Genomic DNA, 65,566 nt, shown 5'->3' with positions numbered 1-65,566 from the left:
TTGTTTATCTTTTTCCTCCGATTCTGCGTCTTCCTTGTCTTCTAAAAAGGGAATAAACAAGAGACAGCCTCTGTAATTCTCGTGGCTCACAACTGGCCTCGGAGAAGTTGGTTCTCGGACCTTTGGTCCCTATTGACAGAAGATCCGTGGTCCTTTCCTATGCGCCCGGATCCTCTACAGCAGGTTTTGTTTTCATACACCCCAACTTAGCGCAACTGCGTTTAACGGGGTGGCTCTTTAAACCGATATCCTAAGATGCAGTGGCATCCCAGACGCGGTTATCCCCACCATGATACGTGCCAGGAAGCCAGTTTCGGCTGCGCATGATCATCGCTTCTGGCGTGCTTATCGCATGGTGTTCCGGTCGGGTTCTTTTGTCTAGGACTTTTCGTTTATCCACGATTTCTGTTTTTCCTTTAGACAGGTCTGGATTCTGACCTTCGTCTAGGAACCTTAAAGGTGCAAGTCTCTGACCTTTCCATTTTCCTTTAAAAGGAAATTGGCCTTTCCTGAGATGTTGACATTCTGTAAGGGGTCTTGGGCGCGCAGCACCCTTTCGTACCTCCAATAGCTCCCTGCGATCTAATCTTAGTGCTTCTGTTTCTTCAGTCGCCCATGTCTGAACATTTGGAGGATGTTGATCTTCAGTACCTGTCTTGGAAGACGGTCCTCCTCCTGGATCTTGCTTCGACTCGTAGAGTTTCAGAATGGGGGGCTATGTCTGATAAGCACCTTATCTTGTGTTTCATGTTGATAGGGCGGAACTCCGAACGGAAGCCGCTTTCCTTTCCAATATTGTGTTGGCTTTTCATATCTATCAGCCTATTGTGGTACCGTAGTTGGTGGAGGACTCTGGTGGTTCTTCTGCCTTGGATGTGGTTACGGCTTTCCGCACCTATGTTGCCAGGACAGCGTCCCTTCTTAAGTTTGAGTCGTCGGAGGGGTTATCCATCGTCTAAGCAGACTTTGGCACATTGAAGTCAGCTGACTATTCATCTGGCTTATGTTAGTGCCGACCGTCTGCCTCCTTCGTCCATTTCGGCTCATTCCACACGTTCTGTGGGTGCGTCATGGACGGCCGGTAGAGGAGCCTCCTCGTCACAATTGTGCCGTGCGGCCTCTTGGTCTTCAGTTCACACGTTTGTCAAGTTTTACAAAGTGGATATGTTTCCTTCTTCGGCATCCCGGTTTGGCCGCCTAGTTCTGCAAGCGCCTCAGAGCGCTCCCGCCTGTGGGGATAAAACTTTGGGACGTCCCCAGCGTAAGCACCTCCAGTGTCCCCTAGTGAATGAAAGAGAAAACGGGATTTTGGTACCTACCGGTAAATCCTTTTCTCTGATTCCACAGGGGACACTGGACGCCCACCTCTGTGCTCTTTGCCTGCCTGTTTGGCTTGTTCCGTATGTTGTATGATACAGTTATTGTGTGTTCTTCTCTCCTTTTCTTACTCCGCTTGTTCTCCATCTCCTCTCGGTCTTCATTTTCTAAACTAAGGGCTGATGGGGCATAGAGGGGGAGGAGCTTCACACTTCTAAATTATTTAAAGTGTCGGCTCCAGTTATCCACGCCTCTATACCCCAGCGTAAGCACCTCCAGTGTCCCCTGTGGAATCAGAGAAAAGGATTTACCGGTAGGTACCAAAATCCCATTTTTACAGGAGACTGGTACCCCTAATTTTTGGCTTTTATACATTAGGTAAAAGTAAGGACCAGGTTTTGTGTTTGTGTGGGGAGCCAATTAATCTACCAGTATATTTTTGGAGTGTGGGAGGAAACCGGAGTACCCGGAGGAAACTCACGCAAGCACAGGGAGAATATACAAACTCCACACAGTTAGGGCTGTAGTGCAGAGGTTCCCAACCACGGTCCTCAAGGCACACTAACAGTCCAGGTTTTAGGGATAGCCATACTTGAGCACAAGTGACTTAATTAGTACCTCAGTTACATTGATTTAACCATCTGTGCACAATCATGGATATCACTAAAACCAGGACTGTTAGTGTGCCTTGAGGACCGAGGTTGGGAATCGGACCCATGACCTCAGTGCTGTGAGGCAGTAACGCTAACCATTACACCATCTGTACTTATAGCCTACTGTCCCAGTAGTTTGCTTTGCAATCTATTAGAAGTGCCTGCATCCCTTGTTTTCTATACATTGTTTGTGACTGCTTTCTCTGAAGAATGTATCAATTGTTATTTCTAATCTGTGCTATAAAATATCCATCCAAGAATAATTTTTGCAGCTGGCACACCAATGAATAAAAGTTTATTGTAGCAAAATTATTCAACAGTGTAGCAGCATGGTAACAAAATGCCCTGGTACTTTGCTGTTAAAGGGACGACCTGTTCTTGTTTTTTTTGTGTTTTTTTTAAACGCAGATAATGATGATCTCTGTTGCTTTACTGGAGCAATAGAAAATGACAGTTGATCCGTTGTGCTACCTGGCTCCACACCCATTAGCTGTATAACTGTAATTCGGTCCTTTGCTGTTAACGATAGCTCTTCTGTAGTTCATCTTATTACCTTGCATGTTTGAGAAAGGGATGATCAAAATGTGGGATGTGTGTCTCCAGCAGAAGGGCATTTTGTGCAGCATCAGGATGTGCTTGAATTTTATACTTTGGGACAAAGATTATGTGGATCCTGACAGCAGCGCGTAGGAAGGATGTGGGGTTCAGTCATGAGGCTCAGCGAAAAGCACAGATATATAGCAAGACCTCAAATCCCACGTTGGAAAGTTTCGGTGGCAGACAAAAATTGGGTAGAAAGATCCTTTTCCACGCCAATACTAGGTGCAGTCCCGTGGTTCCCATACTAGGTGCCATTATTTTGGTGGTCCGGGACCAAATCAAATTATTGTAATAGGCAAATCAAATGCTGGAGGTTGCCAGTCATAAAATATGTGGACAAACCTTGTCCTCCACTACATAACTGAACCTAAGATTGACAGATAAGCTTAATTTACGTAATTTAATCATTTATTCTGAATTTCTCAATTATACCTCTTTCCACTGCCCAAAAAACCTGGGTTATTGGTGGGTCTACCCCAGTCAGGCTGCTGTAGAAAAGGCTCCCCCCAAAAAATAACTTGGGTCAATTTACCCGGCAATCTTACCCAGGTCTCGACCAGGGCTGTACACCCGGGTTATATGGCAGTGGAAATGGACCCTACCCGGGCTAGGTGACCCGGGTAACATTTCTAGATGATGATTGGAGCTTTTGAAGCCCTTTTGTGACCATCTTTGTGTGACTCAAAAAAGTAAATTTTTAATTACATCTATAGGGTTTTACAGGGCTAACGCGGGAACAACCCGGGTCGAAGTGCAGTGGAAACAGTGTCTGAAGGCAATGGGATTGAAATACCTGCAGCTCAACAGCCGCCGGTTCAAATCCAGACAGTGCGACAGATCGAGATCCCAATGGGCGTTGGTAAGTACCCTAACCCTCCCCTCTCCCCCCTAACCTTAACCTCCCCTCCTAGTGCCTAATCCTAACCTCCCCTCAGGGGTGCCTAAACCTAACACCCCCCCCGCTCCATAAACCTAACCCCAGCGCCTAACCTTACCCAGAGGAATGCCTAACCCTGTCCCCCCAGGGGTTCCTAAACCTAACCCCCCCCCCCCCCAGCTCCCCTCCGGGATGGCGGGGGTCGGGATTGAGATAGGCATCGGCATCTCGACGTCTATCTTAAGTCCCTTGTCAGGCTGGTCATGTCGGGATTTATTAACTACATCCCGTCTGAAGCCTGGTCCGACCCAGGTTGGACCAGTGTTCAAAATCCTGGGTTCGACCTGGATTTTGATGGAAAAGGGCTATAAGAAACTTTTAACCTATGGGTGCAGTGAAAAAAATGCTGACTCTCAAGGGCGCAGTGATACAAGAACATTTGGGAACCACCGACGCAATACATTAATTCAAGGCTCTGGCGATACAATACTAGGTACTACTTTGGTTAAATACAAATTTAAATGGTACAAACCAAAATGTTACATACTTGTTAGGAAGATGTTATTAAAACTTCGTTAATAGCATGGCGAAAAAATAAAAATCATACAAAAAGCAATAAAAGGTAGCCATCTTATTAACAAAGTACCAATACTCCTCTTAATCAGTAATATGGGGGTAGGTGTATTATAGTGGCATGCAGCTATAACACCTCCTGCTTCACCTCTTTACCGAGGAAGCAGTACCGACGAGATGTGTTAAAATCTCGTCTGCTGGAGTGAAGACTCCACCCTCTGGCGATCCCTGCCACAGCCCATCAGCCTAGTGCTGAATGCACTGTGTGTCACCTCCCAGCTGGCTCCAGAGCATGCGCGAGATCTCCCATGCAGCCAGGGACAGTACTGTTCCTGCTGGGGGGTGTGGGCAACTGCAGCTGTCGGAATGGTCAGTGCCACTGACCGTTCATACATTGCCAGCATATCGGCGAGCTATCATTTACCACCCAACCCCACTTTAATACATGGGGTTTAATTTAATACAATGTAATACATAACGGGCACTGATACCACTAATTCCCCTAATGCCCGTTCATACATCTCCCCCATTATGTCAAAAAACCTGACTGCAGTTTCGCTACCACCCTGAGAATCTTTCTCGAGAAATGCATACTAACAGACAGACCTAAATTCCTGTGTGGGTAAGTAGGGATAACAATAAAAATAATGTTTAAAAAGTGTTCAAAAGCAATCCACATAAAAATAACTGAACATATATAAATGAAACAGTCAATATAAACATTGTTAATCTTTCCTGAGTATATTAGCAAACTTGGGAGTGCATTTACTAAGCTTTGTTAGGAGTTAAAGTGAAAGGAGGTAAAGTACCAGCCAATCAGCTCCTAACTGCCATGTCACAGGCTGTATGACAGAAGCTGATTCCTTATCTCCGTTCACTGTATCTCTTGACAAAGCTTAGTAAATAGAGCCCCAAGTCACATGAATCACTGTTTACTGACACATTTAACATGTAAGCAAACCTAGAAACACTATGATCATGCAGTATAGATCGAATAGCAACAATATTTACCACAAAGGACACTAGGTCTATAGCTATAAATAAAGTTTACAGGCTTATCATAGAAAATATATAAATACCACTCAAATTACAGCTCAGTGTGTTGCTAGGCAACTGGAAAAACCTAGTAAAGATCAATGATTTGTCAAAATAAGTCACATGATAACACTCGTCCAATAGCATCTTAAAAGCCAGGGATAAAAGATTTATCAGCAGAATCACAAAACAATCACTTAACTACGTGAATATCGGCTTTGTGGGCAGCTCTAAATGAGGCCCAAATAGAGCAACGTATTCAAATGGTAGTAATATAGAACTACAGTCCTTTAGCTCCTATTGGGGCCTATTTATTAATGATCTCTTTTGCAATGCGATAATAGCGGCTGGATGTATCATCCGGGACATGCAGGGACACGGGCGAAGGAGCCCATCCCTGTGATGTCTCCGGAGAGCTGCCGGCCAGTGCAGGGGGTACTGCACATGCACGCCCGCCATAGCAAGGGAGGGTTCCCGTGGATCCATCTGCCGGCTAATTATGCACAGTGTAGCCCATAGGCTACAGCGGCTAATGCCATCTTCAGATGACGTTAGCTGCGGGGGCCAATATCTGGAATGCATCACATTTCGGATATTGGAAAATTTGGCAGCATCGCATCCCCCATAGAAACCTATGGGAGAGGCGTCTGCCAGTGGTAATAGAGGGATCGCAGCAGATTGTGTCAGGGCATCTGTGTGCTGTACTATTCACTATCTAGGCTCCATTGCTCAATAAGAATGATGCCCTGATGTGTATATTGCATTTAGGTGCATAAAATTAGGGTTTACTCTTATGGCTTTAGAAATTGTGTGATAATACAGCAAGTCTTTCCTGAAAAAACCCAATAGGATTTAATAACCACCTTTTAAGAAAGTGTGAGCTATATGTTCTGTGCCCAAATTGAGTTTATGGAATATTGAGCTATGTATTATATGTGAGATGTCTGAATCAAGCTGATTATCATGATATATACTGTAAATACAATGGAACACTAGTGTGTTTAGTGTTTATCCAGCCATTTAATGTGCAGTAGTACCTAAAGGGGTTAATTCTGTTAGCTAATGCGTCTCCAGTAGTAAAGGTTATCTATTAGTTTTCTCCATCTCAAATTACAGGAGTATAAACTGAAGAAATTCTCTCCATTGTTACCATTTAGTTTATGTATGTTATGCTCTTACATACAAGATTTAATTATACTTCGCAGATGATGTGTTAAATATAATAGAACACGTTTACCTGTTGGAATTATTTGGAATGCTTTTTCCAGAAATAAAAGGTTTTATTAACATTTGGGTGGACTTACTAAACTAGACTTTTAAAGAGTCTGTATGCCCCAGTATTTTAGATGAAATATTAATAAAAGGTATGTTTTAATTTACATCATAGTTTCATATATACTTGTTATATTCTAATATATATATTTTTTTCTTTAACAGTGTTCTACAAAAAAGGACATTTTTTTTAGCCCTTGCTAAGAATATTTTTTGAGTATATTCTAATATTCAACAGTATTAGTCATAAGCAGCAGTCCTATTTCCCACATGGGGCCTTATTCAGAGGTGGGTGCTAATGCCGGCTCTTTGCAGTGTCGCAGTGGCTATAATATGCTCATTTTACTTTCAGCTCTCCCCTTGTGTACTAGTGCACGCCGGACAGTGCAAGCTCTGAGATGCCCACTTTCAGTGCCCATGAATGCTGCTACTCTGACACTGGTTCCAAACACTCCACTATCAGCACAACATTGTATTCACCATCGATATTGGCACCAGCCTATGGCATGCACAGTGTGTCCTTTTGAAATAACACTGAATATGGCCGCTGTGTGTCTGGGACACTCCTGTAACTAGCCCCTGAGATGGCCTTTTTTGTGTTCACTTCAGGCCCTTTCGCAGACACCATCCAGGAACACCCATGGTATTGCCTAGCTGTTTCTGATACCTGCGACTCCATACGCAACAGCAAATGGAGCTGTACACTCGGTACCTGAGCTGTAGAGATTCAGGACTTTTTGCACATGCACGGTAGCAAATAATCGCTTAACTGCGCAAACATCTGCACTGTGTTCACCTGTGAATCAGACCCATGGAGAGCAGCTATGCTAATGACGAGGCAATCTTTCATCTGACACACCGGGCCGTGTCAGTGGTGGTAATTAGCAGCAAGCTAATGTAATAAAGGCTCAGGAAGGTGTAATAAATGGCAGTCATTTAGCTCACATATACAGCAGTATTCTTTCAGTTCATGCACAGGACAACCTCATTACATAGTCCTGTTTAACAATAGTTAGCAGCAGGCTCGTACAGGTAAGGAATAAACAAATGCTGCTTACATATAGTTACTCCACAGCGACCACCTAAATAGGAACTGGATCCTTTTGTAAATGCAGCGTGTATTCTCTTCCCTGAGTTGACCAATTGCAAATTGGCTACAGAGGCCTGGCCAGCTGATGCATTTTCTTTGTGTTCAATCCATATTCCTCTTTCAGTATGTAACTCATTTACTAGGGAGTATTGACCATACTTTATATTCATAAGCCATCTAGAATCTGTTAAACATCTGTCGTGAATAATAGAAACTGTTTAATTGATATGAACAAAAATTAAAGCCTGTTGTCTTTCTACAAAATGTATTTAAAGCTTTAGGCTCCGTAAGCAAACTAGATATTGTGAAATAAAGTGAAAGGAAAATGCAGATGATATGTTATTCTTTTTGTCACAAGCGGAAGCTTTATTGGAATAAATCTGCGGTGTTTCATATACTCCTTACCTTATCCCAGCCATCCAATTATAACTCCTCTTACGTTGGTGTACCCAATATTTGGGTATTCTAATCTCACATGACATGGCTGAGTATGTGCCTCTTAAACTGCTGACTGCTGATAGTTTGGATCCCTGTTGTCTCTGCAGGGGAAATGCCGCTTTTTCTAAGTTACTTCTGTTGGAAGGCAGTTCTTTGTGGTTGGGTCATGGTATGTCTACTGTGGGTCATTTATATAGGGAGGAAATTTTCTCCTTTTTTCAACTTGCCTTGGATTTTGCGCTTCTAAAAGTCCATGTTTTTTAGGTTTCTGCAGCTTTGCCATATGTTCAGTGCACAGTAAGGGTGCAGGGGTTGTTCCTGTTTTAGCAGTTACTTTTGCATTCTTTGCCAATTATTCGTCCCTCTGGTCAGCTGTTGACTCCGAAGATTTACAGTTCCTATGGGCCAACTGGGTAGATTTAGGTCCCCTGTCCAATGAGGAATGGCGCTTTGACCTGTATACTCCTCATATGGCTACAGCGTATGTCAGATTCCAGCACATACAGTTGTATATTCGTCAGAGTGCATTGGACACCGGTGCGTTCGGAGAAATTTAGGAAGTTTGTCTTCACTTCCTGTACTAAGTGTGGACTGTCTCATGCTGATGGCATTTGCTGTGGTCTTGCGCTATGGTTTCCACTTTCCCGTCCCATGTACTGGCTTGTGTGACTGATTCTGGGATAAGAATGTCTGTCTTCTCTGGGGACATTCATCTTCGGGTTGGGTCTTGCAGATATGTTGAATCCCTATTTTCAGAATTATGTTATTATACCTGTTTAACTAGCTAAAGTTTGTATTGCTAGTACTTGGATGGCTCTGCAGGCCCCAACTCTTTCCTCCTGGATTGGCCTGGAAAACTTCACCTTGTCCCATGAAAGGTTCATGTGCACCAAACATTGCCCTCTGAAATTTGATAGAATATGATCCCTTTGGCATTCTGCCAGATATGCGCTGGGTCTAGAATCTTCACATTAATAATTCTTATATTGTTGTACTGTGGATGTGACGGCCGGCATCCTGAACGAGGTAAGCCGGGAACAGTTAGGTTGTAGCCGGGTGGGGGAGGATTAGGGTTAGGCAACCCCCGGGGAGGGTAAGGCCAGAAGAAGGGGTGGTTAGGCAACCCCCAGGGAGGTTTAGGGGGAGGTTAGGGCTAGGCATCACCAAGGAAGGGTTAGGGTTAAGAGGGGGAGAGGGGAGGGTTAGGGTACTTATATGCCCCTGTCGGAATGTCCTCCTGTGAGGATTCCGGCGTCGGTATGAGAACCAGCGGCTATTCAGCCATCAGTATTTTATACTGATTCCATTTAATGTACTCCCACTTTAACTGCAGCAATTATTTGCTCCAAAAAATATAGCTTTCTATCATTTTTCCACACTTATATAACTATGCATATAACAGCCATTTGACACCTTTTAATAACCCAAAAAACTTTTATTAGGGCTATTAATACACTTCTATATTGATTTCCTATGTCAGGCTTTTTATGGGGTACATACTGATTTCCCCAAAATGTGCTGTACCTTTCGCTGGCTTTGCTATGCGCACGTATTGCACATATGCATTTTTGCGGCTTTTGCAATTGTATAGGGCGAAAAATGGGAACGCGCATTGCGAAAATACGCAAAAAGATCACACAAAAACTGGCGAATAGTGCGAAAACTTATCTAGTGATAAGTTTTTGACTTTCGCACCTAATTGAATTGGACCTAAAGGTGCGTACGCACTTGCCGATAGAGGAACGACAGTACGATTACAAAATTGCAATCGTAATGTCGTTCCTCATCTTGTAGGTGCCTACACTGAACAGTGCAGGCACCCTCCCTCTTCGCTGAACATGGTCAATCTGTCGTTGTTGGCAGATTGACCAGCATGTTCAGGTGATGAGTGATGTTGAAGACGACCAGCGGGAGCGCGCATTACTTTCGACATTTTAATGAACGATTTGTGAGCAAGTGACCGATAATGATGTCGTTATCGTTCAATCGCTCATTTCAATCGCCTAGTGGATACACACCTTTACTGGTAAATAAGCATTATGATCACCTACTATTATTCTAGAAATGTATAAAATCAAAATTATCATTAAAACGGTTTGGAATTAGTAAATTAAACAGAACCATGAATAGAGAGGCACTTTACATAAAAATATTAAACATTTTGGATGAGTTTTTTGGCCCTGATTTTTCTCTCCATATATTGGGGTCCTCAAAGAGGACCCAAACGGTATGCCACATATTAAGTAAAGCTATTCACAACCTTAGCCCTTTTGCAGGAACCGGTTAGCTAGAAATCAGTCCAGTGCAATTGCAGATCCAAAGCCGCAGGGTTGCCAGTTTCAACCGCTGGATTTAAGGTGCCAGTTATATTCAATACAAAATGTTTTGTATTGAATATAACTGCCTTTTTACATCTAGTGTCTGAAACCGCCCAAAACATGGTGGCATTGAAAGCGCTACATAGTATATTTAGCCCATGGTGTTAAAACAAATAACATGCCTAGGGGGTTTCTGGCATTCTCCAATGTGTCCATAGGACCCTGTTGTAACAGTACCTCTATCCCCTCCAGTAGTTTGCAAGACACTCTGAAATGCTAATTAGTGATAGCCCAGCTGGCTGCAGTCGCATTGCATGCAACCACTCTAGTTAAGTGGTTATCAATTTCTGCAATAGTTACTGGGAAAACATCAGAGTATTTTCAGACAATATAACAGTGGCCTTCATAAATAACCAGGGAGGTACCGGAAGCAGATCTATGATGGTGAAGGTAGCAAAACTCTTGGGCAGAAAGAAACCTAAAACTGCTTTCAGCATTCCATATCGCAGGCAAGGAGAATGCAGTGGCCAGTTCCCTGAGATGGGCATGTTTTTCAAGGGGAATGGTCTCTACTTCAGGAGTTCTTTCAGCTCCTGATAAAAAATATATGACCTTCCCTAATTGAATATTATGGCAACAAACTAGAATGTCCAAGTACCAACATTTTTCTCTCAACACAAAATTCCAGGGACAGAGACAGTGGACACATTGTCAATATCATGGAGGTTCCAACTGGCCTATGTCTTCCCTCCATTTCCTCTCAGAAGTGGTAGTGATTCTCCCATTTTAGCCAAGGCGCCCATTGTTCACAGTAGCTTGGGACATGCTTCAGGAGGAATCATGGCCTATACTACTTTACCCAAATGTGCAGCAACTACACATAAATGCATGGAAATGGAATAGGAAATGCTCAGAGATAAGAGAGAATCCGAGTCCTTTATCAATACAAGCATGAAAAATGAACATTTCTATAATGTAGTAGAGTTTGTAAGCATGGTGTGAATCTAAAATAAATTGGAGCTAGAACAACTATTCCACAAATACTTGACTTTGTACATTGAATGTGGATAAGGCAAGACCTTCACTGAGGCCATCCTGAACAAATAGCAGCACTAAATATTTTCGAGAAAGCTAAATAAGCATGAGAGAATTGATCCTTTTTTTTTTTTTTTTTTAATTGGTGAAGAGAATTTGCCCCAATATTAGGTCCTTTGTGGATGCCATGGGACTTCAACCTATTCATTTAATATGGTGCAATCAACCCTTTTTGAATATCTTATGGGATAAAGTGGTTCTAAGGGTATGTAGTTATAAGACCAGCGGACGCATTGCCGCCAGTCTCAATACCGACAGTGTAATCCCGGCAAGGGATCTAACATAAGTGTCAAAATCCCGACGCCTATGTTAATCCCGAGGCCGGAACTCCGACAGGACGCCGGACCGATCGACCAATGCTGGGGGTAACTGTCTACGTAGCAGAGGATGGGGGTTAGGTTTAGGGACCCCCTGGGGGGACTTAGGGTTAGGCTAGGGGAAGGGGGGGTTAAGCACCCCTAAAGGTGGGTTAGGGGGGGAGAGGGTTAGGAATAGTAAATTTACCTCCGCTGTCGGGATCTGCTCCATTGGGCTGCTGGCATCAGGATTTGAACTGCCGGGCTCACATCCGGCGGTCAAACATACTGATTCCATTCTAAGAACCAGTCCAACTTTCTTGCCAAAAGTGGTGTGGAGAGACGAGAATGTCGTTTCTTTTTAAGAACTGCACTCACTAGTTTTCCCTGAACAAACCTATTATCCCTAGGGTCCCCACTAATTGCACCACATAGTTTCCTATTTACAGTACTAAAACCTTACAAATTCCTGACAAGACTAGTGTGTGTGTTGATTCTCAAATTAGAAAAACAATTACTATGTGTCAATATACATATTTAAGATACCAACAAATATATGAAGAAAAAATAGGAAATCCTTCATCAAATAATCTTATGTTGGTGGTGCTCCCAAGAGTCAGAGTGATAATGGTATATCAAAGAAGGAGAAACAGTAGTTTTCAGGACTCTATGACCTGCAAACTGTCTTTGTTCTAGGGAATAGGATTGCCACCTAGCTGCAGCTTGTGGGTAGGTGAGCAAGCCTCCCGACTGCTGCTGGTGAAGGTAGAGTGAGCTTGATGTGCACACACAATTCACGTGCACAGCCATGTGCATCATAAGAGCAGACAGGCACGTCCATGGAGATCACATGCACGCGTGATGAACTGCATGCTAGAGCCAGTCCCCTGCAGATCTTACAGAAGTTTACAGATGGTAATCCTGAGAAGAACGTGAGAGAGGAGGTGTAACTGTAGTAGCATACCAAGAAGTACTGGAGACTAATGGATGCAGTGAAGAGTATTTAATCGTAGTATTGGTAAACCCAGTCAACAAGGGATTGAGGAACAACTGATAAGTGGAAGGAATGGTCCAATCATGAGAACACCTTAGAACCAGTAAAATGTAAGGTGAACTTCAGGCAAACTGAAGAATATAGGACTGGAGTCATTTCTGTTATATAGGTGGTTACACCTGCTGTTTCTTATGACCCTTTGGAGCACCTGCAACCAGAGAAGAGAGATTAGCAATAATTGAAATGAAGAAAGAAACCAACACACCTAGCAAGGTATAGGGTGAGTAAGGTGGGTGCTGTTGGTAGCTGGCAGTCCTATTCCTTAGAACAAAGACAGTTTGCAGGTTATCAATTCTTGCAAACTGCTGTTTGTTTGTCAGAAGGCTTGCCGTCTAGCAACAGATGGTTGGTAGACTACCACATACCTTGTGATTGTTCTAAGAAACTCCATCCTTTGGGGAACTGAATGTCTCCAATAGTGCTTAAAAAAAGGTACAAGTGAAGAACCAATGAGCGGCCAGCATAATGTTCATATAATAAATCATCCATTAATTATTAGACTAATTAGAATATCAACCCGATAACCACCTTAAATTCCAACAAGCAACTCTGGATTGCTTCAAAATACAATACTACAAATGATAAATCTATTACCAAAAAGAGAGCGCATATATGAAAATATTAACAATTTAATAGTTTACTCACAGAAAATATTAAAAATAAGAATTAATAAACTGCCTCATATATAGATTGACAAAACTCAGGGCACACCAACGCAGTCCCGTGAACCTATAAATAATATTCCTCATCACATTTGATAAGGACTATTATTTACAGGTTCAAAGGACTGCCATGGGCCCCAGGTTCACCCCGAGTTTTGGCAATCTATATATTGGGCTGTTTGAGGAAGAATACATTTGGGGTGGCCCCTTCATGGTGAACCTGTTGCTTTATAGCAGAAACATCGATGATGTTTTTCATCTGAGAAAGGGATTTTGATTAGTTTTTTTCCCTTTGTTTCTCAACTTGATACTAATTTATATGGGTTACGGTTCACTAGCACTGTTCACAATATGGAAATAACCTTCCTGGATATTGCACTACAGATTAAGGGTCAAGAGATTATTACCACTATCCCTAAAAAGGAGGTGGATTGTAATGGGTTCTTGAATTACTTGAGTTTCCACCATTGCCCTTGGTTAGATAATATCCCCAAAAGTCAACTAAGAGTAACATGAAATTGTACTGAAGACTCTCAATTCCTAGTACAAGCCAATCAGTTAATTGCAGCATTCAGGGAACAAGGATATCCGGATACCTTATTACAAGCAGCTTTTGATTAAACTTCAGGGAAGGATAGGGACTCCTTGTTCATTCCAAGTAAGAAATCTACAGTCTCAAATGATGAGGTTGAAAAGATAGGCCCTAGATTTATTTCCAAATATAATTCTCATTCAAGAGAAGTGAAACAAATGGTTAAGAAGAATTTTGAAACTAGATAAAACTATGTCTGTGTGTCTTGAGGAGGAACCGTAGAAAGTCTTTAAAAAGGCTTGTAGAATGAGGAGTCATCTACCACCAAGCAACTTTAGATTGTATTTAAAATAAAGTACTTAATACTCTCATGACACATGTTGGCTTAATAACAGAGCATATTAGTAATACCTTCAACTCTAAATCATTGGGCAAATATTTTGGTATTTATACATATATCAACTATTAAAACCACACTTTTGTAGTTTATCTCATCACCTGGATGTGTGGGGCTTAATATGTAGGAAAGACTACATGTACAATATTTGTCTAATTTAGATCTCATTTCCTTGAGCTTTGAGTTGTATGCTACTAATCCATTACACTATTAGGACCCCTATTATAAATGGGTGATGTTTATATTGTTCATATTTACTAATGATAAATGACATCTAGACTTTTCATCTTTATTGGTATTTGTATTTATGTGAATTTAATTGGGTTCAATAAGTTTGGTGTTGTATAATACGAATAAAAAATATTAAAAACAACTTTTTTTCAGTCGAAAAATTATTTATGTAGTTGGACCTGATCTCATGACCTTCTACTAATGCTTATGCTGCATTAACTAGGCAAATGCAGTCCTATTAGATCAATATGAAACTACTGTTCTTGTATTTATTTTATGTCTTTCTATTTTTTTTAAATAACATTCCGTCAGTGAAGCCATTTTTAACTTTTTCCTTTTTATTATTTTTTACTTTTTGATATTTTTGGTCTGTGCTATTAGAGTTAAATATAGATATTGTAAGATTCTTCTTACAAAGAACACATTTGACAGCAGTTGACTGTGTCAGATGGCTTTTTACTGATGCAAACTGTTATGTCAGCACATTTACATCCAGCATTTGTCTTCCGGACACTAAGGGGCACATCCAATTGGGTGTGAGGTTTAGCGAGGTAAAAACCTTTTGCCATTCACGCCCAATTTTGGTTTACTGTGCGTATGCGCGCTCCCGATACTCGCGATATCCAATAATAAAAAAAAAAAAATTATTGCAAGGTTTTCAGAGCTGAAAACCCTGTGGTGCGTAAATATATATACTTGCGTGCCCGGGGGTCTCTGCAGCTCCCGGTGGCCTCCCTTCCATCTTGTCACTGGGGAGGGGACTGCTGGGAATCACAGGGGAAGCTGAGAGGCTCCGGGGGTGCTGGGAAGGGCTACTGGGAGATGTAGGTCTCCCAGTGCCCCTTACGGGGGGAGGTGGGGTTATACACTCACACGGGGGGGAGTCACACTGGTGGTCACTCACACACTTACAAACACATACTAATATACTCACCCTGCTGCAGAAGAGCCAGCTCCCGATGCTTGATGCAGAAGACACCACTTCAAAAGGTGAGTAATTAAGGACTAATTAAGCTAATTGGAAACTTCCGCCGGGGTCCCAGAGCAAGTCCTGCTGATTTTTCCTAAATTTATTTTAGGAAAAAGCAGACTTGCTCTGGAAGTGCGAGAAAAAGATGCAGTGATTTCTATAGAAACTTCACATCCCATTTTCTGTCCCCCAATTGAATAGCAAAACCCAGCGGCTGCACGAAAAACCCAGCGCTGCAGGGTTTTTTAATTTTCACACCGGCAATTGGATATGCCTCTAAGCCGCAGGTTCTCAAACTCGGTCCTCAGGACCCTAAACAGTGAATGTGGTCCAGGTCTCCTCACAGAATTACAAGTGAAATAATTAGCTCCATCTGTGGATTTTTTAAAATGTGTCTGTGAGTAATGACTACACCTGTTCACCTGCTGGGTGACCTGGAAAATGTGACCTTTGTGGGGTCCTGAGGTTAGAGTTTGAGAACCACTGCTCTAAGCTAACATTAGCAGCTCACTATCACCTGGCCGACTAGTTCAGCATCAGAAGCATCTTCTCCCTGAATCCCAGAACCCTTTTTGCTTCACACACACACAGACCAATCAGACCCATATGATGCAGCTGTGCTTTAAGGTATCCAGCTTCTTTGTTCCAGGATTGAGTCATGTTCTTTATAGCAGAACATAGCAAAGAGAGCCCTCTTTGCCACAATATACATATGCATTTATTTTCCCCGATGAGCACCTTATTTTATGATTATTCTAAATGTGTTACATGTGCACATGTGTTTATACTTTGTTAATTGCAAGTTGTTTGCTATTGGTTACCTCAATTTTAGAAGGTGATACCTGACTACGTTAGACACTACCGATACCATCTGAGAAAACTGCTCTGTGCTGTGAGCAGTGAAACCCTTTATGGCTCGCGGGTTCCTCTAAATGCAGTCCGATGCCCCCAGTTCTGGGGGACAGACCGGAGGTGCTAGCTGTGGCGGCGGGCTCCCCCTCCTTGGAGGCATACCCCGTGAGACGACTAGACCACCAGGGTAAAATACGCGGCAAGCGGGAAGGCGGCAACCCTGGGGTTAATTGCTAGCCAGGGGAGGAAGCCTTCCCTGTTTAGTGGCTCCTCCCCTCAGCTCAGCGCGCCTTTCAGCACGCAGTCTGGCGTCCCTGAGCTGCAGATTTCTCGGCCACTTCTCCTCTGAGGTCTCTGGCGGCCATTTTCTCTAGGTGGCAGCGCTGATCTCTCAGGGAGCATGCGGACCAGTCCTCTCCCCCGCTAAAGGACAGTGTACACAGCGCTATAGCCCTCCCAGACACTGAATCTGGGCAGTTGAGTGTAGTGAAAGGTGCAGTGAGTATTATCTTCCTGCATGGTATGTGACTTTTTGCTAGTGCTGCCTGTCTGTGCTTATTCCAATTCTCTGTCAGCTTATACCTATCCCTTTCCTTCTCCTATAAGGCCCTACAGGTGTGTGGGGGGGGGAAGGGCGTTTTTCTATAAACCTTACCTATATAAATCAAAGTATTGGTGTGGTCAGTCACATACAGTTGTGTGCGACACAGTGCCATATTGTGGGCTGTTGTTTAGCACACAGGTGAGTGCGCCGGTGTGGCACTATTCTCTATTGCTAGATATATATATATATATATATCTATTTCTACAATATATTTTGTCATGTCTGAGGAGGAGATTGAGCACTCCGTGGCTCCAGTGTTGGTCTCCTGCAGACGCTGTTCTATGGGAGTGGATAGGGAGGATTTATCACAGGATGGCCTGTGCGGACAGTGCCAGTTGGTACCTGGCCCCTCAAAACCCCCTATGTCGCAGGAACCACAATGGGTGATGTTTTCTCAAGTGCTGATGTCTATTGCGGACAGTGTCGGTCCTGACTGCTATCCCTACCAGGGCATTGCCCCAGCCTACCATCCCCCATTCCCCGGGTGTCCCGCAATTATTGCAGAGTCCCCCTGGCTCTCAGCCTGTTGGTCATTATGCGGGGATACCTATGTATATACAGTCTACCCCTGTGATGCAGCAGTCTGTGGTGCCTTTTCAGGCCCCTGGGGCGGCTCCCCCTCCATGGGTGGATGCGCTCTCCAACTCGGTCCAGAGTTTGGCGGCCACGTCTTCGGCTTTTCAGTCGATGCTGCAGAGTGACATCCCGTCAAGGAAGTCTAAACGCACTATAATGGCACAAGCCACGCATTTCACGGACACCGATGTGTCCTGAGATGATGGGGAGGTGCATGACGACACCGACTCAGACGTCTCAGTCCAGGAGGTGGATGCTAAGTCCTCCATCAATGTGCGAGCTCTGATTAGGGCGGTGCGAGCCATTCTTCAAATAGGATGAGGCACCAGCCCCTAAGTCTAAGTACCCTAGTTTTAAAAAGGCTAAGGTGACTTCTGCAGTGTTTCCCCTGTCTGATCAATTGACGGATCATATGGCGGTGGCTTGGCAGGCACCCAGTAAGAGATTCCAGCCACAGAAGTCGTTGCCGTCTAATTATCCATTTCCTGAGGCGCATTGTAAAAAATGGGAAACCCCACCGGCGGTGGATTCCCATGTCACTCGCTTAATCAGGAGCACTACGCTGCCATTACAGTCTATATCCTCGCTGAAGGATCCCACGACAGGAAGGTTGAGACTTGCCTAAAGTCCATTTACTCTCTCTCAGGGGCAGTAGCCCGGCCGTCCATGGCCATCTCCTGGGTGGCAAAGGCCATTGAGGGTTTAGCCAATGCATTAGAGGATACCTTTCCAGACGATGCTCCGGATGTCCAGAGAGCATTGTTAGGACAGATGAGAGATGCTGCTTCCTACATTGGAGAAGCATCTTTAGATGCTAGTCTGCTGACTTCTAGGGTTTTGGCGGCAGCAGTGTCTGCTCGCCGATCCTTGTGGTTGAGGTCTTGGAGAGCAGACGCTGATTCATAGAAAGGCCTGGAGGCCTTACCCTTTAATGAAGAATTACTATTTGGTCCGGACTTGGACAAGATAGTAGATACCCTGGATAAATCCAAATCAGCCTTCCTCCCTTCGTATTCAGCACCTGCTAAGATGTGGGGCTTCGCTTTTCAGTCCTTTCCGATTCAGGGCAAGGCCAAAGGTCAGTCCTTCCAGAGGCAGTCGGCGGCCGAGACCGCCTCAGCCCAAGAAGCAGGCCTGGAGTGCCAGGCACCCTTCTTCCAAGCAGGAAGATAAACCTTCTGCCTGATGGGATGGGCCTCCCTCTGGGGGACCCCAGAGTGGGAGGCCACCTTCTTCAGTTTGACCAGTGCTGGCACAATACCACCACAGATGCCTGGGTTCGAGAAGTGGTCTCCCAGGGGTACGCCCTGTCTTTTCGGCACAGACCGCCCCACCAGTTTTTCTGCACGAGTCCTTCTCAGGACAAAACCAAGGCTTTGCAGATTCAGGAAGCTATAGAGTCCTTGCTGAAAGCAGGGGTCATTGTTCCCATTCCTCAATCACAACGAGGGATGGGGGTACTACTCTACTCTGTTTCTGGTGCAGAAACCCAATGGTTCTCATCGCCCTATCCTCAATTTGAAGTCTCTGAACAAATTCCTCAGAGTTCCCAAATTCAGGATGGAAACGTTACGTTCCATCATTCCGGTGATAGAACCTGGGGATTACATGGTCTTCCTGGATATCCAGGACGCCTACCTCCATGTTCCGATAGCACCTTCGCACCTGCGGTATCTGAGGTTCGCTATCCTGCAGCATCATTATCAGTTTCGGGCGCTACCCTTTGGCCTCTCCACGGCACCAAGGGCATTCACCGCAGAGATGGCGATCATGGCCGCACATCTTCGGAGCCAGAATGTACGGCTGCTGCCTTATCTAGACAACCTCCTTTTGCTAGCGCACTCTCCGGAGGTACTGCTTCAACATCTCCACCTGACGATCGCTTGTCTGCAAGCGCACGGGTGGTTGATAAATTTTAGAAAGTCCCTCCCTGATTCCATCACAGCGGATGGTTCATTTGGGAGCCCTACTAGATTCTCGTCAACAAAGGATCTTCCTGACTCCGGAAAAGGTCTCCTCCCTACAGCTGCGGATACACAGTTGCCTGAGCATTTGCCACCTGTCGGTCCATTCGGCAATGAGAGGGGTCCATGGTGTCGGCATTCGACCTGGTGGAATTTGCCCAGTTCCATTCATGGCCCCTGCAGGGGCTGATTCTATCAGAATGGAACGGGTTACCTCACCGGATCCGCTCTCAGATGCTGGTGTGTTATGAGTGTCTTAAAGAATGGAAAAGTGTCTCACCAGAAAAGGCAGGAAAACTTGGCTTGTAGAGAAGCCTGCCAGGAGGGCAGGATAACTTGGCTAGATAAGTTGCCTGCCAGCAGAGCAGGGTAACTTGGCTAGATAAGTTGCCTGCCAGGAGGGCAGGATAACTTGGCTAGATAAGTTGCCTGCCAGAAGGGCAGGATAACTTGGCTAGATGAGTTGCCTGTCAGGAGTGCAGGATACAACAGGTTGAAAATAGTACATGTGTAAATGTACAGTTTGATTACACACAGTAGGGCTTAGAAAGCTGTAGCTGCTGATTACACAGAGGAAGCATGGACCCAAAGGCTTGAGCCTGCATACACTGAGCACAGCATGTGGATGGTGAAAATAGACAGCAAGCTAACGGCAATCAGAGCAGAGTGGAACAACAGTCTGAATAACTGAGCTACCTGCTGAAGCCTGGAAGGCAGTGTGGAGGGAGATGGAGAGTGGTAAACAGAAGCAGAGGCTGAAGTGTAGACAATCACGGAGGATAGCTGGAACAACCAGACCGAACTGTAGGAGAAAACTCTATAACCGGCGAAGAGGAATGAATCTGGAAGCTACAAATAGGAGGGGCAGCCAATCAGCAGCATATGGGAGTATGAGTCACTCTCTGCAGCATCTCCGGTGCTTGGTAATCAGCGTAACCGGATTCTGAATATTGTGAGTCAGTGTAGATCCTGAGCCGGTGGGAAACAAGCCGCTGCCACAGCTTGTGACATGGTGTTGTCCCCAGAGGTTCGGCAGTCTCTAGCTTGGTGGCTTCAGACAGCTCATCTGGTTGAGGGGCGCCCCTTTGGATCCCGGACTGGGTCCTGCTCACAACAGATGCCAGTCTCTGGGGTTGGAGGGCAGTGACAGGCTTGTTGTTACTTCAGGAACGTTGGACTGTGGAAGAAGCTCTTCTCCCCATCAACATCCTGGAACTGCGGGTGGTGTACAGGGCCCCGCAGTTGTCCGGCACCGCTCTTCAAGGAAGGACGGTTCAAGTTCAGTCCGACAATGCCACGACGGTGGCGTACATCAACCACCAGGGAGGAACTCTCAGTTGGCCTGCGATGTCGGCGGTCTCTCGCATCCTTGCTTGGGCGGAGTGCCACATTCCAGCAATCTCAGCGTTCTTCATCCCCGGAGTCCTCAATTGGGAGGCAGACTTCCTCAGCCGTCGCGACATGCATCCTGGAGAATGGTCGCTTCACCCAGAGGTGTTTCAGCTACTCATGGACAGATGGGGACTGCCGGAGCTGGACTTGATGGCCTCCCATCACAATCAGAAGTTGCCCGTTTAAGGGCCAAGGACAAGAGATGCAGGCGCGTGTCTGGTAGACGCGCTGTCAGTGAAATGGATGTTTCACCTGGCATATCTGTTTCCTCCGATATCCCTGCTACCTTGGGTCCTGCGGAAATTCAAGCAGGACGGCGGCACGTTCGTGCTGGTGGCTCCAGCGTGGCCCAGACGTCCTTGGTACTCCGATCTGAGGAGCCTCTCCATCGATGCTCCGTACCTTCTTCCTCAGCGTCCTATTGTCTCAAGGGCCCTGCCTTTACCCGGACCTGGGTCGGCTGTCTTTGGTGGAGTGGCTCTTGAGACAGCCGTCTTAAGGTCTTGGGGTTTCTCGGGTTCGGTTATTAGTACCATGCTCAGGGCATGCAAGCCTACTTCCGTACGGATTTACCACAGGGTGTGGCGCACTTACTTTCAGTGGTGTGAGTCCAGAAACTATGATCCTCAGGTGTTCGGAGTCTCTAGGATCTTAGAATTTCTTCAATCAGGTTTGGACCTAGGCTTACGCCTTGCCTCCCTGAAGGTGCATGTGTCCGCGCTGTCAGTGTGGTTCCAACGAAGGATTGCTACACTGCCAGATGTTCACACTTTTTTCCAAGGTGTTCTCCGAATCCAGCCTCCCTTCGTGCCTCCTGTGGCTCCTTGGGACTTGGCGGTGGTTCTTCGGGTCTTGCAGGATCCTCCTTTTGAGCCTCGAGTCGGTGGAACTCAAGTGGTTAACGTTTAAGACCGTTTTTCTCCTGGCAATTGCTTCTGCCAGGAGGGTGTCAGAATTGGGGGTGATTTCCTGTCGTCCCCCTTTTCTGATTTTTCACCAGGACAGAGCGGTGCGTCGCACTCATCCTGAGTTTTTGCCAAAAGTGGTTTCGAAGTTCCACATCAAGCAGGAACTTGTTGTGCCAGCTTTTCAGTCACCTAATATCTCAGCTGGTGAGGCTTCCTTGGATGTAGTACGTGCTCTCAGAATTTATGTGGGCTGGACTGCTTCTGTTAGGAAGTCTGATTCCTTGTTTGTCCTCTTTGGTTTTCACAGGAGGGGTTGGCCTGCCAACAAACAAATGTTAGCCCATTGGCTTTGTTCTGTTATTTGTGAGGCTTATGCACAGGAGGGTTTACCTGTGCCAGCCTCTGTTAAGGCTCATTCCACTCGTTCTGTGGGTCCCTCTTGGGCTGTTAGACATGGCGCCTCTGCTGTTCAGCTATGTAAGGCGGCCACCTGGTCTTCTATTCAGACGTTTTTGAGATTCTATGTGTTTGACACCTTTGCCTCTCAGGATGCATCCTTCGAGCGCCGGGTTCTCCTTTCCGCACAGGAGCGTCCCCGCCCTTAGTTGAACTGCTTTGGGACATCCCCAAGGTCAACCCCCTGTGGATCCCCTATAGACCCTGAAGTAGAAAACAAGAGATATGGTAAGAACTTACCTTTATCTCTTTCTACGAAGTCCATAGGGTCCACAGGGCACCCGCCCTGACTCACCTGGATTCATATGGGCTGTGTGGCTGGTCACCGGTTTTCCGTCTCCCATTTCTGTGAGTATGGTTTCTTGTGTGTTCCAGTCTTCCTTCTCTCTGTTTAGTCTCCTCCTCCGGCTGTGGCTGCTTACCAACTGAGGGCCTGTGGCTCGGGGGCGGGAGGATGGACCCAAGTGCATCCTGGGAGCAGCTAAAGCTTTAACTACGTAGTGCCCGTGGATCCAGATCCAGCTATACCCCAAGGTCAACCCTGTGGACCCTATGGACTTCGTAGAAACAGAGATAACAAAGGTAAGTTCTTACCATAATCTCTTGTTTTTTGTGTGTCCCCTGAGTATAATGTGGAAACTGATGGGGTCCGAGTCATCCAGGGGTCTAAAATGTCTGTCAGAGAAACTTCAGCTCCTCTTGCTGCGAAAGGCAAGGCTAGCAGGGATGCCAGTTTCCTGGAGAAACAGGAAATATCGGAAAATGAAGACATATTAGCCAAAAAAAACAAGAAAGGGTCCCAGTTGTCCAGTTTATGGACATGATGGCCTACATAAGAAAATGCCTTTAAGCAAACAAAAGTACAGCTTATTCTCAGAAGGTCTGGGAACGAGTGTAAGGGCAGAGCCATACAAACATTTGGTGGCAAAACCCATCCCTGCATCATATCTGCTAACAAGAAAACCAATTGCCGAGTTGATGGCGGAGGATGGGCATAGAGATCAGGTGTGTGATGTGTCAGGAAAAAAAAAATTGTTGATTGGATTTCATCCAGATCTCATTCTGGGCCTTGTTGATGCATTTATTAGAGTGGTAGAAGTGGCCGGTAGATTTCAGTCAGTTAACAACCAAGCAATGTCACCATCAACAAACATTGGGGGGAATTCAATTCAGAGCAATGTTGAATAGCTGCGGGAGGGAGCTCCTGCAGCTATTCAATACACCATGCTGTTTGGGCAAAGGATTTCTTCTCGCACCCCCAAAAGTGGCGGGCGCGCAGCTGTTTTACTGCTTAGCGCGGTGCTAACAGCCGCGCGCCCGGCACTTTAGTCAGAGAATGCCAGTTCAGCACCTTGTTCTGATTGCCTGGGAGATCTGCACAAACATGCAGACTGCAACACTTCCAGTGTGTGCATTTGAACTATGCTATTACCTCCAAGTTGATTACCCACCTGAAAGTCTCCTTCTGTCTGTGAACTGGGAAAGTCCTGATTGGAATGGCAGGTGTAGCCCAAACAGTGGCGCTGGCTTGAACTACAGAGATTGTAGATACAATTGCTCTCTGTGCATGCTGTTCCCTTTACACGTCCACAGCATGATGCACACTAGAATTCCCTCCTAGACTGTGTATGGGTGCAGCCATGTTGGATCCAGTCACCAGACTTCCTCCACCACTCAGAGAACTGCTACCAGACCACCTGCTGCATCAGCCAGTCCCTGCCTGACCATGGGTATAGTATCCTGCATTGAAAGCATTCAGGGCCTGAACAATGATTTACTACCTGCAGTGTAACAGGTTATGCTGTTGTAATCCCTCAGGGTACAAGTTGATATTCTAGGCTCCTGCCAGTCCCAGTCCGATTCTGCCAGTATTCCTGCCGGTCCCAGTCCGGTCCTGCCAGTATCCCTGCCGGTCCCAGTCCGGCTCTGCAAGTTATTCCTGCCTTTCCCGGTTCTACAAGTTCTCCTGCCGTTCCCAGTCCAGCTCTGCAAGTTCACCTGCCGGTCCCAGTTCAGCTCTGCAAGTTCTCCTACCGGTTCAGTTCAGTCTGACCACTGACACTACCATCGCTTACAGAAGTTACATTACCCAGCTGCTCCTACCGGTTCCATTCCGGTCCTGCTGGATGCATTCTCCCAGGGTACAAGTTGCCATTCTAGGCTCCTGCCGGTCCCAGTCCTGCTCTGCCAGTATTCCTGCCAGTCCCAGTCCGGTCCTGCCAGTATTCCTGCCGGTCCCAGTCCGGTTCTGCAAGTTATTCCTGCCTGTCCCGGTTCTACAAGTTCTCCTGCCGTTCCTAGTCCAGCTCTGCAAGTTCACCTGCCGGTCCCAGTTCGGCTCTGCAAGTTCTCCTAACGGTCCAGTCCAGTCTGACCACTGACACTACCATCGCTTACAGAAGTTACATTACCCAGCTGCTCCTACCGGTTCCATTCTGGTCCTGCTGGATGCATTCTCCCAGGGTACAAGTTGCCATTCTAGGCTCCTGCCGGTCCCAGTCCTGCTCTGCCAGTATTCCTGCCAGTCCCAGTCCGGTCCTGCCAGTATTCCTGCCGGTCCCAGTCCGGTTCTGCAAGTTATTCCTGCCTGTCCCGGTTCTACAAGTTCTCCTGCCGTTCCTAGTCCAGCTCTGCAAGTTCACCTGCCGGTCCCAGTTCGGCTCTGCAAGTTCTCCTAACGGTCCAGTCCAGTCTGACCACTGACACTACCATCGCTTACAGAAGTTACATTACCCAGTTGCTCCTACCGGTTCCATTCCGGTCCTGCTGGATGCATTCTCCCAGGGTACAAGTTGCTATTCTAGGCTCCTGCCAGTCCCAGTCCAGCTCTGCCAGTATTCCTGCCGGTCCCAGTCCGGTTCTGCAAGTATTCCTGCCGGTCCCAGAATGGTCCTGCCAGTATTCCTGCTGGTCCCAGTCCGGCTCTGCAAGTTCTCCTGCCTGTCCCAGTCCGGCTCTGCCAGTATTTCCTGCTGGTCCCAGTTCGGTTCTGCAAATATTCCTGCCGGTCCTAGTTCGGTTCTGCAAGTATACCTTCTGGTCCCAGTCCGGCTCTGCAAGTTCTCCTAATGGTCCCAGTCCGGCTCTACAAGTTCAAATGCCGGTCCCAGTCTGGCTCTGAAAGTTATTCCTGCCTGTCCTGGTTTGGCAAGTTCTCCTGCCATTCCCAGTCCGGCTCTGCAAGTTCACCTGCCGGTCCCAGTCCGGTCCTGCCAGTATTCCTGCCGGTCCCAGTCCGGCTCTGCAAGTTCTCCTAATGGTCCCAGTCCGGCTCTGCAAGTTCTTCTGCCATTCCCAGTCCGGCTCTGCAAGTTATTCCTGCCTGTCCCGATGGTTAGCGCACATCTCCGATGTACTGCACGTGTAGCCCTCCAACCGCTCGCAGTGTGTCCCAGCCACAGCCTAATTGACAGGTTGCGGCGTTTGGGAGGCGGAACGGGGACGTGTCGTCCCAGTTTTCCGGGAGGGACGAGGCCAGGGTCTGCATTTTTCCATACATTTTTTTTAACCTGTAATAATGGTAGGATATGTGACAACCAAAAACTACAACTACCTTATGTAAGTTTTTACAGAGTTTTAACATATTTTCATAGAAAGTGTATGTAAGCTTGTAACAAACCAGTGAAAATCTCTTCTTCAGTATTCAAATAGGAAAACAAAAGCTACAGAGCAACATATCTGAGCAGACACACAGTTTAGAATCCATCATTAAATAAACCCCACAGCAAACATGAAACAGCCATCAAACTCACTCACTCTCTTGGGGCCTAATTTAGAGATGGACGCAATGTCGATGTTGCACGCAGTGGAGCGATTTTTTGCCACTGCGCATGAGTCAAACCTGCACTGCTTGTGCGCAGCGACGGATTAGCAATGGTGGTCACAGAGAGGAAAGCGAGTGACAGGCAGTCAGCGTTTGGGGGAGGTAACAGTGGCTAGAAAGACCATGGGGTGTTAGGACCGTTTTCAGGGCATGCTCTAGTGAGGCTCGCAGCTACAGGGGTCCAGGCGTCTTAGGAGAGCCGCTCTGTCTCAGACAGCAAAGGCTTACTCCGATGTTCCCACTTTTTATGCATGAGCGGTGGATGTCAGGGGCTGGAGGTGGGCATCTCAGTGCACAAGGTGTTGGAAGAGTCATTAGCATATTTTCACAAGTCTGATGCATATGGAATCGCAGTTGTGACATGATTGGCGTCCATCTCTGATTCAGGACCTTTGTCTCCATTAGCAGTAGTTGAATATATATTTTATAGCTTGCAGTCACATTAATATATCACAGATTTATTCCGTAGAGCTTCTCCTGTGAGAACTGCACCTGATTTCTAGAGCACTTCCTGCAAAGAAAAGGTAGAGCCACAATCTCGGTCTCTCTCCATCAGAAAGACAGAGACCGTACTCCAGTAGCTGCGGCTATACTCCCTGATCCAGCTTGAGTGGCGTTTTCTGCCGTCTGCTCCACTACAGCCTCCCGGTGATGCCAACTGAGGCTTGGATACCTGCAAGCCACTAGCGGCAAAATCACTAAGGGGCATATTCAATTGAGTGTGAGTAAAGCAAAAAACCTGCACCTGTGTGGTTTTTCCTGCAGGTGCGGGTTTTTTGCTATTCAATTAGGTTTTTTTTTTTTCTATTTTGCACGCCGGGAGGTTTTTATACTCGCACCTTTTTTTTTCTAAAATCTCTAATTTTAGGAAAAATCAGTGGGACTTGCTCTGGGATCCCGGGGTCACCCCTCCTAATGACTAATAAAGCGTTTGGAAGTTTCCAATTAGCTTAGTCAGTAATTACTCACCTTCTTCTGCATCCAGCGTCAGGACCCAGATTCCAGCAGCAGCAGTGAGTATGAGTGTGTGTCCCACTGTCAATGTGGCCCCTCGCAATGGCCGCTGGGAGAACTACATATCCCACCAGCCCCCCTCCAGTGAGAAGATAGAGGGGAGGTCACCGGGAGCCGTGGAGACCCCCGGGTTGGTAAGTGCAGATTTTTTTATTTTTTTTTAAGCGACGCAGGGTTTTCAGAGCTGAAAACCCCGCAACCACTTTTTTAAAATTGGATACCGCAGGTATCGGGAGCGCGCATACCCGCGGTAATCCAAAATTGGACGCGAGGTTTTTTACCTCGCACCCAACTGAATATGCCCCTAAAACTACAAGTGAAATGGAGCAGGAATTAACACCATAAGAGAGATGCAGCTTAATGTAAGTGGATAAACAACACTATCCAAGAAGCCAGTGTTTATTTTCCAGCTCTGGAGGAGGGATGGAGATTGCTATTAGCTCCATTATCTCCCTATATTAAAATCCAGGCTGTTTCTTTAAATACAGACATAGGGCTTGATTCAGCAGCAGTGCACGCAGATTCCCAATTATCAGGAATCTGCGCGTACACAGGACCCATTCTGCGAGTGTGCAGAATGGGTCATGCTCAATCACACGCAAGCCCTTGAATGTCTCTGCCTGATTGACACGTGGACGTACGCAGTCTTCTTGGCTCACAAGCCGGCCTGCCTCAGTCAGCTGAGGCAGAGAAGCTAGATTCTGCTGAAAGCTTAAATTATGAGCATCTAGAATGCGGGTCATTACATGCCAAACCATCACAAAAAAAAAAGGTACTTTTCAACCCAACCGTCTCAGATTTTCGTGAAATTTGGCAGGATGGTAGACGGCATAAAGTAACTTTCATATGTAAAATTTTAGCCCTCAGTGATACACTGTGTTCATGCTACAGGATTGCGAAAAATTTAAATTTTATGCTTGCAAGGTCAGCTAAAACAAATCATAACTTTGCTTCTAATTGTGGTAGAACTTTCATGTTGGTCTTGTTTTGAAGCTAAGGGACCAGAATTTTCAAAAAAAATTGTTTTATTTAAATATTGACTTTTACATTTGGAACAGGAGTAAAAAAAAAACATTAAGTACGGCAGTTGAACCCTTCTTGCACTAACCATGCAACTGGCAAGTTCAGACTTGTCTTGTAGTGTCTCTCTCTGTGTCCTAGGCATGGCCATCGGAGAGATTGTATTTAAGTGTATAACATACTTTATGTACGAAAAAATGTAACTTTTTTTTTTTTTTTTTTTTTAGATATTCAAGGTCAAAGGTTACATCATGTGACCTTGAAATGTTAAAGTCAATATATAATATAAAATTATTTTTTATGAGAGCTCTGGTCCCTTAGTTTCAAAACAAGACCAACATCAACGTTCTACCACAATTAGAAGCAAAGTTATGATTCGTTTTATTTGACCTTGCAAGCATAAATATTAAAAAATATATTTTTTGTCATGTTTTCAACCCTGTAGCATGAACACAGTGTATCATTGAGGGCTAAAATTTTACATATGAAAGTTTCTTTATGCCGTCTATCATCCTACCAAAATTCATGAAAATCTGAGATGGTCAGGTTGGAAGCTGTGATGATTTGTCATGGAATGACCCAATGCCTTAATGCAATGCTTTATAATTGTAGACACTCCAAACTCCCGTTTTCAGCAGAATCTACAATGGTTATTTGTCACAATGGATATTTGTGTAGCAATGTGTAACTTGTGCTGCAGTCTGCCAGGTTTTAATTTATTTAATTTCCACTGACAAAAGAGATTCTACCCTTGCTGTTTGTTTAAAGTTTATTTCAATCATTCTTTTCAATGCAGTCAAAAAAATTATATGAACAGGTAGAAATAAAATAATTTGGATAAATTATGAACTGGTAAGATGCTTTTTTTTTTTTTTTCTAACCTCTAGTCCTCCAAACCTGTGATCCTTGATGGTCAAAGGCGCGGCTACTTCATCTTTAATAAATGTTAGTATTGATAGATCTTGGGTAATTCCCTTCTCTTTCATGTGGGAATATCAATTTTCCTTGTTTTTCAACTGAGCGATTCCATCCTTTTTATCTTGCTCTTCATACTTAACTTTGTCCTCTTAATCAGAGCTCTAGGTCTTCAATCTAGAGGAATCATGGGAAGTAGAGTGGCTAGATTCAAGCCTAGAACTTGATTAACTTAAAAGAATCTTGAATTGGTCTTAATGCAGGGTATGAAGTTTTTAAATACAACGGGAGTTTCGTCATTAATCATCGCTCTATACAAGTATGGCCTTTTTCAATAGATCCCACACATTTTAGAGATAGATTTGTGGTGGGACAAAATTTTTCCATTAATCTGTACACACCATACCAGAAGAGAAATTGGATCAGCCAAATTAGAATAAATAGACTGGCCAGCATCATATTTGACATTTAAACACATACAAAATCACCACTCTTATCTGGATCAGTTAGTTTTTAACCAGTTTTATCTGTGGCAGACACAATGAAAGCCAACAGTAACTGTAAAGTACTGCATCCAAGCACGTTTGAACCTTAGAGCTGATCATTATTTTGATGACAAGCAAGGAGCCAAGATCTTGTCGGAACATCAGAGATGAGGTCTGCCTGGAAAGATGGCTGCTCACTACCTATTAAGGAAGACAAGTGAAGCCGGAATACCATGCTTGCAATGTCTCGCTGTAACAATCATTACCTGATAGCATCTAAAACATGATCTGCAGCAGAAGGCCTTGACCAGGGGCAGGGGGGCTTTAAATTAAAAAAAAAGTATTTGCCTTAGGAGTCTCAAATATAACATCTGAAAGAGAAAAAGAGGCACCTCCACTCTTGCCCTCTGCCCCAGTAGCAGTAAGAAATACACTGGTGAAAGAGGGGAGAGACTGACAACTTCTATTTTCTTGCAATGCGGCTATGGGTATAAAATGGTAAAGGCTTATATTTTATTAGCCATGTGTATGTTAACATTTATTTTTAAACAATTATTTTATACAAATAATAGTAACAAGAGTTTTCAGAAATATAGGTTATGGAAGCCCATTTAACAAGAAAAGATACGAGTTTGCATATATCAGAGTAAACCTGAACATTTTCGACAGGGACCAATGATAACTCAGTTTTCTGTGTTTTTTTTTTTTTTTTTCTTCATTTGTTTTATAAATAGAAATAATTTCCTTTTTGTAAAGAGCTTCTTGAAAGAAGCATGACTGAAAGAAGATTTATATTCGTTAGTGTCTAACAGGAAATAGCCTATGCTACTGCATAAAAAGTGCGGTATTGTCCATGGCAATGCCTAGATCCATATCCCAGTAGTACAGTACCAGTGCACTGCTCATCAGCTGCTACTATTGGGGAAGAAGTCCTCAGTCTTGAACACTGTTGGAGGCTCATACCGTGTTGGCTGTGGTCGTTGAAAATATGCAGCTTTCTATATAAGAGAAAAAAAGAAAAAAAAAAAAGGAGTAAAGTATAGCCTTAAAGAAATCCAGAATTTGAGAAAATACATGATCCAAACTTACAATATGATAGAATCTGTACTAGAAACTGCAGACACCCCACCCCAACGATCATAACTCTACATCAGTGCTAGTCAATACCAGTCCTCAAGTACCCCCAACAGCTCATGTTTTCAGGATTTCTGCCTGGGATAATTAGTGACCCAGCAAAATAGATTACCTCACCTGTGCATGACTAAAGACATCCACAAAATATGAACTATTGAGGATGCTTGAAGACTGGAGTGGATAACCACTTCTCAACTATATCACTCTAAAGCTGGGTACACACTATACAATATAGTGGCTGATCTTGCGATCCTCGATGGATTGCAATGACCATCATATGGTGTGTGTACCCCCAAATCTACCTAATTCATTGCTTAATTGGGTGGTCAAATCTTCCCAACTAATGAGCTACAAATCAGATGGGATGGATGCCACGGACTACGCTGTGTAGTTACAGTAAGCATGTAATAATATATCGCATTATTGTGCTGCATGTATGGCGATGCAATATATATCGTTACATTGCATCACCAGCCCACACTGCCAAAATATACTGGTAGGTTAATTGGTTCCTGACAAAAATATATCCCCTGTGTGTATGTAGTAGGGAATATGGATAGTAAGCTACACTGGGGCAGGGACTGATGTGAATGGCTAAATATTCTCTGTAAAGCGCTGTGGAATATATAAAGAACTGATGATATTATTATTATTAATAAGTATTCACTATGTGTCAATTTCAACAGTTCCTGCAGTGCTCAAGTGTCCACTCTCAGTACACTATGTTGCAGGGTGCCTTTGACAGACATTAATGAACACACTTTTTACAGCAAGGACTGTACAGGACTGTTTATGCTTTTAAAGACAATACTTTTTTAAAACTCCTGATGCACTTTTCAGGTTAGGGTTGTCTTAAATGTTGAGGCACCAAAACTAAAAGTACAGAAATCTAAAAATTACTAATTTCTATACACGAACCCTGGCTTTCCCCTCCTGTCTGTGCCTATAGGAGGGGGTACTTCATTATCATGTCTTATGTCTTATTCAGCAGCAATTATTTACTACCTTTTTCTGGTATTCAAAGCTTTAGCTGGGTGCCCGCATGTCACTTGCAGTGCGCCTGGCTTCTTCCATGCAGTCCAGAGCTCCGCCTCCCAGACAGATCCCTGGGCCAATGGCAGCAGCAGCAGGGTAGTGGGGCAGAGGCAAATAGCGGTGGGGGTGGACAGGGCAATGGCTGACAAATGACAGGCATGGACTGAAGGAGTGTGAGCGGGATAGAGGAAGACCAGCTCATTCAGTATCTCCTGCCGCAGCCCCGCGATCACTTCGTCCCCTGTACAGGGTTACCTTCAGTATCACCCCCCCAAAAACCCACCAACCAGCAGCACCTGCGAGGCCACCCGCGCCTGGACAGCAGCACCTTCAGTATCTCCATGCTCGCACTAAAGCCCAATGTTATTATCATTTATAGGACAACAGTGTGTGGCATAATGTGTATAAGGGGCACTACTACTTTGTGGCATAATGTGTAAGGGGCACTATTACTTTGTGGCATAATGTGTATAAGGGCACTAATAAAATGTGGCATTATGTGTATAAAGGGCATTACTACTGTGTGGCATATCGTGAATAAGGGGCTGTACTGTGAAACACAACGTGAATAAGGAGTATTACTGTGTGACATAACGAGAATAAGGGGCACTACTGTGTGGTGTACCTTGAATAAGGAGTAGTAGAGTGTAGTGTAATTTTAATTTGGGGCACTATTGTGACCACGCCCCTTTTTTGGGCGCACTCTATCCCTGTTTAAAGTATGGGGGTAGGGAGCACCAATGCACTTTCTGGCACAGAGCACCAAAATGTCTAGTTACGGCTCTGGCTTTCTGATCCATTCTTTTAGTAATGTGAAAACACTATTTACCATGTAGAACAGGGCATTTTTCTGGGCCACACTTACCTAAGAACCCCTATATAATAATGTAGTTATTGCACCAAGAAAAGTGTGCGAGACCCACATAGATACTCACAGCTGGTGAAAAGAGAGGGGAGGCACTGATATTTTGGAAGATTTTCTTGAGAGGATTAGGGAAATTCCCCAGGTTAGTTTCAGCCTGCGTAACCTGCTCTTCCATCAGAGCAACATCACTTCCAACCTTTTTCACAAAAGCCTGTTAAGAAGATAAATAAAAAAAATAAAAAAGTTTTAATTAGCGCCAAAAGATAAAACAGTCTTCAGGAATAACAAAAAGTGTGACCAAGAAGTAAAAATCATATGAAATGTAGTGGGCTTCCATAGTGTATAAATACATCATCAAATCATTTTGAAAAGCATAAAATTCATGCTAATGCTCATATAAATAAATTAAATATCTATTAAAACTTGTTTTAAAAAAGTTTTTTGTATGTGGGTAAATAATATATATATATATTATTTTAGATGGAGTACTTTTTATTTATTTTCAAAAAACAAAAACAACATACAATAAAATAAAACACCAAATGTAAAAAATGAAAGGCAATACGTATTGCATAGATACATTAGATTTAGCACATGCAGTAACACAGTTGAGTATTCCAAGCAAAAGGAGAACACATAAAGGCATGGTTGAGTAAAGATTATATTGGTTAATATCACTTCAAGAAGTCAGACAGAAAAGCAAAAAACAACAAACGTATAGATACATAGTTTCCAAAGATGTAGTAGTGCAGGGAAAATAGTAACAGACAATATAAAAGAAAGGAAAATGTTTCAGCTGTCTGGGCACTATATAGTTATCAGGACAGAAAGTATAAAAAAAATAAATTTAAATGTACTTCCCTTGTTCCCTTGGAAGTTTAAGTCAATCTCCATTATTCTCCACAGAATTTCCAATATAGGATATAATTAGGAATATTTTTCACAACATATGGAGGGAAAAGCACATGGAAGACATGGTGTAATAAGAGTCATAGACATATGGTAAATCTCCATCTTGTCACGTCTTTTACTATTTATTTTATGCTGGATTTGTTATGGAAACAATAAATTGTGTGTTCTGTATTACACCATGTCTTCCTTGTGCTTCTACATCTAAAAATGAGCTAACTAAAGCTACGTACACACTAGACGATATTTTGAAGGATATTGGTATCGTTCACAATATCGGCCAGTGTGTATGTGATAAACAGCCAACGATGCGCGCTCCCCCTGGTCGTTTGAGATATCCCCAGTCTGGGGATATCATGAGCGATACCATGGCCCCGCCCCCACCGCCATTGTCTGTCGCTGGTCGGCATCAGCAAGTGTGTATACACTTGCTGATGCCCACACCCCTGCCTGGCCCGCTGATGACGTTATCGCTGCATACACACATCATCTAGTGTGTATGTGGCTTTAGACATCAACTGAATGACAACGGGCATGGATATTGAATAGTCAGACAAAAAGAGGAAAATATATAGCCATTAATGTAGCACAATACAGTAGTTGTACCTACTTTAAAAAGACAGGGCCTACACAAGAACATCTCATAACCTCCTACAGAAATGGCCACTCCACGGAGTCTAATGCCTTAGCAGCATCAAGAGAAACAATAATCGAGTACGATTCCTCCCCATGGGAGAGATGTCTAATGTTCACTGCAGTGGACTGTCCAGGCATAAAACCGGTCTTTGTGAACAATAGTAGTCATCACCTTATTTAGACTAAGGTATAGAATTTTCGAAAGTATTTTGACATCAGTTGGAATTAGGGATATAGCGCAGTAAAAATCCGGCAATTTAGGATCCTTCCCAGGTTTAGGCAATACTATTATTAGTACTTCTGACATGTAGAAAGGGAACGATCCTTCTGCATATAGATCATTGTACAGTTCCAACAATTGGGGAACAAATAGCAAAGCATGCTTTTGTGTAACTCCAATTGGATACCATCCAGACCCAGAGCCTTGCCACCTGGGAAGAATCTAATGGCTTCGTCCACCTCCTCTAAAGTAAAGGGGGTATCTAAAGTCTGCATACTCCATAGACACAGAGGGAAGGCCTGTAGCAGTAACATAGGACACCAGCTTGGCATGGTTACAGGACAATCTCAAAGACTATATAGATTTAAAGTATGACAGGAACACATCATCTATAGCCAGGGTAGTGGATATTACAGAGACATTTTCATCAAGTTTGGCTTTGAGATTAGAAGGGCGGTCTGAATTGAACAAACGTGCCAAATAACTCCCCGTCCAGCATAGGTGTAGTGAGAATATGATGCACACAGTCTGTGGCTAGCTCGATCTAGCATGTGCGCAGTCCAGGCAGCCTAGGAAGTCATACATAGAAGTCTGGAGAAACAAGACTATTACTTAAATAGGCAAGTTCAGGTTTCTACATATAGGGGTATATTTACTAAAATGAGAGTTTTTAGAAGTGTAGATGTTGCCCATAGCATCCAATCAGATTCTACTTAACATTTAACTAGTACCTTCTAGAATAGGGGTGGGCAATTAGCGGCCCCCCCAGCTGTTGAAGAACTGCACATCCCAGTCACACCCTATCACAGTTTTGCTATTTGGCCATGCTAAAACTGTTGCAAGGTATGCTGGGATTCGAAGTTCAACAACAGCTGGTCAGCCACTTATTGTCCACCCCTGTTCTAGAAGATAATAGCTAGAATTTAAATGGTTGCTATGGGAAACATCTAAACTTCTAAAAACTCTAACTTTAGTAAATTTACCCCTAGCCTCAAGTTCCTCCTCCCACCATTTATAAAACCATTTAATTTCAGCTACATGTTTTATCAATGTCCCCCTTAGGAAAGCTTTGAAGGTATCCCACGTCACAGCTGTCGAAGTGGAACCCTTATTGTCATAAAAAAAATCCTGACCATAGCACTTTAAATTCAGATCCTGCTCCCATGTTCTGTAACCAGCACGGATGTATCTTCCAAAAAAAGTCTGGCCACGAGGGCTTGCAAGGTTAACTACCAGAATGAGTTGGGAATGATCGGATATACCCCTGGGCTCATATTCAATGTAAAACATTTTAGGGAGTAAATTGTGAGAGGCCAGGGCTAGATCAATCCTCGAGAAGGAATGGTATGTGTGCGGGAAACAGGAGAACTGGCACACATTAGGATGTTTAGTTCTCCAAACATCAATTCAGCCCAGGGCAGCCACAAAGATTGAAAACCCACTGGAACCCTGCAACGGAGACACAGTTGATCATGCCATCTGTCTAAGGCCAAATTAAATACATTATTAAATTCCCCCAGGCATATCACCAGAGTGTAGGGATATGTGACAAACTCAGCGGCCCTTTTGAACACCTCGTAAGAAAAGTTAGCGGGAATATAGACAGCTGAAAAAAATAGGGGAGTTGAATTTATCTTACAATCAAGAAAAACATTTTGACCTCTTGGATCAGTACATACAGCAGTTAAAACAAAGGAGACCATTTTTTTTAAATCAGTATAGAGACCCCTCTGTAAGCTGATCTGTGAGAGGCATGATACGCCCAGCCCACACGCAGCCTGAGAAAGTAGGTTACTCCCCACCAAATGTGTCTCAGTAATACCTCTTTTCCACCAACAACCAGGGTCCAACTTGGTTTTTCAGACATGGTTCCAACCCAGGTCAGACACCGTTTAAACAGCACCATCGATCTTGATTTTTCTCAGGTCAGCCCCGTTCACACTGAACCTGGGTCTGCCCTGCTAAACTTGTGAGGTCATAAAAAGTGGGAGGTGACTGCTCCACAACCACCAATCAGCTCATTTTAGGCATGACCCATGTCGTATAACCCGGGTTGCGCCGTTTACACTGCACCATTATCCAGGTCCATCCTGGGTCCGACCCTGGTAGCTACCTGGGTTGGATTGCCGGTCACTTGACCCGGGTTTTTTTCAGGGACCCTTTTACACTGAGCTGTGACCCGGGTAGACCCAGCAAAACCCCAGGTTTTTGCTCTGGTGTAAAAGGGGTATAAGGCAGGCTACGTCATGGCCATAACGCCTCAGTTGTTTAAGTACTAAAGAACTTTTTTAGCTCATCATTTACACCTCTAACGTTCCAGGCAAGAAATAGCACATATTAAATAATAGCAACCCTAAAAATGCAGTTAATTCAACCATCACAGAATAACTATATCCCAAGTGCCCAAACCACAGTAACCATCGAGTGAAGGGCCCACAATAAGAAATCTGTATCCATAGCTGCACTGTAACATATCGACATTCAAGAATAAAAGAAAACAAAAACAAACAGCATAAAAAGAAAAACCCAACCTGTATACCACCCTAAACTTTTGGCATATCTACATCCCAGAAAAAAACCAAACAAACTAGAAGAGCCTATTAGGCCAATATAATTCTAAACTAAAACTTAAATCCCACAGTGCAGGAGAAGCAATGTATAGTAATAACCACACTTGCACTTGCACACTTGTACTCCGGCTATGAGAGGCTGAGCAATTGAGAAATAGCATAGCAGCCACCTACCTGTGTATCATATTAAACTACCTCTATAATAGGCAGCATATACACTACCGTTCAAAAGTTTGGGGTTACCCAAACAATTTTGTGCTTTACATGAAAACTGACTTTCTTTTATCAAATGAGTTGCAAAATGAATAGCACATATAGGGCCTGATTCAGAGCCGCTCGTAAGCGGCCGCTCGTTCGTTCCGAGCGATGTTAGCCCAACTGCGCATGCGTACGGATCGTTATACGCATGCGCTAACCAGTCAGTGCGGCCGAAATTCATGTGCTCGCAAAATAGCGAATGCCTGCTATTTTGAGTGACAGAAAGAGGCGTATGTGGGTGGTAACAGGGGAAGGTGCTTGAAAATGGGGAGTGGAAATCAGAACGCAGGCGTGCTTAAAGGTCAAAACGGGCGTTTTATGGGTGTGCATATTTAAAACAGCAGCGTCATTGACCACGTCACTGGGTTATTTTATAGTCAGAACTGCTCGCAAAATTGTGGTAGCAAACACCAACCCTAAGAATAGCGAGCAGTTCATACCCTTGTCGATGTACTCGATTAATCTAATAAATAGCGGACATGACGTAGGATGCGAGCGGCCAGGGGGCATATCTTTCCAAAAAACGAACGCAAGTTTTGTTCGCTCGTTCAGACATAGAGGCGTGAACAGACCGCAAACAGCGAACGGTTCATTTGAATAGCCACCCCTTGTTTTAGAACGAACGACCACAAATAGCGAGTGGCTCTGAATGAGGGCCATAGTCAAGACATTGGCAAGGTTAGAAATAATGATTTTTTATTTGAAATAATAATTTTGTCCTTCAAACTTTGCTTTCTTCAAAGAATGCTCCTTCTGCAGTAATTACGGCATTGCAGACCTTTGGCATTCTAGCTGTTAATTTGTTGAGGTAATCTGAAGAAGTTTCACCCCACGCTTCCTGAAGCACCTCCCACAAGTTGTATTGGCTTGATGGGCACTTCTTGCGTACCATACGGTCAAGCTGCTCCCACAACAGCTCAATGGGGTTGAGATCTGGTGATTGCGCTGGCCACTCCATTACAGACAGAATACCAGCTGCCTGCTTCTTCCCTAAATAGTTCTTGCATAATTTGGAGGTGTGCTTTGGGTCATTGTCCTGTTGGAGGAGGAAATTGGCTCCAACCAAGCGCTGTCCATAGGGTATGGCTTGGCATGGCAAAATGGAGTGATCGCCTTCCTTATTCAAAATCCCTTTTACCTTGTACAAATCTCCCACTTTACCAGCACCAAAGCAGCCCCAGTCCATCACATAACAGCCATCATGCTTGACAGATGGTGTCAGGCACTCTTCCAGCATCTTTTCACTTGTTCTGTGTCTCATAAATGTTCTTCTGTGTGATCCAAACACCTTAAACTTTTATTCGTCTGTTCATAACACTTTTTTCCAATCTTCCTCTGTCAAATATCTGTGTTATTTTGCCCATATTAATCTTTTCCTTTTATTGGCCAGTCTCAGATATGGCTTTTTCTTTGCCACTCTGCCTAGAAGGCCAGCATCTTCACTGTAGACGTTGACACTGGCGTTTTGCGGGTACCATTTAATGAAGCTTCTAGTTGAGGACTTGTGAGGAGTCTATTTCTCAAACTAGAGGCTCTAATGTACTTGTCTTCTTGCACAGTTGTGCACCGGGGCCTCCCACTTCTCTTTCTACTCTGGTTAGAAGCTGTTTGTGCTGTTCTCTGAAGGGAGTAGTACACACCGTTGTAGGTAATGTTCAGTTTCTTGCAATTTCTCACATGGAATAGCCTTCATTTCTAAGAACAAAAATAGACTGTCGAGTTTCACATGAAAGTTCTCTTTTTCTTGCCATTTGGAGAGTATAATCGAACCCACAAATGTGATGCTCCAGATACTCAACTAGCTCAAAAGGAGGGCCAGGTTTATAGCTTCTCTACCGAGCAAACCAGTTTTCAACTGTGCTAACATAATTGCACAAGGGTTTTATAATCATCCATTAGTCCTCTAACGCGCTTAGCAAACACAATGAGGCGGTGGAGCATCGAGGGAGAGGCCCAGAAGATCCATGTATCACACCCGCCATTGGCCAATTTGGAGCCAAAAGGATCACTGTACCGCCCTCCAATTGGAGAACACGCTGGATCATTGACATTGGAGGAAAGACGTAGATAGAAACGTCAACGGCACTGCCAGAGCATCCATCAGGAGTGCTCTGGGATCCCTGGTGCGGGAACAGTATCTCAGCAGCTGGTAATTGTGCTGAGACGCCACCATATTTATGCCTGGTAGACCCCAATGGCTGATCAGTAACTGGAAGACGTCTGGATGCAGAGCCCACTCGACGAATGAATGTGCTGCCAGCTTAGGAAGTCCGCTTCCCAATTCTGCATGCTGGGAATGAAAATTGCTGACAGAGCTAGACGGTAACGGTCCGCCCAGTCTACTTTATGGTGTCGTGACTGCGGGTGCTGATCTGGTGGTTTATGTAGGCCTCAACTATCGCGTTGTCTGACTGCACCTTGATCAGATGCCCCTGGAGAGCTCTGTACACCATACCTGAGTTACAGGACATTGATGGATAATCTGCTCTCCCAAAACATCCACTGTCCCTGGAGCATCTGCGGACAAGACTCCGCCCCCCACCCCCAAAGACTTGCGTAGGTGGTGAGCAAGACCTAGTCCTGGATCCAAAAAAGGGGGGCCCCTGTTCAGGTGGAACTGGTGTAGTCCCTCAAGAGGGAGTGACTAACCTCCTGCAAGAGAATGATCATCTACGGCCTGAGGTGCAGAAGGGTTTTGTTCTACCTGGACAGAATTTCTATTTGAAGAGGATGGGAGTAAAACTGGGCATACTCCACCATGTCAAATGTGGAGACCAAGGAACCCAGGATCTGCATGCAGAAGTGGATCAACACCCGACAATGACTGAGGAATGTGCAAACCCTGAAATGCATGGCCTGAAACTTGTCTGCCGGAAGGAAGACATGCTGAACACTGCAATCCAGCAGAGCTCCCAAATGCAACATTTCCTGAGATGGAGTCAACGCAGAATTTTGCCAATTGACCATCTACCTGTGTGACGCTAGAAGATCCATGAATGTCATACAAATGTGGTCCCTCAGGACATCCGGAGTTTGGGCTAGGAGATGAAGGTCATCCAGAGAAGGCAAGATTCTGATGTCCCTTCGATGATGGCGCGCTGTCATGACCTTCATGAAAAAAGGAGGTTGTGGACAGTCCAAATGGTAAGTGCCTGAAACTGGTAGTAATCCGATCTCATCGCAAATCTGAGGAAGAGCTGGTAGCTGACTCGTATGGTGATGTGTAAATAGGCATCCTTGATGTACAAAGATACCATAAAATCCCCTGGCTCCATAGCCAGAATGATGGAGCGTAGAGACTCAATGCAGAATCTGTGAATCTGCAGAAACCTGTTCAACGCCTTCAAATTGAAGATGGGTCAAAAGGAGCCGCCCGGCTTCTGGACCAGGAAGAGGTTGGCGTAGAAACCCTTACCTCTTTGAGATGGGGGAAACGGTATGATGATACTGGAAGCCAAAAGGGAGCGAACAGACTCCCAGAGAGCTCTTGCTTTTCCTGGATCTTCTGGAGATCCTGTGGAAAAGAAATGCATCGGAGGACACTTCTGAAAAGTCAGTGCGTATCCCTTAGAGACTACACCCCTGACCCAGGCGTTTGTCATGGTTCCCATCCAAACTTTGGCAAGACACAAAAGCCAGCATCCCACACTGGGGTCCCCAAGGTGGAGGCCCATCCAGTCATTTGGCATGCTCATCAGCTGGCTTGGTAGCTGCACGCCTGGTGGACCAAGACTGCTTACCATGTAGCTTAGATCCATTGGAGGAGGAACTCTGGAATCTAGACAATGCCTGACCTCTGGCCTTTCCCTGTGGATGAAAGGAATGAAAGGTAGACAGGTAGGCATTCTGGTCCTTTCAGGTGCCACCAAGGAAAGCCATCCTGGACGCCACCACTATAGCAACTCCTGACCAAAGAGGATGTCGCCAGAATATGGGAGCGACTCTAATGCTTTCTTAGAATCAGTATCCGCTTGCCAGGAATGTAGCCAGGGGGTTCCACTGGCCGCAACAGTAGATGCCGACACCTTAGAGGTCAATACCCCCGAGTCAATGGCTGCCACACCCAGGTAAGAACCGACCTCCTTAATGTGCCTCACAAGAGGCAATAATGCCCAATTAACAACGGCCTTGGCCACCCAAGCCAAAGTCAGGACAGGGTGTGCAATAGTCCCCGCATTGGTATAGGCTGTCTTAAGAAAAAGTCTCCAGCTTCCTACCCATAGGATCCCTAAGGGAAGCCGTATTAGGAATAGTTAGAATGGACGATCTAGTAAGGCGAACAATGTGGGCATCAACTGAAGGAGAAGACTCCCTCCTAGCCCGTTCTGCAACCAGTAAAGGGTAGAAGTATGCAATGTGCTTTTGACAACTGGAAGCGCCTATTAGAATGAGACAATACTTACGCAAGAAGGTCCTCAAACTGCCCCGAAGAAGGGAACTCAGTGATTGCCTTCTTCAGATGCTTTGGAGCTAGGAGTCTGTTCAGAATCCTCCATCTGCAGTACCAAATTAACTGCCTTGATCAAAGCCTCAGCATCAGCTCTAGAAACAGAATTCTCAGGCATTGAGGAAGTTTCCACTGACGAATACTAGTCTTGTTCAAGGACAACTCAGAATCTGACTTGACTTCAGATCAGGGTGGCACCCTGTAGCAATATTGGGTGAAGATTCCAAGAGGTCTTTTTATGGTCTTCTGATACTCTTCAGGTCTACCAACCACCTACTCTTTTTAAAGTGTAAGCATATGTTGTTATCAATACTCACCGTATGCAAAGTGCAACTTAAAAATTGCACCATTATAGTGCCCAATTGCTGATGTCCCTTTAATAGGGAGTCTGTAGAGAGCTGCTTCTGTATTTCCACTGAAAAATTTTATTAGTTTTTTAATAAATTTTTAGCGCAGGGTAAAGGCATTTAGGGTAATATATTATATATATATATATATATATATATATATATATATATAACACACACACACACATACATGCATACACACACAACGAGTGGTAAGTGGCTCCAATACACCATAACTAGGCTGCACGCATAAGAGTAAAAGCACTGACCTTTGGGATGTCTCAGTGTGACCAGTAAACAGAAGCAGTGCACTCACATACCCAAAGCACTTAAGCTCTCACAAACCCACAAAACCACTGAATGCATTAGAATAGTGGATAAATACTGCTCAACAATCCAGCAACAGCAGGAAGGAGCTTAACAATGTAACCAGGCTCTAGGACAGAGGTTCCCAAATGCGGTTCTCAAGGTATCCCAACAGTTCAGGTTTTAGAGATACTCATGGTTGAGCACACATTGTTAAACTAAATTGAGTGAGGTATTAAGTCACCTGTGGTCAAGTATGGGTATCATTAAAACCTGGACTGTTAGGTTGCCTTGAGAACTGAGTTTGGGAACATCTGCTCTAGGAGCAAAGTATAAGTGGAGACAGGAGCTTAAGCTTCTCTCCCTGCATGTGCAGAGGCAGGCATTTGGCCTCCCTGCAGGCCCATCAGGCCTCCTCACTTGCCCCTTAAATGCAAGCATACAAGCACCCACATGTCATCAGAGCTCCCCACATAAGCACACTCAACTGACCCTTTCTATGCCATCAGACATCATTACACACCACAAGACCCATAATACATCTAACATGTCATGAGACATTGTGACATGCCCCTTATCTGCTCATGAGACCTCCCAGCATGCCCATTACATGCCATCAGACATTGCCACTTTTTCCTTACATGCCAATGAGACCCCACGAAAATCATCATTTCTCCTACAATGCTTCTTACATGCCCATCAGATGTCACTCTATGCCTCTTATATGCCAGACGTCCCCCCCATACCCTTTATATGTCCATTAGATGTCCCTTCCATGTTCCTTATATATTAAATATAAAACCTTATATGTACCAAAATATATTTTGCCTCTTCCTCCTCCACTTGCCTTGTGTTGCTGCTGAATCCTATGTTCCCATGCAGAGAGATGGAAGAGCACAATCTCACACTCTCTGTGCTCAGAATGGAGGAGCTCTTTGCCCACCCCTGCTACTATCTGTGGGAAGCAGCACAGCCACATCCATGCCTGCATTTAAACATTGCAGCACAGCTTCACAATGCCCCCCCCCCCCTCCCCCCTGCACTGTTCCTGACCTTCAATAGACAACATAATATTTATACCATTTGCTCCATTCAGGCTACTAAAGTTCACCTAAGCAAGGGGAAATTGATAGCGAGAGTGGCTGAATGTATACAATTTCATAAGATGCTTGTATTTGCAGCATACACTTTCCTACCTCAAGCAAGTCAATTTTCTGGTACAGTTTTCTCATCTCTGCAGCTTTAGTGTAAATTTGAGGTACTTTTTCATTAACCACTTGAGAGGTGTCATTTCGAATCTAAGAGGAAAAAAAACAAAAAAAAAGGTAAAAAATCATCTGTATATCCTAAAAATAAATAAAAATTAGAAAAAAAATTAAAAATCTATCGATCTATCATATATATATATATATATATATATATATATATATATGTGTGTGTATTTTAACTATCAAATGTAGTCAATCCATTTTAGATGGTGTCCAATACCTACTGGCCTTCGCTTAATTTTTTCTACATCCTTCGACTTATGTGTTGCTCCTGAAGTCAAAGGGGCACCCTGCTACATATATGGTAGACCTGTCCTAAAATCCAAGAATACCAGAACATACAAGATTTAACTAGAGCCATCATCAGTATTCAGATTACCCTCTTTGTCCCTGACCTATCCCTCCTGTATTGCAACCAACTTGAAAACTCGTAAAATATAAATTAAACAAGGTCAAATGTCAAATCGCCTTGCACTGGAAAGCGACTGCTCCTCCCTCTCTTTTACCCACTATCAACTCATATAGTTAGTTTTCCGCGTGGAACGCATTACTGTGACCTTGTACAAAACTCCTGAACACTGTGAGGCTGACCCTCCTCTGGCTCCCATCTGATTTCTTAAAAGAGGACTCCCACACTTTTACTCGATTATTTGAGTAAGACAACTGCTCCACCCAACATACGCACTTGTTGAGCTGGGTACACACTAAACGTTGTGTGTACCCAGCGATCTGACGGGTGGCACCCCCCGCCGACGAGCTGACTTATCGGGCAGGCGGTACACATTAGACGATCCAGTGCCCGACTGACCGATATGCCGGCCCCTGCCTCATCCCACTGCATGGGGTCGTCAGCCGCATAGCCAGATTGAGCTGCATGTAGGGCCAACCTGAAGATGCGGTTGAAGACCCCATGGGAGCATGCCCTGCCCAACATAGTGGGTACAGACTGCACGATTTGTCTTTCCGATCCGTTGGAAATCATCAAAAACATCATCTAGTGTGTACCCAGCTTAAAACTGTTCCCAGAAATGGTCGGGTAATTTTTTTATATAATTAAGTTTAAAAAGTACTTTTTAAAATATATTTAAATATTTTAGTTGAAAAAAAAAAATACCAAGGAGATGTTTTGCATCCCTCCCAACCCCTCTGTCCATAAGCCCCCAATGTAATTTAACGTCCCATCCCACATCAAAAATAGGCCCCCCCCCCAGTGTCAAAAGATCCCCTGCAATAACAACCCCCACCCTCCTAGTTGTGATAGATACCTGTGGCAGTGCCCCCCACCTTCACCACCAGGGACAATGGGTGCTAAATTTAGTAGTCTTCCCCCTTCCCATGTATCACATATACACTAATATACATATATCACACACGCGTTGATTTTTTGAAAAGTTAACCCCCCCCCAGCCAAACAAATATTTTAATAGCTTGCATAACACTTCCCTCCCCCCCTGGCCAAAACATGCCTCCCCCGTTACCCCCCTCCCCCATGACTTAGCCCCGCCCCTCACCTTAGCAGAGCATGAGGCAGGAGGGACCGATCATCAGTGCCCCATGCTGCTGCTGATCTCTACACACGCAGAGATCAGCACAGGTGTGCTCGGATTTTACTCTCTCAATTTTACTCTCGGCGCATACGAACGGCATTCTGGGGTGCGATTCTAGAAGTGATGTCGGCGTTCACAGACTGCCGCATTACTTACGGGGACACAGAGGAGATCCGTTCTGCACTTGTGTAGAATGGATCTCCTCTGCCAAAGCTGGGGGATGGAGCGGGCTGGCGTGGTTGAATGTAATGAGACCTTGCCAGATGAAGCATTACATGCGACCACACCAGTTAAGTGGTTAATCTGCGGTCAATTTTCCTCTTGCGGCTGCGTCAACGAAGGTTGGATACAGTTCCATGGACTTTAAGCTTCTTAATAATGTAATAGGAACATCAAGTGGCTTGTGAGGGTTTTATAGCTTTTACCTTGATCATACTTGTCTATAATTTTATTTCTGACCTGTTTAGACAACTCTCTTCTTTGCTTTCTCTGGTCCATGTTCAGTTTGGCGCACACGATGATACCTAACAGCAGAGTGACTACCTTTTTTCCATTTAAATATGCTTAATGACTGATTAGAAGATGTATGAAATGTAAAAGGTGCTAATTCAAGAAAGCAATTTGTTTGAAATATTATTACAATTCAATTATTTAATATGTTTTAAAGGGGTACCCAACAGATCTGTTCAGGCCATTTTTAGAATATCTTTCAAGAATAAGCAATAACTTCTCTCTTTTCACAGTGTATTTGCTTTATTCTATGAGATACCAAATAGCTTTTATTCTCACCAGTTTTTAGGAGGAATGAAGCACTGTTTCAATGTGCTGCAAGTGTACCAACAAAATTGTCCACGTATTTACATACAAAACCGTATCTGGCAGTCAGACAGTGGAAGAATGTCCATCCAAAGAAAGTAAATCTGCAATAAAAAGTCCAATAATGGCAGCACTCAAAAACAAACAATAGAGGCTTCTAGTTACGTGGAAATCACTGTTTCTACCCTATTGTTTATTTCTGAGTGCTGCTGCTATTGAATTTTATGGTCCGAATTCAATTAGTGGCGAAAACTGCTGTTTTTTCAGTTTTCGCCAGAAAAACGGCTAAATTTTCGCCAAAAAACAAGTGAAAACGGCAACGGGCGAAAAAACGTTTTGTTTTTTTCCGCCCAAAATTTGTGTGGTCGTTTTTCGCCAAAGTACGCTACTTACCAATTTTTTTTCCGGTAATTTATCCTTGGAGGGGGGGAGTGGGGGGAGGGGGGGGCGGATTTGTTCAAAGGGTTCTGAAAGAAATCCCCACATTTTTAGCCATAGATAGTAATTTTGCATATTTTTTTCTCCTGGTCTGGGATGATGAAAACTTATCTTAATTTATTGTCGTCTGTTGCCATTTTCGCCTGTTTTTTTGTGAAAATGTTTTTTTTTTTTTTTTTGCCAGTCTGTTGCTATAAAGAATATGACTAATTTCCTGGAACAAAGAGGCTGGATACCTTTAAAGCACAGCTGCACTACATTGGTCTAATTGGTGTGTGTCTGTGTGATGCATAAAGGTTGTGGGATTCAAGGGGGAGATGCTCCTGATGCTGAATTAGTAGGCAAGGTGATAGATAGCTGGTAATGTTTAGTTTAGTGTCAGGGAGCCATATGCTGGATGTAATGTGCGGATATAACATTTTACATCAGTAAAAAACTATCTGACAAGGACAACTGCTGTCAAGTGTGTTCTTTGTAAGGAGAATCTTACAAAGTGGTGTCATTCGATGGGTCATTCTGCTAGCCGTGATTCGCGTGGCAGAGACCAGACACTGTCTTGTTGGGTTGGCGAGAGGTTAACCGGCCTGTAAAAATCAATTTATTTGCACATGTGGAAAAGTTGTGCAAATGCATAAAGTTTATGCTGTGTTATTGTGAAGAGAAAACAAGTGTATAGACAGTGTGATTATTTCCAAACAAAACTCAACTGTTTTCTGTTGCAGCAGGAAAAAAAGTCTATCTGGCTAAAAAGCACCAAATGTGTTTCTCTATGTTTTTACTTCGTCCTGTTACGTTTTGGTGTGGTACAGATATCTAAGCATAGGCTGCTGTTCTTTGTAAGGAGAAATGCACACACACACACACACACACACACGCACGCACGCACACACACACACACACACACTAAAGAGAACAACTTGTCATTTGAAAATAATTTACTGTGCAAACATACTAACATCAGAACATGAAAATAAAAGCCACATGCATGCCTGTCAAAATGCGTCTTAGTCGCAGTGGAACGCACCAGAGGACTGTGCTAATTAATTTGATAAGCAACACTTGTATATCTGTGTGTGACTGAGTCTGTATACAAAGCACAACTGAACTTTGCATTGGAAAAGATGCAGCCTCTGCATCGTATACAGATTCAGACTCAGTCACACACAGATATACAAGTGTTGCAAATCAAATTAATCAGCATAGTCTCCTGGTGCGGCCTAGTCGATTCACATATGCATCTTATGGAGCGTACACACGGTCAGATTTGTCAGACTTGTCAGATTTGTCAGATGAACGATTTAACGATTTTAACAAAGTTTTGAACGATTTGAACGATTGAACGATTTTTGACTGCATTAAAATGAATGGAATCGTCCAAGTCTGACTGCAAACCCATCAGATGTCAGAAATCGTTATCTGACCATCGGGAACGCGCATCGTTGATCGTCCATCGTTCAGGCATGTCAGATATGAACGATTTTCCTTCAGATATGAACGACTGAACGATTTTTAAATCGTTATCGTTCATATCTGAAGGAAAAATCTGATCGTGTGTATGCACCATTACCTTGTACAGTACCATATTTTCCCCTACCATCAGATTTTAGAACTTTTTTTTTTCCCCACAGAATCTCTTTCTCCCCATGCCTTAAATAATATACTTACTCTAATTTGGTATTATTACTTCACCTTTTCTCATTTGAGATTTAGTTTTACAAAAAAATAAATAGAAAAGGACAATAAAAATATTCACTATTTGAAATCTAAGTCATAGATTACAGTCTAAGTGTAGTACTTACCATATCCAACATCCCAACAAACTCATCAACTCTGACAAGCAGATCTTCTAAACTCTTGTCCAAATTTTCAATCTGAAAAAAAATCATACAATGAATTGTAATGTTTTAACACGGTGTTTACATTGATCACCCCAGGAAGTGGGAAGCGGTTTTCACTACAAATGCTTTGCAAAAATTTTGGAAAGAAAATGAAACTACAAACTTGAGGAACCCAAAAATTTACTTATTAAATATAAAGTGTTTGTTCTCAGAAAGAGATTCTATAACCAGCAGAAGAGTTGAGTAGTATGTGAAAGAATTTATTGAAATGAAACTCAAAAATCTGAAAGACAACCAGGATTATCAAGCAGGAGTACGGAGATTTTTTATTAAAAAAATTAACTTTTCCCCTTCCCCCCAAAGAACACCATTACGGTCTATAACTCCCTTAACTAGATACACTAACATGCAGGAAACAACAAAAAAAAAAAACTCCACTAACTATAGGTATAGTTATTTCTAATTCCTTTCATTCTAGATTTAAACCTACACATAAATCTACCAACAACATATACTCTAGACACCCCAAATCTCGCTACAGTCAGAGCTATACAAGCATGAGGCAAGTCTCTTTAGATGAATCGGATGCCCTTTCAAAAGAATCACATAAAATTTTTTAGATCAGAGATCCAGACTACAAAAGATTTTCACATCCCCACCCCTAGTTCTCCTCCACCAGGGTATCCACAAATCAGTTGAGGGAGCCGGAAACTCCATAAGACGACCAAAAATACATTGAGTAACCGTGGTATCTTCAATGTATTCAAGAAAGTGCTGAATGTTAATGAAATTAAATGGTTACAAAAATGACTGAATTTTGTACCGACAAGAAATCTAAACTGGTTTGAATTGTTTGTTAAACTCATTTTGTAATAAACATCTGTTTAAAGAGATATTTTGCAACCAAAAGACTAAAAAATATTGATGAATACATTTTCCCTTTTTATTCTAGATCACACAGACCATGACACACTAGGGTCTGGATTCAATTAGTCGCAGTAATTCACTGCGTGAGGAAAAGGGTGGCAGCCTCGGGTGTAACTATTCAATAACCACTTTTCCTTGCGCATTAAAATAGCATTTAACGCATGTTAACCCATAAGTCTAGGGATGAGTACAGAGAGCTAAAGGTCAACACGTTCGCGGCACCTGTGGAAGGGGCACTTAACGCAGATTTCCGTTTGAGCTTGTCAAACAGAAATCTGCGTTAAGTGCCCCTTCCGCAGGTAATTGAATAGCCCTAGTTGCCCGCAGTTAATTGAATCCTGTCCTAGATGTCTTAGAGACACTATGGAATGAAAATCATGTTGATAATGAGCCCCTACAAAGAAATGTCTTTTTGAGATTAACCAAAGTGGTCCCATATCTCAAACTCTATTCAGAGCATAATACATTTAAGAGAAAATCGTGTATCTTTCCCAATGGGCACAAAAAAAGCACTTTCATTAATTTCTATTAGAAAAAAAAATTGTATGATTTTAAACATCTTTGTACTTAAAAACCATTCAAACAATCTAATATGTCTAAATGAGACAAGATTGCCCTCAATTAAATGGATAATGATAACTCTATAAATCATATGCCAGGCAGGCAAAGAGGTGCGGGTGATAAGTAGTATTGGATAAAACATATTCATACAAGAAGACTGTAAACAATACTTAATTTTACCGGAGATTATCTAGTGATCCCACTAATGTAGTCCAGAAAAAATAAGGACGCATCTGGAAGAGGCCATCAAAATAGAAATGATATCAAAGGATACATTTTTTTGCATATTGATTTGCCTATTATATATAATTTTTATAACATTCCCAAAATTACCAAATCACTCACTTCACCCCCTGGCAGACCAGTCAGTTTGGGCATAGGGTCCCTCACTTGTAATCTTTTGCAATTGATAGATTTCTTTTTGCAAAATTGTTATATCCCTGAGAACCCATATCTGCGAAACAATGCATATTCTCAATACCATTAGAGATTTCTATTGAAAACCTAATTAAGCTTTTCACACACTTGATATTTAAGCCCTAAATACCCACATCCATCATGATATGTGTACAGGCAACTGAACATTTCTTGCCGATGTATATTGGGGCCTCAGAGGGTCCTAAATATTTTTTTTTAGTGTCTAACACTTTCTATGATAAATGTTTTTCTCCAGGTGATGGTAACAGCCATGGGCACTTGGTTTGCTCTGAGTTTTACAAATCCATATACAGAATATGGAGCCAACCTAGTGTACTTTGGCCATTATGTTGATGATCTATAATTTGGGTTGGGGTAAGGACTTAGCACTTGAGTTAGTTTCTTTTCTTAATAATTTTAATCTGAAATTTACTCACTTCAGTGCTTTATCTGGATCTGACTTTATACACAATTATCAAAACCGGTATATACAAATAATTTTGTACTTCTTTCTAGTGGACACTGTAAGCCTTGGCTAAAAAACATACCTTTGAGCCAACTTAATAGATTGCGTTGAAACTGTTCCACAGTTGATCTTATGTAATACAAGCTGACAAAATGATTAAAAATTTTGAGCAAAGAGGTTATCCTTCAAACATTTTGAACTCTGCTGATAAAGCAATGAATACAGAATGCTCCACACTTCTTATACTGAAAAATCTAATTATTAATAATAAACATAAGAATGGAGATGAACTAGAGAATGTAGAAAACTCAAATTTGGATATATATTGTATATCCAAATTTAACAATAAATTTTATTTAATTAGAAATATTCTATAAATGTTTTCTGATCCCATTCTTGGTTCTCCATTAAATTTAAACCTTGAGTCTTTTTTAAAAAGAATACAAATTTGAAAAATATTCTAGTACCTAGTATGTTGAGAAAAAAAAAATGGATGTAGTACCTCCAGCAAAAACACAAGATGGCTTTGTAAGCTCACTGTAGGCTGCTAAAAATGTAGAAAAACTAGATGATTGGCATGCCAATTTATAGGTAATAAAATTATATATATTCGGTCTAATGCCGGGTACACACTGGAGCAATGTCGTTCCGATTTGAGAAATCGTGCATATCGTGAAGTATTCGGTTCAGTCCTTTATTGATCGCTGCAGTGTGTACCGGCAATCATGTGATGTCCAGGGTGTCCCTGGACATCGGTACGATTGCCAGTCACGCAAGTGTGTACCCACCTTAAGGTAAATGATGATGTACAGTATTTATCAAACAGTTCATAAATTGGTACACCTCTTACTGTATATTTAAAAAAGCAAGTGTTGATAATACAAAATGAACACTCAGCCCATAGGTGAAAATCCAACAGCTGAATCTCCACACCTAACACTATTTGCAGAAAATATAAAAACAGTAAAATTCTCCCACTGGTGCTATATACACACGCAATTTTTATTATATATATATATATATATATATATATATATATATATATACACACACACACACACATATACATACATACATACACACACACACACACACAGTCAGGTGCATAAATATTGGGACATTGACAGAATTTTCATATTTTGGCCTCTATTCACCACCACAATCGCTTTGAAATGAAACAAACAAGATGTGCTTTAACTGCAGACTTTCAGGTTTAATTTGAGGGTAATTATATCCAAATCAGGTGAACGGTGTAGGAATTACAACGGATTCTATATGTGCCTCCCACTTTTTAAGGGCCCAAAAGTAATGGGACTATCAACTCAAAAGCTATTTCATGGACAGGTGTGGGCTATTCCCTCGTTATTTGGCCCCATGGCCATATGCCCCATGAAAAGGAAGAAGGGGGAATATAGTATAATACCGTTTAATTGAGAGACAGGACATAACATCAGAAACATATAAAAGAATAAAAAGTGAAAAATGTACTAAAAGTTTTTGCAAACTAATTGACTCCAAGTCATACAGCGAAGCGGACAGCTGCCACCATAGAATCTGGCTTCGGGCCATATTAAATGGACAATTCAAAAGGTTGAGGTGCAATTGTACGAGTTATCCTACTAATGAGAAAGAAGCATTTGAAATTAGAGAAAAATTTATTGCCAGTGGGTAATGTACCAATTATCGTGGATAAAGCTATGGTCAATTTAAATATTATTGCTGAAAATTTGTCGCAAGAATAAAAAAACGAAAAAAAAAAAAAAATTCTTTTGAATGGTCAATTATTACTAGCTATAATTCACAATATGAACGAATCAAAAGATTCCTACAGAAACATTGGGCAAACAGATCCTATAACAGGAAAGATCATTCTGGCTTAAGTATATTTATAAGGCGGCACGCAATTTGAGCAAAAGCTTAGTAAGGAGTGCATTACCTTTAAATAAACCACGAGTAGTAGTGTGTCTGAAGGTTTTTTCCAATGTGGATCTTGCATAGAGTGCAAAGAAAAAACGAAACGCAGGCATATCAGTGTGTTTGAATACCGTTACCGGGGCGTGCATACATTAGCCATTGCGATGGCATACGCAGCTTGAGTTCCCACTGCGTGCAACGAGGTTAGCAATTTCTGAGAAAGGTCTGACGTGCGTGAAGCAGCGATGGTACCCGATGGCTTTGCTAAGTATTACGGATGTAAGGGGAAGTGGGCGTCTTTATGTTAGGCTGCGACGGCATTGCGATTGCAAACATTAGCATATTGGGTGGGTCTGCGTGCGTAATCGCAGCTGCGATCCGTAATGAATCAGGCCCTTAACTTGCTAGATGTGTAATGAAAGGCATCTATGATTTTAATACCCTACAACCAGGAGGACTGAACTATCGCGAGTTAAAATATAACTACTTCTAGCTTCTATCCATATGTGTATGTGTTTTTTATATATGCATTTAATCTTATTATCTTGATTTGTTTTTACTAGTATGCTGAATTTTTTATTTCTTTTTGCATGTCAGGTAGGAGCTGAATAGCTGATACTTTATCTCTGTCCATTTTATCAGTCTCCAAGGCTTACTATATCTCCCCCCAGTCTGTTAATTTTAATTTGAACTGCCTGTGCAGTTTTTACAAGCCGTGGTTGTAAGAGAATCTGTGTATTTACATTATTTCCTCTTTCCGAGTTAGCATTCAGCACTTTCTCTAGTTATATATATCACCACCTCATCTATGATCAGTTCTCACCCTTATTTTTGATAAGTGTCCTGTGCTTATAGAAGTGTATAAAGCAGCTCAATAAGGGGTACTAATGAACAAATTGTTAGAAATGAGTGCTAGAATGTAAAAGCATAATAAACATAAGACTTCAAATATAAAAAAAATCAAGAGCAATGTTTAGTCTTTTTTAAGACTTGTTGCGGAGGCGGCGGTTGGGGTTAAATCCAAGACTTTACCGCAAAAGGTGGTCCATGATGTAATAGTTGTGGTTGTTTGCCCTATCTATCCCTGCCTTACTGGTTTTCTTAAAGTTCACCCTCCGTCCAGTGGGGCCCAGCTTCCTCTTTGGCAGGAATCCAACACATACAGCAAGCTTGACCGTGGCGCTGAAAGACGTCAAACACCAGGCGCTTCTTCAAACTTAGCGGTGGATCAGTTTGCCTCTCAACCCTTCTGCAATACTGCTCCTCCTCTCTCCAACACGTTTTGGACAGCAATGGTTCCATTAAAACCGTAAATGCGGGGCTGGAAGTCCCCCAGGATTTTGGCGCTTTGCACATGTTCCTGGGACAACTCTGGCTATTAAAATAAAATTTATATTGACATTTATTATGCTTTCTAAAATCTATTTGTTGTACAAAATGTTTGTGTTAAAATGAATAGGGTTTGCTTATAAAAAGTGGTTGTTCATAAAAAAGTGGTAATTTATAAAAGGTGGTTTTGCTTAAAAAGAAGGTATTTTATATAAAAGGTATCTTTATAAAAAGTGATGTTGCTATAAAAAATGATAATGCTTTTTTTAAAAAAGGCTTTAAAATTCTATGTCTGTTTATGTTTAATCCACATGGTTCCAGAGTGTTGAGAAGGAAAATCCATTTTGTTTCATTACTTTTTAGTAGATTAACTAAATGGTCTCCTCTCCAGTTCAGGTTTCTTAAGAATATAAGGCCTCTTGGGTCTTTGTTATGTCAATTTAGAAAATGTGCTGATAGACTCAGGCTTGAAAGTCCCCTCTTGATGTTATAAATATATTTGGATATTCTTACTTTAAATTTTCAGTTTAGTTTGACCTACATATTGCATTCCGCATGGACATTCCAGCAAGCAAATTGCTCCTTCAGTTTTGCATGATATGGCCTCTTTGATTTGGCATTTCTTCTTTGTTTTAGTAGACATGCAATCTTGTACTGACTTGTATTTGATTACTGGTTTTTACATGCAATACATTTTGTGCAGAAATGGAAGCCCTTTGTTCCTGTATCTCTTTAGATTTCTTGTACAGGTAAGAAACTCTGTGCGAGTTGTTTTAAATTCCTGGCTTTTCTAAACTCAGTGAGCATTGTTGTTTTAAATTCCTGGTTTTTCTATACGTTACCTGTGTTTTTTCTGGTACTATTGCTTTCACATCATTATCTAAAAGGAGGACATTCCAGAGTTGGTCCAGATTTTTTACAATTATTTTATGATTTCCGTTAAATTGGGTTCTGAAGGAGATTGGTCCATAGTTGTCCTGGTTCTTTGTTTTATGTGATCAGTGTGTTTCTGTCTAGCTGGGAGATTTTGTTCCTGTATCCTTTCTGGAGGAATCTTATTCTCATTTCCATGCTTGAGAGATTTGACGTAAGGAACACTATACCCGGCACTATGGGTCTTCGTGGCGGGTTTTTTCAATCGTTTCTGGATCTTCGATAGATGGTAAAAGGTCGGTATCCGTGGATAGACATTCTTCCGCCCTTGTCCGCGGGCTTAATTACAATAGTGTTATCTTCTTTCATTTCCTTTAGTTTTTGTATTTCTTCTTTAGTAAATTTGTATGGGATACTTAATTTATCTGGAAGTTTTGATATTTCTTCTTTTACCAGATGTTGGAATGTTGTTATGTGTGGATCTTTTATGTGAGTGGGGCAGAATGTGGATGAGGTTTTGTAGTTGGTATGTTTATATTCTTTGGATGTAGAAATCATCATATGTTGCAGGGTCTTTGAGAAAATATTTTTTTGATACACAGAAATTAATTAGAAATGTATCGATATATAAATCAAATTTATTTAAACCAGACTGTGGAGCAAATTTTAGGTCTTTTCTTAACACGCTGATCTGATCGGCAGGGAGTACTTTTTACTGAAGTTGAACACGGTTTCTTTTTGTTCTTGATTCTCTAGTGTCAGCAATTTCTTCTTTTTTCTCCTCGTGTCCCCCTCTTTTGAAAGCCAAATTGTTCCTTCTTTTCTTGTGTACTTTATGGTCCTGGGGTTTTTGTGGTCCCCAAATTATATCTAAAAAATCTTCCTCTATGTTACTGTCGCTTTCAATCTCTTCTTCATAATTTTAATTTTTTTTTTGTGATCTTTTTCTTGGTGTGTTCTCTCCCTTCTTTTTTTCTATATTCCTCAGTAGTGCCCAATAGCTGTTCTGTTCTTCTTCTTTGGTTGTTTCTATGCCACGCTGATATGACTGTTTGATTAATTTGTATAGATTTGTGCTGTTGTAGGAGAAATTCCTCCAATTGTATGGTTTGTAGCATCTTTGTTCGCCCAACGTACCTTGGTGTTGTTTCAATAGTGGTTCTCTTAATTTTTTTTTTATTATTGTATTGTCTTTTTTTATTCTGATTGTTCCTTTTCTCTTCCCAATAAGGTTTTTTTCTTTCAAGTTCCATTGTTGGATATCTTTTTTCATTCTCAGTTTTTATGAATCTTTCTTTTTCTTCTAGGTGTCTTAAGCATTTTCTTTTCTTTTGGTGTATTATGTTTTCCTCCAATTTTTCGTTCTTGTTTGTCATATTCATCAAATTTTTACAGCACAATTTTTATCCAGAAAATACAGCGACAGCATTTGCTGTATGTGCTGGATCCCTGCCGAAAAAGAAGCTGGGCCCCACCGGATGGAGGGTGAACTTTAAGAACACTGGCGGTAAGGTAGGGACAGATAGGGCAAACAGCCACAGCTATTACATCACGGACCACCTTTTGTGGTAAAGTCTCGGACTTAACCCCAACCCCACAAAAAGTCTTAAAAAACGACTACAAACATTGCTCTTGCTTTTTATATTTTAAGTCTTAAGTTTATTATGCTTTTACATTGTAGCGCTCATTTCTAACAATTAGTTCTCACCCTTATGCCAGATACCTCTCATGGGCTAGTTGTAGTGAAGGTCGTGAGCTCCATCCTTATTTTTTCTGTTATTTTTCCTATTTTTTCCACTTACAATTAGAATCTTTATTAGATTCACATTATCAAAATATATATTTTTTTCTTTTGACTCTACCAATTTAGTAAGGGCATTTATGTACTATATATAAGGTGTAGAATTGAACATAGAAAGTTGATTGTCCAAATGATAACATTACACATCACTTACCTATAGAGCAAACTTTTAAATAGTGGTTATAATTGGGGGCATATAGATCAGTTTATAATCAGCTGTGCTGGAATTAATTCTGCTCGCACCCTCCTGAGATGGCGAGCAGAAATTGGCGAAGAGACAGTCTACTGGGTGCCCAAACAACATTTTCCTTGTCACACCCAGTACTTTAGACGAGTTTAGCAGTGTCGTACTTGGGCATGACAAGCGTGATGAGTAATGGGCGTCTGCAGCAGTCGCACCCATCGACTTAACAATTGAATATCGGCCAACGGGCGAGAAACAAAAGAATTGCCCTCTATGTACTAAATGTTATTGGGAGTCGAACTAGCCTCTGTAAGCTAGAGGGCAGAACTATAGTCATATTAAACTGATACGGTCTCCTAGGACTCACCGTGTAAGACCTTTAGAATCACTCAGGCGAGGCCTTCACCAATAACAGCCACACGCTTTTCCCTTAGAATTGGACACGTTCACCGGTACTTAGGTTTCCGCCTGGACTTAAACTCGAAATAGTAGAAACTTACACGGTTATTCCAGGGCCACAAGATGTTATGCGACTGTAGAATCACAGGAGTGGGTGAGATATACAAGGAAGAGTAGACATGGTGCAGCTTTAAGAGCTGATGGATATCCTGGCTGAGTAGCAGCCTAGAGGGCCGAGGTGCGGCTTTGAGAGCAGTGATACGGCTGGAGAGACGATAGATGCTCTGACAGCAATGCAGCCTTGAGGGCCAAGATGTGGCTTTTAGAGTCAGGGTGCGGCTAGAAAACCCAATGGTAGGACAGGCCGAGGTGTGGCTTTGAGGGCCGAGGTGCGGCTGGAGAGCCGATAGAGGTTCCGGCAGAGATGCGGCCTTGAGGGCCGAGGTGCGGTTGAGAGCAGAGATGTGGCTGTAGAGCTGAGGTGCGACAGATGTTAAAGGCTTGAGATGCGGCCTTCAGGACCGTGGTGACAAAGACCCAGAGAATACCACAGCTCACAGAAAAATATAACTCGAGATGATGGAATGAGAGTAATGAGGATCTCCGAAGCACAGGCAGAAACAGGCAGGAACCCAGAAGCACACATCATAAACACTATAGCCGACAATGAACCAGCAGGCTTAAGAAAGGAATTGAACCAATGGAGTAACAGGGCAGGTGATTAATGGTAATCCACAGATGAGGAGGACACATCATCCAGCATCACGTGCCATAATCCGGCACCATAGTCTCCTAGAAACACAAGGTGTCGTCCCAGTATGGTGTGTACGTTACACAAGAGCATAAGTTCGGGCGTGTGGCTGGCGACCCAGAGGAGGAGAAAACCGGAGCACGAGAATGTAACAAGGCGCGTTGGCGACTTGTGACATAAACATAAGGTTGTGCATCCAATTCTGGGGTTAGGAGGGTTGGACAGGTTTTACTGTGTTTTTCTACTTTTCACTTTTTGGTCTTTATTATTTTCTTTTGTATATGTTTTCGGTCAGGACACACTATTATTTATAAGTTTTTCTATAGCAATGTATTTTCTATTTATATATGAAGTTAAAATGTGTTTAAAACTAATATATACTGACTTTGAAAAACCAATGCCACACCTGAAGCAACAGGTGTTTGATAATTAAGGAAATTAATAGGAGTGCCTATTTAGGGTCCAGGACCAAAAGCTGACATTCTCTTTGTTAAAGCATCTGCAGGAGGAGGCGAAACCAATTTGAGGAATTACCTGGGCACTTTTGCTTACTGAGTTTATGATGACTTCCATTTCTGGACTGAGTATTGCTGCTGGAGACTTTTACACCATTGCCGCCGGTGGGGGTGTACCGCTGTTTGTGGCTGCTACTTGAGCATTATAACTGTCTATTCAACAATGCCACCGGAGCCCTCTCCATTCGAGTCTTGTGGTTAGTGAAGGAGCACTTTGCACATGCATGCTGCGGTCTTAGCGGCTTTAACATCCACTAAGAAGCGCTGTATCAGGTGGCCACCACTATGTATGTACTGGACCAAGGAGTAAGTCATTCAGCCAGAGAACAGTCTGGTAACTAAATTTCCACTCGAATTGTGTCCCATGACAGACTTTTTATTAACACTCATTACTATTGACTACAGTTGCTATTTTGACTGATTAGTTCCTCCTATATACTGTGTAAGGAACCATATACAAAGAATATTTCTATTTTTTTTTTGTGAAGCTCCACTTTTTGATTATAGTTTTTTATTTGAATTTGTTACAGTTGCTAATCATAATATTTTTTTTTATCTGCAGGTGGTGTGTTTTACATATGATATAGACATTTTCTGTTCTTGAAGTTTGCATGCATTTGTACGGTACATAAGTACATTTGATTAGTGTGGTTATTATTTGTATATGACTTTCATTCTACATTACTAAGAGATATACAGTAACCACCATACAGTAAATGAAATACAAAGTGACCACCATACAGTAAAGAGAGTAGCACAGAGACAATCTTAGTGACTGTCGTGCAGTACAGAGAGCATCCCAGTGAACGTCATACACTGCAAAGAGCATCCAAGTAACCGCCACACACTACAGAGAGCATCCTAGTGACTACCTTACACTACAGAGAGAACTTTTGTGACTGTTATACAATAAAGAGATCATCCTATTGGCGATCTACAAGTCCCAGCACCTTAGGCTGAGTCATGTTCAGGTATTGTATATCCATGCGTGTTTCATAATAAGTGCACACTCACAGAGTAAACAACAGGTCAGTCTGTCACCATAGAAATAACTCCCAGAATCAACACCCTGATTTTGTTGTGGAAAATAAGCCTCAGAAGTAATATACACAGAAATTCCTAAAAAAATAAACATAAATATACACTTCTCTCTACTCTTCAAATATGTTATATTTTACAAGTGTAACATCTCTCTACATGATTATACTCACCAACTGTAAGTGAGGACATTACAAACGGTCATTTAACAAATTTCCTTTGAAAAGTTAGCAAATATACACCGTCAGTGCTTGCCTAACCATAATTATTTGTTGTTTAATTACATGAATGTGCTGTAGTATGCAGAGTTCTCCTGAGAAATTTTATACAATTGGGCGGCATTGTGAGGTAGCCAGGGTAGCAGGCGGACTGACAAAGTGAGAACTCACAGGGGCAGGAGATAAGCAGCAGCAGCACATCGTGCATGCTCACCCTCTCCCACCAGGCATCTCACTTACTGTTTGGTGGGCTCCGGGTAGGTGAGGGGTAGACTGTGTCTGCAGTGCTTGCCTCCAGTGCGGGGTTGGCCAGGGATGAGACAGTGTAGACTTGTGGAGGGGGGCCTCAGACGGGATCTTTCTTCCAACAGAGGGAAGCTCTATGCATTGAGCATTTCTACTGCTCGTGGCACCCTTTGCTGGCTGGTGCCAGCACACAGTCTGAGTATTGTGTAAGTCAGGCCAGCCCTGGGTGCGTTATGTTAGCTGGGTGGTGTGAGAGAAATGCTGGGCAGTGCACCCATGAAAAAGGCCCTAGGGAGAATGCGGAGTATGGTAGCCAGTAACTTGCGGCCACAATTTTAACAAGTGATATCCTATTGTGTGTTATCTGAATTTACAGAAACAATCTGTAGAACAGGACAAATTCAGGTCATCATGGAGAATGAAAAATATATAGTAGTGACAGGAACACAGAGTTATGGCACTGTACTGCGGCTTAAACGTAGTCAGCACCTTGCTGTCACATAGTGAGGAAGCGGGCCCTGCTATTCCGTATTCGGCTGAAGGGGCCACTGAGTGTGTAGCAAAGTAGGCTGCACAGCCAAAACAAGATGGGGGATTCATTACTACCAGTTGCATCACTAGGGTTGGTGAAACATAGTGTGGTAAATGGGCCCAATTTTCACCACTCTGGGAGTATGAGCAAATGGCAGAGCAAGCCCAAGATATTAGTGGTGGAAAGGAGCCTCTTCCACCAATAATATATATTGGGCTGCACATCTGTTCCTTGAAGTCAGCCTTGTATAACAAGAGTAAATATTTATTTATATATTTTAATACATGTAATATAATGCCAACCCAAACACATTTTAAAGCTGCACCTGACAGAACATTTCCCAAGCAGGGCTCCAGCTAGGAGAAATAAATTTACCATAGTGGAAGTGCAGCTTTAAACTATAGCTTCCAAAGTACTAAAACAGCAATTGCAATTTCAGTAGCCCCTGTTGCTGGTGTTTCAACCTATAGTGTAATCTTCCTGTTGCCAAAAATTGGAGATGTTTGTGCCCTGAGACACAGGGTGTCACATATACACTGCAGCCACATGTGTGTGTGCTTCCACTATCTTAATGGATAAAAGAATGTAATAAAGGCAACCTTAGTCATGTTGTGCTCTTCAGCGCCCCCTCATTGGCACCTGCACGGTGACACAATAAGCCACGCCCTCACCTCTGCCCCATGCTGTGTTGGGAGGAGGTAGCCGGAGATCTGAGCCGCTGTTGTTTTGAGTATATAATCACGTGACTCCGCACCGACCACTTCCTCATCGTTCAGGAGGCCCACAGAGGCGCCGCTGCAAACGCTGTGACTCTGGGAGACGTGCCCGCTATCCCCGGGGCTTCCTCGGGACACGGCTCCTTCCAATGGCTCCCACTGCCCCGCTTCTGCCGCTGCTGCTAACTCCATGCGACACAACCTAAGTGCTGCACCGCAGCACGTGATACTATAGAGAGCGCATCCAACGGGCGCCGAGCAACGCCAAAGTTAAAGAAAAAGCGTTTTACTAAAAAATGGTGCGAATGAGTCCCATTGCATTGGTACATACATGTGTGGCTGATAGGCATCTGTACAGAACCAGCATCTGTCCATTGTTTATCATCCCGGGGATGTATCCGTCCGGCCCATTTACTATTTTCCAGGTAGGGTGACCTTCACATTTCTGAATTTTCAGGTTTCCAAATTCTAGTGATTTAATAGCTTGTATTTACTAAAAACAATTACACACTACCCTTGCTGCATTGTCTTTATTAATCATTCCCCAGACCCACCAATGACATTTAATAAAACAATGTAAAAAATAAATAAAAATACAGAGACAGTTGCAAAATGTAAAAGAAAACTCTATACTACATAACTTATGGGAGATACTAGAAGGAATGATAGCTCTGGTCTGCATAAACGGGATGCAATTGACAGAGCCGTAACTAAATTTTTTGGTGACCTGTGCCAGCGAGAGCATTGGCGCCGCCCCATTTTTTAAGTAGGGACATAAGATAGTGCACCAGAAATAGAGCCATGGCCTCATAGGGAAGAGATCGGGGAGGCCAGGAGATGCTGGGGGTAAATGAAGAGGAAGCTACAAGTGAGAATGATAATAAACAGGAAAATTGACAGGCCCAAACAGCGCCCCCTGCCCTGTAACATGGCACTGGTCACACTACCCTTGTTACAGCCCTGCCAATTGACTATAAAAGGAGCAAATATACTATAGCAGAGGCTCCCCAACAGTTCAGGTTTTAGAGATATCTCACCACAGGTGGTTAAATCAAATTGAATGAGGTATTAATTAAGCCACCTTTGCTCAACCATAACTATCTTTAAAACCTGAACTGTTGGGGAGCCTTGAGGACCGCGTTTGGGAACCTCTGGTATATACCATATTTAAATTATAAAATTTTATTAGTCAAGTTTTCATAATATAACAATAATAGTACAGCGGTACTGAGAAATAAAAGAAAAACAAAAAAATAACTGAGAACATCTGTTAAGGGGGGTATCTACTAGGCGATTTTAGCAAGCGATCGCACAATAACGTCATTATCGTGCAATCGCTTGCAAATCGCGCATGCATCGGCCATGTTTTGGTCGGAAGCAACCAGCGATGCGCGTGCAAGCTGGTCGCTTCCGACATCTATCATCGCCCGTACATGCTGATCAACCTGACGATCCTGTCAGGTTCAGCAAGTGCGGGGATGATGGATGTGCCTGGACTGAACGAGTGAATGTTCAGTCTAGGCACATCACTAGATATACAAACGAGAGCATGATTGCAATGTTGTAATTGTGCTCTCGTTTGTATATCTAGTAGTGAATACCCACCTTTAGCCATATAGAAATCAGCTAAAACATAAAAGAGAACTTGGGCCCTCAAATAAGTAATGCTGGGCATACACTATACAGTTGACAGATATCTGTGGTTGGAATGAAAACCTGGTAATGTATGGGAGCAAATGACAGTTAACCATTTGCTCACAAACACTGGAAAACAGACAAAAATGGTCGTTCAGTCAAATTGGTTAAAACACACAAATGTAACCAATTTGAACAATTGTTTTTTTGTCCGTTTTCCAGTGTTTAAGAGCATATGATCGACTGTCATTTGCTCCCATACATTACCAGGTTTTCATTCCAACCAGCCAGATTGGACAGATATCTGACAGGTAATTGTATAGTGTACTGTATGCCCAGCATAAGTATAAGAACAAAGAGAGGAGGTCTGGTGGCGTGACCAGAATGTCCATATATCACGGAAGGCAGTATACACCATTTTTAAGCAGAATTTGTTTAATGTGTATGCATTATTATAGTAAAATAGACATCTTCAATGAATCACCTTTAAACTGTGTATACTAGGGGTATAACCCCAGAGATAACCCGTTTCTGTGGAAAAAGTTATTACTGCTTCAATCACTGTACAAAATGGGTTACTGCTGATAAATCATACATTTCGGAGTTGATCGTATCCCTATAGTATGTTATAGGAACTTAGAAAACTATGATAATCTAGTCTAATAGACATTTTTTTTGTTTTGACGAGTGTGGGGATGCTACATGGACCGAAGAGGACGTGACCCCTCCAGCCTGTAAGTAATAAATTGGTGAACGAGGGCTGTGAGGGTGTGTTTAATAAATATAACAAAAAGAAAGATATTCTTCAGGCGCTATGTTAACGGACCATAAATTATGAATAAATATACTGCCACAAATTAGTGTAAAAAAGGTGTGTATTTAATGTAAGTAAAAAAGTCTAGGATGACTCCTAGAATTAGTATAGCATAAAATATGACTAAACTATTGACCAATTGGTACAACAATGACATGGACAAACATATAAACAATACATTAGACAGTGCAATTCCTATTAGTTCCTTGGTTAGGAATAAAAGATGGAGAGATACGCTGCTGAGCATTTTACTCTGTCCTATATTAAAAAAGTATTCAAACACCCATCAGGGTGTACATCTTAAAATGCCAAGTCACAATTTGGGGTAAAGTCAGACATTTGATCAGATGATAAATCGGTACCTTATGGTAAACAGCTGAAATCCAAGGTGATGTAAATGTCCTTCTTAGCTGGCAGTGGTGAGTCAAAGGAGTGAAGGTTGTTTGCCGGCAAACTATAAGGGTGAGAGACGTGTGACCACGTCTCTGAGTAGTCCCTTATCTCACTGTCATCAATGCGTTTCACCGTACATCGGGCTTCATCAGAATGGTGAGTTTGTAGCCTTCTGCTCCTTTTATCCTCACTCATTAGTGGGACTAGCAGCGCCAAATAGTGCCAGGTCCATGTGTGTTCACTTCCGCCTGCTAGGGGGGGAACGTAATTTCCGCCCGTCTCACTTCTGCCCGGCGGAGGGAGAGAACGTCACTTCTGCCTGGCTCGTGGTGATCTCATCTAAGTATGAAGAATCCCCTTCCCTCTGGCTGGTGACGACATCCCTTTGGCCTGGTTATCAGTTTTAATTTGCAGTCGGGACTCCGGGCATTTATCTCGTCTGGCGATTCGGACGTCACTTCCGCCCGGTTTTCTTCGCTGTCCATCCAGCTCTTGGTTTTCATATCCGCCCGGCAGAGGTAACTTCATCTTCGCTCATGCTTCAAATGGGAGAGCTTCTGCCCCAGTTTCAAGAACTGGCAGATGCATGCATAGGGGCAAAGAGGACATGAATTCGATCATCCTTATAGAATAAATTTTGTGTACATTCTAAGACTTAGTTATTTTTCTGAGGAGATATCAAAAACAATATTGTACATACCAAGATGTTTCTATACAAACTGATTTGTGTGAATAAATAATAATAAACCAACCAAAGATTCGGCTTTCTTAAAACTGCTTGTGTTTAATAAATGACTACAGTACTCAGTGTATGTGCCTTGTCTTTATAATATTTTTTTTACAGGCGGACTACAAGTGCAAGCGGACTCTTAATGTCAAGGCATGCTGGCAAGTGCCATAGGCTTGCAGGGACTTGTATGCCACTTTTAAAAAACAAAATACATAGACAGTTACCAATACCAATATCTGTGACCGGATGGCCTCAGCCTCCACTCCCGATCACGGGATCTTGGGGTATCAAGGATTCCCGCTTACCGTCAGTGACTGCCTGTCACTGACTCCACCCACTGCGCAGTGGGCGGGTATGTCACTGCCACCACCAAACTTCAATCGCCATTTAGAACCGCTTCTTACATACACTCAGGCTACTACCGCCGGCACCTGGAACCGCTTCTGCGTCGACAAGCTGCGGCCACACCTCCTGATTGGTGTCGGCTGATTCCTCCTGATCCCCCGCAATGGACCAGGCTCTGCATGGTAGCTGGCAGAGGGCTTGAGCTTTGGAGATGCTTGGTTCAATCCAGAACAGCCAGAGAACGGAATAGCGTTTAGCGCAATTCTGTTGTCGCAGGATTCAGATGCAGTCGTAGTCAGGAAAAGATGTGTATTGCTCAATAGACTTGAAAAAGACTCTTACTTCAGCTTTAAAGAGGGTACAGCATGCAGAGATGTTACAGCAGTCTTGATGTTCAAAAGCACAGTTGCAAAATGTAGAAGAAAAATCTATATTATATAACACTTATGGGTGATATTAAGAGGAATGACAGCTCTGGTCTGCATAAACGGGATGCTAATTGACTATAAAAACAATATTATTTAACTATCACATTACTATTAATGACCACCACTAGGAGTGTGGAGAATAGCCCAGAGCTTTTAACACAGGGCTGGTTGTCCTTGGGGAGGGCGGACCCCATATTTTTGGGGTGTCCCAATTTCCCTAGGGATTCCAGCCATGAACTGACACAATTTGGGGCAGGTTGCCATTATGGCAGGGGAAAACT

The 65,566-nt window shown here is 43.0% G+C and overlaps 1 protein-coding gene across 5 annotated transcripts; it reads right to left on the bottom strand.

Moving 5' to 3' along the window:
* Positions 1-12,552: 12,552 nt before the first annotated feature.
* LOC148519921 (biogenesis of lysosome-related organelles complex 1 subunit 4-like) lies at positions 12,553-61,198 on the bottom strand. Of its 5 annotated transcripts, XR_015878884.1 has the most exons (8): positions 60,896-61,198; positions 48,015-48,086; positions 43,343-43,444; positions 32,524-32,664; positions 30,311-30,417; positions 22,757-22,899; positions 12,984-13,039; positions 12,553-12,766 (listed from the first exon to the last, which is right to left on the bottom strand). XR_015878884.1 is itself a non-coding variant. In XM_088475881.1 (6 exons), exons 1-5 carry the CDS (start codon positions 61,130-61,132, stop codon positions 30,325-30,327), a joined length of 645 nt encoding a protein of 214 aa, XP_088332007.1. In that variant the 5' UTR covers positions 61,133-61,198; the 3' UTR covers positions 12,553-12,766; positions 30,311-30,324. The 5 variants fall into 5 exon arrangements, 2 of the variants coding, with proteins under 2 accessions (XP_088332007.1, XP_088332006.1); XR_015878885.1 differs by lacking the exon at positions 12,984-13,039; XR_015878883.1 differs by lacking the exon at positions 22,757-22,899.
* Between the last annotated feature and the right edge of the window lie 4,368 nt (positions 61,199-65,566).

The sequence above is a fragment of the Taudactylus pleione genome, unplaced genomic scaffold (assembly GCF_031769625.1).
Source record: "Taudactylus pleione unplaced genomic scaffold, aTauple2 ptg000179l, whole genome shotgun sequence".
NCBI classification, from domain to species: Eukaryota; Metazoa; Chordata; class Amphibia; order Anura; family Myobatrachidae; genus Taudactylus; species Taudactylus pleione.
This window is presented reverse-complemented; position numbering and strand designations above follow the sequence as displayed.

What these genes read in the sequence shown, in the direction of transcription:
- LOC148519921 (XM_088475881.1), bottom strand. Translation starts at nt 61,132, where the DNA reads ATGGAGTTAGCAGCAGCGGCAGAAGCGGGGCAGTGGGAGCCATTGGAA. An exon ending in CAACACAGCATGGGGCAGAG is followed by an intron (nt 48,087 to 60,895) that starts GTGAGGGCGTGG and finishes ATTTTTTTTCAG; the next exon opens with ATTGAAAATTTGGACAAGAG. An exon ending in TTGTTGGGATGTTGGATATG is followed by an intron (nt 43,445 to 48,014) that starts GTAAGTACTACA and finishes TTTTCCTCTTAG; the next exon opens with ATTCGAAATGACACCTCTCA.